The sequence below is a fragment of the Argentina silus genome (assembly GCF_951799395.1).
Source record: "Argentina silus genome assembly, chromosome: 15".
In the NCBI taxonomy this organism is placed as follows: Eukaryota; Metazoa; Chordata; class Actinopteri; order Argentiniformes; family Argentinidae; genus Argentina; species Argentina silus.
In genome coordinates, this window is record NC_139669.1 from 1246236 (window position 1) to 1318015 (window position 71780).

The window sequence follows — 71780 nt, forward strand, 5'->3', positions numbered from 1 at the left end:
AAGTCATATGTTTGTGACTAGTAATGTTCCCACCTTTCATGCTGTGTTGAGGTTATTTCATGTATAAGTGTATGTGTCGGCTAATTGATTTAAAAAATGTAATCATAATGGCTCTAACTGAGGCTACACAAAGTGACACAAGGTATTCCTCTAGTCTTTGGAAACATGGAAACAAATGTCTGTCTGTGTTTTGGTCTCTGTGGGTTTGTGAAATGCCATGATCTCATACATATTTCTGTACTCTTGTCCTTGTGTTGTATTTTATTATTTTTCTTTTTTCTTTGCTGATGTGGACCTATGTGTCTGAAATAAAGTTAAATACCAAAAAATACCAAAATATACTCCACAAAGTACTATTTACAGAAGGATTAATCCATCATGTGATACAGTTTGACTGAGAGCCCAAATCATTGTTTTGATATTGAGTGATACAGTGATGACAGAGATTAACTTCTTCCTGCATGATTTTAATTGAAAGTCCAGACCCCCAAGTGAGAGATAGTCTATAGTAACTAAAGACAGAACACAGTGAGCAGACACACAACAAAAGGAGATTACAAAAACATATGTAAAGGGGAATATGTTTTTATTTTTCTGCTGATGTCACAGATTGCCACAGCCACTACTTCTTCAGAGTCTTAGCTTAGGACAGCTGTCCACTCAGTAATTTTATCACACTTGAATGCCACAGCAATAATGATATCCGCCAGTTATACTCTACAGAAATATTGTTTTTAATAGGTTTCTACCAATTGGAGGACAAGGTAGTATTAATTGCCAAACATAGTTCTTCTATAGTCCTTGAAGCACTGAACAGCAGACCTAAGAGGCGTGACCTCATCTGCCCTACAGACCTATGTCCTCCAACGTGTGGATGTTTCTGAAACATATGAACAGACACAAGAACAGTATCAACTGTGAACTGTGAACAGTATCAACTGTGTGTTGTAAACATCACCAACTAACTCTCCCTCACACATTCACCCATAAAGCATCCATTACATCCAAACAGCCAACACAATGGAATATTAAAAAAAAAAAAGACGATTTTGAAATCATCATGCATAAATCAGCAATGAAATACTAATGTCACGCTAGTAGAGCTGTCTTTATACATTTGTTGTTTTGGAATGTGTGTCAGTTGTAGAGTTGTCATACTTACACTTCTATTAAATGTATAGCATCAAAAGGAGTCATTGAATGGAGAAAGAGGAGAAAAGACATGGATTAGAATTAGATTGGACGCTGAGGATGATATTGTAACGACCCTGTGTAAGGCCCGTTAGCAGCTCCGCCAAGTGAGTTAACTCTCTTGGTGTTGTGGCTAGCGCGGCCGGTTTGTAAGCGGAAGGTTGCGAGTTCGATACCCGCTTAAGGCAAGCTGCTCTGCCCCGCCGTTCGCTACAATATGTTCTCTTTTAGAACTCTACTTCCCTGTTCTTTCTGTGTCCTTTTCTAAGTTCTGAGTAAAATTTCAACAATAATTTGCCAGAGACTCACCACTCTGCACTTAGACTTTAACTAGTCTGTGTCCCTTTAGTTCTCACGAAACTCACCTGCAGGTTTGGGGGACATCAGTATGAAGGGGAGTTCTACGGTGACATCACTGTGGAAAACCAAAAACGTCGATTTGTCAGAAGGAAACATTACCGTATTCCTACCCCATAAATGGCACTCTGACATATATTCATGTGATCAACATTATCAACGCATGTTCTCCTACCTGGCTGTTAGCCCACCCAAAAGGCTGCAGGCAGAAAGAAAATAATAGGCCTATATTAATTATTGCACAATTTGTTTATTGTGTGAAAATGATAATGCAAAAAACAGTGTGATAATGTGTGATGTGTCATAATGTGTCTGTGGAACTGTGCCGTACCCTCCGCCGGAGATCATGAGGTTGACCTTGACTTTGTACGAGACCAGGATTCCCAGCATGTCGTTAGTCAAGCCATCACACCTCCTGGAGAGGACAGGAGCGGTTTATGAGTTTAATCCATGCTAAGAGGATGATCCAGTTCAGGATTATTACCATCACCCACATAATAAGAGGATGGAAAACGTGCCAGAGTTCAGCGCGTGAGTGCGGTTGACTTACAGTGTGGTGGACGCCAGGTTTGTGTCCTCGTGCTTTAAGCGTCCGTCCACAGCGAGACCACGCTTCTCTTTGTTGTTGATTAGCAGTGGGGTGACGTTCAGCACCTTCTCAAAACTGGAGTTGGCATCTACTTCCTCCCTGTGCATGACAGTCAAATAGAAAGGAAGTTGTGATTCACCATTCAGTATTCACGGTGAAAATCCAAATGTACTGCATTGTTGTGGTACTTCAATGTTGGTTTGTGTGACTAGTTGTGTGGGATGAAGGCCTTCTTGTCTCACCCAAACTCCTCATCCAGGACAATTTTGGCATATTTGTCATTTGAGTAGAGCACCACATTTGTGGTCTGTTCAACTGTTCAAAAATAGATATCAGAATGTAAGAATCATGACTTTGAATACATGATAAACACATTTGAGTTGAACTTGAACACTGAAATTGAACACTTCATCACTTTCTCTCTCTGCTCACCTGTGATCTTGATCGTCTTGACCACTTTGGCGGTTTCATTGTTGATTTTTACTTTGACAGGGATGGGATCTCCATGGTAATAATGCTGAAAGTCACACAATTAAAGTGCTCATGTTAAAACCAACAGGTCATATATGATCCAGTAATAGCAAACTAGTATACAACTTGGTATGTCTCCTTTGTTTACTAAAATAAAAGTCAGTACTATTGAATAGGTAAGCTCCAAGCGTACCTCCTTCTCTATGGAGGCCTCCATGTTAATTGATTTGTCTGTCGTCATGAACTGCTTGCATACTTCAGCCTTGGGTCCAGCAGCATTTTGTTCTGGGGCAAACTGGACCTTACGAATGATCAGGCGGCAAGTGTCCCTGCGATGGGAGAGTAAGAGTGAAGGAAGATCAATCAGATCCATATTATTCAGATTACGTAAACAAGAAAAATGTGCTAAATAGTTCTAAGAGCTGACAGTTGTTGTTTGGTAATGTATGAGTTTAAGTATTTATGCTTACTTCTTTGAAATCTTCTCATCAACATTGTTTGCCTCATTGGCAACGTAGCCTTTTACCTCAAAGTCGACACCACACGCCTACAAGGGTAGAAAAGTAGTATTTAACATGAGAGAGAGAGGGAGAGAGAGGGAGAGAGAGAGAGAGAGAGAGAGGGAGAGAGAGGGAGAGAGAGAGAGAGAGAGAGAGAGAGTGAGAGAGAGAGAGAGAGAGAGTGAGAGACAGAGAGAGAGACAGAGAGAAAGAGAGAAAGAGAGAGAGAGAAAGAGAGAGAGAGAGACAGAGAGAAAGAGAGAAAGAGAGAGAGAGAAAGAGAGAGAGAGAGAGAGAGAAAGAGAGAGAGAGAGAGAGAGAGAGAGAGAGAGAGAGACAGAGAGAGAGAGAGAGGGAGAGAGAGAGAGAGAGTCATACAGTAGTACCTTGCCGACATCTCCTGGTGCAGGCTGCAGGGAGACGGAGCAGGGCAGATTTCTTGGAAGCTGAAAGAGACGGATAAGGAATGATGGAGTGTTAACAGATAGAACCTAATAGACTGTCTGGCAATCAGGAATTTCCATTGCGTGAAGCGGTTTTGATCATATTCATAACACAACACTAGATATGAGTGATGGAGAAAGAGTTGTACAGTTGTAAACATGTGAACAATGTGGAGAAAAGTGCTCAGCTCTACAGAGATAGTGGAGGAGGTGTAGAGGCAGACACCAAGGGATATAGGAATACGGAGAGCAATCCTGACTCACACTGAAAGTGAAGGGATAAGTTTGGTCTCCACATTTCTTCAAAAGGGCATCTTGCATGGCCGTGTTGACGGTTTTTTGGCTCGCTGGAGGAGGATAGATCTGCACCCGGCTCGCCCAGATGTCTTTCCTGAAGGACAGGCCCATCACATCCAGGTCGTCGCTACCGTAGCGGAAGGCGCAGCATAGAGACACAAAAACTGCAAAGAGATTGAATAGAGATTGAATAGAGATTGAATAGAGATTGAATAGAGATTGAATAGAGATTGAATAGAGATTGCCCTTGTGCATCGGTGTGTGTCTTGACTACTGTATGTTTAGGTTTGGTTGACCTCTACAGTTTGCATGCGTCCTGGTTCAGTAAGCATTTACTTGGCAATGACATCAAATTGAGGTTACCTTTCCTGCCATCAAGATTAGTGGGGTCCACTTTAATCACCCCATCTGCCAATGAGAAAACACAGACAATGTGAGCCGCTGGAATAGAGGTATATTTAGCACATCCACACATTGTCCATAGCTTTATTACTCACCGATAATTTCAACAGTGTCAATGTGGTCCACAAAGTCTCTCTTCCCCAGGTAGAGGGAAATCTGGGATAGAGGGAGAGAGCAAATGGTTACTACCCCCTATCCATGTGAATATGCCTGGTCTTATGCTGCATCCCATTCCCTCTCCCTTCCCCTGCAGTGTGTTTACGCCTGTACACTTTCCCACATTGATCTTAATGGGAATGGATTGGTGTAAGAGTCCCTGCTTAGATTAATCCATGTTGGGATCAATCCAGATTTGCCTGAGGTCTTAGGTGATGCAGTCTGAGTAATCCCACTGAGCTGTACGCTGTGCTAGGAGAAGGGCATAGAAACAGGCCTTGACCATAGCCGCTTACCGCGCCCCTTTTGCTGGTCTTCCTGAATATCCTGTAGAGAGAGGGATGAGAAGAGCCAGGGGATTAGATCCTGTCACACACAACTCACTCACTGTACTGGCAACCTAGATATCAGTTGTTGCCCCCCCCCCCCTCGCCCCCTACCCCCCCCCCCCCCCCCCAAAACAAACTAAGGTGACTTCAGAAGGACTTCTGTGAGGTTGATTTCTTGTCACCACCTTTTAAATGTATTTCACAGCATCATCCTATCTATTTAACTGTACGTCATTTTGTTTTTAATCACAGTCTAAATCCCTTCAGCAGTTTATCCATCATCAAGTATAGGCTGTATATCACAGTGCTATTCATTGATTTCCTCCTTGCTCCTTGCTCAGAGTGATTAGGAGTGACCTTTCCCCTCTAAACTGCTCTTCCCCAGATCCGTCCTAATCAGGATTTATCGATATCCTGGGAAAGCCAAAGGCATCAAAGGTGTGACCTTCCTCACAGGAGGTCATGACATGCCCGTAACTGAGCATCTCTCTATGTTCTAGGCTTTGATGTGTATCCTGCTAATTTGTCCACATCTGAACATGGTGGTACATCTCATTCAATATAATCAGAATTGAAACGTCCAGTTCAAGTGAAAAGAGACATTTCAAAAATTCTTCACTTGGAAAACTCAACAGACATCCCGAATTGACTTTAATAAAGGTTAAATAAATCAACCAATTGCAATTGGCTGTATTAAAATAGCATCTGTATAATTGTGCATTTGAACTAGTTAGCCGTTGCAGATGGTGGATGGCATTTGAAAGGCTACTCACTTTGTCATGTCTGTAGGGAATTAGCCGAGGGTAACTGCACGGAGACAGAAAACAGGGGGTTTTAAACCAGGAGGGGGTGATTATAGTACACTTTAGTAAAACAGAGGAGCTATAACAATAATAATAATAATAATAATAATAATAATTATACATTTATTTTATATAGCGCTGTTCTCAGCACTCAAAGACACATTCAAGGAGAAGACAATCAATAATAAAAAGAAATAAAGCAATAAAAACTAAAATCTCAGACAGCAAAAAAAAAAAAGTCAGGTACTAATAGACCAAGGCAGGGGGAAAGGTACTAGACAGTTAAAGCAAATTTAAAAAGATGGGTTTTGTGGGAACGTTTGAAGGAACTATGACATTGTGTTAAAGCAACTACCAGCTTCAAGTAAAGCTGTCAAAAATAGACAAAACTTTATCCATTCACAGGGTCTAAGATAGCATAGCATAGATAGCATACAGTAGCTAATCAATTAGCTTTACAATGCTTTGTCCTCTAATCAGCCATTCCCAGCCATTGTCTAGACAGGTGTCATATGAATTGAATAACATTAAGTAAACCTGTCATGTTCGTAAGGTGCCTATCATTACTCACAAATGCAGCACAATGGAGATTGTGCTCATTGCCTAGAAGTCCATTTTGAGCTTTACAGTATTCAATTGTTAGATCAAACTGAACAGTTCAGACACACGTCTAATTCTATGACCACAAGAGTCGCTGTGCTAGTCACCACTGTCCAGCGAGAGAAAGAGGAGTTGGTCTGCCGGTGTGCCGTGGGTCAGGAAAGGGCTTGAAGCCACTTACCTGGTCCTCAGGGTGATGATAAGCGTTGATTGATAGCGTCTGGCGTACTACCTTTAATCTGCTGTCGACACTTTGGTCTGTGTGAGCGTCCACCAACTGCCGTCCTCCTCCTTTATACCTGCTACACAACCCTCCCCTCGGCTTACCAGCCCTGTTTTAGACTGCTGCTTTTAGACACAATCCCATCAATTCATTAGTTCACTGCTTTTTTGGGGACCTGCAATGTGTTTCAAAATAAGCAGAATGTGTGACGTAATGTGAGTAGTATGTTGTTTTTGATGGTTTTGTGCCAGAAAAGGGACAGTTGGTTGGATTTCATCAAATGTAATAACAATGTATTGTCCCTTGTCAGTCTCCACCTCTGGCAGAGATATTCCGCTTGGGTCCATTTTTGGCCCATCCATTATTGTTCTTAGCACTGTGGAGTCTGTGGAGACTAAAACAGGACACTAAAACAGTCTCTCTCTCTCTCTCTCTCTCTCTCTCTCTCTCTCTTTCCCTCCCTTATTCACATGGCATGTGTGGGATACAGGCCACATGCCTGTCTGTATCTGTCTGTGTGATTTGATTTCATTTGATTTAAGCTCTTATGAACCTCTAGGGGCCATTAATCCTTACATTTAAACATGATCCAATCACATACAGATCTCTGACCAGTGTTTTGAAGGGACCATGTTCTCTCAAGCTGAGTATACTGCATGTTAACTGCACACATTGGTGGATTAATTTGTACAGGTGTTGTTTGACTTCTTAGAGGCATACTGTAGATATTGGACATCCCTCGCAAAAGGTTATCAAAGATATGAGCAGATAAAATCATATGTATGTTTACTGAGAGTCAACACTCAGGGAATTCCCTTCCTCGAGCTAAGGTCCATGTGGTTAGACGGGGGATTGACAGAGCCTGAGAGGGGTTAACATTGGATTTCGGTGTTTCTGGTTGCCGAGATGACCGATGGTTCGTCAATTTGTCCAGTTGGCTGTCCAGTTTCACTGCTATGCAGTGAAATGTGAAGTGGCCAGTTGACAGGAATGGTTCTTCATGCTATCAGGGTCCACCAGCAAGGATCACTGTCTATCTGCACGTGATAAGAGGGTCATTTAGTAATTACTAAGCTCTAGGTTAGAACTATCTATGCAACTCTTTTGAATTTAGTAATGTGTAAATCTGAATTTAGCAAACACTTAAGTTATTACTAGTCGAAGCTTGATCTTACACAAAACTGGTGCAACTAGCTCCTGACACTGACCATCTGCACTACTTAGACCCCTGGTGTTATTATCTCTCCATGGTGAATTTAATCTCCATGACCACGCAACATTAGAATGTTGATTCTAGAAGAACGTTGATCTTCGAGCCAGATTCCAAAACCCTTGTGGAAGTTTTTCCTTGGCTTGCTTTTTGGGGGTGTATGGTTCGGTGTTAGTTAATATTGTTTGTATTATATTTATTGTTGTTAGTATTGTTCTTATTGTAAAGTACTTTGAGACAATTGTCTTTGTAAAAAGACTCTCTCCAGGAAACACCTGTATGGTAAACATGCTTAACACCTGTCACATGTGCTCCACTATCTGACCTAGAGAGCAGAAGACATATTATGCAAATGTGAGGTCGGCACAAAACAGTGTGAACATATTACATTTGTAAAGTTGCCACCTATTCATCCTTTGATGATCACCTGAGATACATACAAGTAACAATATCATATAGTACAATCATGTAATATACTAACATTCCACACATTCTGTATGATCACACATGATGGTTATCCAAGTCTAAAAATAAACCAGAACGAAAATCAAAATTCCCCCACCACAATTTTAAACACAACCAATCTAAGAGGTTGCGGTTCCACATTGTTTACAGTATTTGTGACTTTAGGATTTAGGGGCGCCAGGTGAACACAGATGATATTTCCCCCATTGAGTGAGTATGTGTTTAACGTGGCCAGCCATATAAAGTTGTTGCCAGTCACATCTCGGACTCTTATACGTCGTACAGTCGTTCTGAAAGAGCATCGCAGCGCTCCGCTGACCAGAGACGAGGCAGAACAGACAATAGCTGCTTCTGTGCTTCTGTGTAAGAGGAACCAGCACTTCCTCAACCGCACAAATCTACATACACCCCAAGGTCTGCTGAGGGACTGATAATGCAAATAGGTATATGCTTTATTTATATATTGACATATTGATATGAGAATATATTCCCTCTTGTTCACTCTATAGCGGTGACAGACATTGTCAGGCTTACTGTGTGCGCATGAGGTGGCAGGGGTGCTTGAGTCATACAGCAGGGCCGCTGCATCCTATGGATAAGCCTCTTATGTACTTGATCTTCTCACAACTTGAGCCTCGACTTCTCAAGGAAAACCTGAGCTTCTGTGAGCACAGCTGAAATCGTCTTCTCTTGCACATCACATTCCCTTCCCTAATGGGCTTATAAGGGCTTAGTCCAGCCTTGGGGACGGCAATGAATGAGCGAACTGGGATGCAGTCACAGGATGGGTCTCATAGGCCAATAATGAAATCAAATATGTTTAGTGAACTGTTTTTATTGTTATTGCTTGATTGTGCTGGTGAATAAAGATGGAAATAAAGTAACACATTGTACAGTGACATGCAGTACAAAATGAGATTCATAAAGGTCAAATTAAATCAAATCAAAGTTTATTTATGTAGTGCATTTCATGGAGGTAACACAATTCGCTTCACAGAAAAGAATAAATAAATAAGGGCAGGCAAGACAATACAAATTAAGAAGAGAACGAAACAAAACATAGAGAATAGAAATATAGCGGCAATGGAGGTTCAAAAAGTAAAATAACGGGAGGACAGTAGAGACTAATGCTTGGTCAACTAAAACCTCAAAGGTAATAAAAGAATGAACTAAAAGAACTGATTGGCTGAATGACTAAAAGACCAGGAAGACGAGGATATAGATATATACAAGACCATAAAATCATACAAAAATATACAATACAAGACAGAAAAACTAAAGGACTATTAAACGCACTCAATAAAAAAAGGTTAAAAAGGTATGTTTTAAGATCTCTCTTAAAAATCTCAACAGTTTCAGCCCCCCTCAGGTTCTCTGGTAGGCTGATCCAGAGGCTGGAGGCATTAAAACTGAAAGCTGCCTCCCCGTGCCTCTTGGTCCGGGGCTTTGGAAAGGTTAAGAGGCAAATGAAACCCTCCGAGCCACCTTCACTGGCTTTTTTGCGACTGAGTCAAACATCTTTCGACACATTTTATTGAGAATGGCTCTTAGCCATATCTGGTGTTACTTTGCTAAATAGCTCTGTGAATGACTAATGTCACCACTCAGTGCTTCAGTTCTTTGAGTATTTTTTTCAAGAAAAGCCAGGAAGCAAAACTGGCTAGTGTGGGCCTTTAAGATCTGAGTCAGTGATGACACCTAGGTTTTTAGTCTGGTGCTTGTTGTTTAGTGCTAGTATCTTTATACAGACAGTTCCTCCCTTTCAGCTTTTGCTCCGATGACTTGTACCTCTGTCTTATCTTGGGTGAGCTGGGGGAAGTTCTGTGACATCCACACATGTATGTCCACAATGCATTACACCAAGGAATCAATCAAACTGAAATTGTTGGGTGATACAGAAATGTACAGCTGGGTGTCATCTACATAACTGAAGCATTTAATATTGTGCTTTCTGATGACACTGCCAAGGACTAACATGTACAGACGGAAGAGGATGGGCCCTAAAATGGAACCTTGAGGGACTCCACAAGTGATTTTCTTTTTCAAGGTGTGGTCGCCAAGGGCAACAAAATACTCCTGGCCAGTTAGATAGGTCCTAAACAAGTTAAGAACTGGACCAGGGATGGCCAACCTACTTCTCAGGTGAATTAAATGTATTACCTGAACGCTTGTGGTTTGCTTTCCAGTTACGCCAGTGTCAGCAACAGGTGCTTGTTATGTCTGTCTTCATCTAATCTCCTTAAGCTCTCACCAATTTAGCTTTCACGAGGGACCCTGACCACTATTTATAGGTGGACCTGGACCATGATAACAGAAGTCCCTCTGCTGGACCAGGCTGTTGGTTAGGCTTTTGAGATTAGCTAAATAGGTGTTATAAAAGCCTCATCAGCAACAAGCTGTGGGGTCAGATGGGTCAATGAACTGTTCAGATACACTATGCACTCTAACACAGTGCCAAGACTCCATGGGCATCACTGGCAATCAGGCCTACGTGATGACTAATCCTGTGACCTGCCACATAATAGAAGTCATGGCTTCCGTAACGTTTTGGTATGATGAGCGGACCCAGGTGCGATGCATATGAAGGAGGGAGACGAGTAGGCACTGGGAAGAGCGCCCCCTGGCTTCCACTGTCACACACATTAACACAAGATAATACAGTTAATGTCAGCCCTTGACACAGGCATGGGTTGGTAGCAGTTATGCCATTTCTTTCTTTCTTTTTCTATCTTCCCTTTTTCTATCTATCTGCTTAGGTACCACTGATTAAGTGGTTAGGGTTAGGGTTAGGGTTAGGGTTAGGGTTAGAAAGAGAGAGAAGTCGGTAGTTACCAGAAAGAGGGCAAGATTGCCTGAGATTCCTGTAATCTACTGTTTGCATAAACATGGGAGCCTGTGTAATTGGATGGATTGGCACAGACAGTAGACTGACAATAATACACAGTAGACTCACAGACTGGCCACACCATAGTGTCTCTACGTAGACACATAGAAAAGCAGGCCTATGGCTTTCTTATTTTTTTATCTCCACATATGAGTGAAAAACATTTAACAGCACAAAACAGAAGATTATAAAAAGATTGAACTTGGTTTGAAACAATATGTACATTGATTCAAAAGTCACTTCCCAAACTAAACCTGCCAGCAGGCGGCGCTAGAGAGTCTGTAGGGGTTGACAGGGGGTCTGTGTACAAAACCAGCACCCTTATCTGACCCTCCCACATCTGTTAAACTAAATAACAGAGTTGGGAAAAGTGCTCACATCAGGGGCAGTTAAGGTTTGGTGCTGGGGGCATGCTGTGTGTGTGCGTGCGTACATGCGTGCGTGTGTGTGTGTGTGTGTGTGTGTGTGTGTGTGTGTGTGTGTGTGTGTGTGCATGTGTGGAACAAAAACAAATGCCTAGTTTATGGCTTTTGGAACATGGTGTTGGGTCTGCGTAATAAATAGGGGCGAGTGGGTGGATTACAGAATGGGGTTGTACTTATGCTGCTTGTTTGTGTTTGTTACGGGGGCTGTGGTGGGGGGGGGGCTGTGGTGGGGGGGGGGCTGTGGTGGGGGTGGCTGGTGGGCAATGGATTTTTGCTGAGTAGTAAGAGGCTGCACAGCCAAGCCAGCGCCAAACAGCTGCCCACAGACTCTGAGTTACACACTGTGGAATAATAGAGGCAGGAGGAGGGGAGAGGGGCGTTGTTTTGAGGACAAAAATAAGCCTCTGAAAGTGGGGGAAGATTATATCCATATGGAGGCTGCTTTTCTGCTGAGAGAGAGAGAGAGAGAGGAGTGAGAGAAAGGGAAGTTAGGGAAAGTGACAAAGGAGAAAGGGTGGGGGAGGAGTGAGAGAGAGAGAGAAAATAGCAAGGGAAAATAGCAAGCCAGCACAGTGGAAAAAAACACTGGAGAGGAAGACGAGAGAGCAGGAGTGAGAAACAGAGGCTGAGCCAAGCAGTCCCACCTGAATGTGCAGGGCTGTGTTTTATGTTTGGGATTAAAGGGAGGAGGAGGTGGGCTGGGAGGAGGGGTGGGCTCAGGGAAGAGCTGCTTGCTGGCGAGGTTTGGATGTACACACCAGTGATGAAGTGAAGTCACTCGCAGGAATTCTCCCCGCTGCGTCTGTGTGTTTTTTCTCTCTCTTTCTCTCTCTTCCTTTTTACTCACATCTGGAGCGGCGAGTCACTTCCTCTGTCTGCCCCACGCTGTAACGGGGCAGTCCTCTGATCCTCTGCACCCCCTCAGGCTCTGACCGCACTCTGGAGAGATACTGGACACCACATCAGGGAGACGGGACGCTCCCAGCACACACTCACACACACAGGACTGGGACCCCTGGATTACCCCCTACCCAGACACCCACCCTCCGGAATCTACAACTGACAAGAGAGAGAGGGAGGGAGAGAGAGAGAGAGAAAAAGAGAGAGAGAGAGAGAGACTGGGGAGAGAACTGCAGCCATCAGCTGAAGTTTCCTTTAGGGTGTTCCCGTTCCCTTATATGGCAAAACAACTGGGAAATCATTTGAATTTGTCTGGTTTCTGTTGCACGCCTGCCTCAGTGTTGCGTTGTGCGTTCCATCTGCTGGGTCTCCACCACAAGCTGTGTGCAGCGGCGTCAGTTTGCTGCCTCTTCTCGGTTCTTCTTTCTTGTGTTGTTTGCATGCGGGGCTTTTATCTGAGGGACAGCAGGAGGCCTGTGTTTGAAGCTGAAGGCACCATTACTGGTACTGCCCCAGGGGTGGTAGACTTCATGCTCCACCGCACCTCTCTCTATCTCTCTCTCTCTCTCTCTCTCTCTCTCTCTCTCTCTCTCTCTTTCTCTTTCTCTCTCTATCTTTTCCTCTCTCCCTCTCCTCCACAATCGACTACGTCAGCTTGAACACAGACACTGAGAGACAAACTCCCTGCAGGATGACTTGCTGAACAAGGTAGGCCAGGATTCACCAGGAGGAAGCAACTGTAGTTCCGGGCCCATACAAACACCCACAGGAGGGCTTTTCACTCCACGCCTCCACTGTAACAGGATGTCTAACCCAGCAGGACCCAGGAAGGACTGGCTGACATCGCAAAAGGGTTGCTTTCATTCTGTAATGGCCTTACTAATGAAGATGAGGATGCTGAGAAAGCTCTAAGCACTCAGGAGGGCCGCAGAAGGAGACCTCCTGATTGGGAGCATCTCATGGTGCCATGACACAGGTGTCTGAAACAGACTGTGTGTGTGTGCCCTGCCCTGGCCGTGTCACCTCCGACCTTTCACCCTCACCGTGGGTCATCTTGTCGGACAGACACTCCTCTCACTGAAAAAAGGGGGACTACAGAGGTTGCGATGGCGATGTCAACCTGGTATCACCGTGACATCAGCCGTGTGCATGCGGAGGACCTGCTCGCCCGCGCTGGGAGGGATGGGAGCTTCCTAGTGAGGGACAGTGAGTCTGTGCCTGGAGCCTACGCCCTCTGTCTGCTGTGAGTAACCCCCCCCCCACGCACACACACACACACACACACACACACACACACACACACACGCTACTTTTCCAGCTGTGTGTGTATGCATGCCACGACACACCTCTTCACTCCTGTCCTCCTGCTGCATGGTAATTATCACCCTGTGATCCTCCCAGACACCCACACCTGCTCACACGACACTGTCTGCTGTCCTCGGTCAACGGAATGGGAACTAAACCCCCATTTAAAGTGCTACTTTCTCTCTGTATTAGTTAATGGATTCAGCAGCCTGTCTCTCTGTCATCTCCATCAGTCCCACTCTGAGCAGTGCCAGCGGGCAGCAGGGAGAGGGCTGTGGTTCAGAGAGCCAGAGGCCAGAGCCTGCTACTACTCTCACTCTCAGTACAACAGACCCAGGGCCCAGGGGCGGTCAGGCTGCTCTGTCCGAACACAGCCCAGCTTGGCCAGTCTAACCCTGGCTGAAGGCTCCTTGTCCCCCCCCCCCCTCCCCAGCGTCTTCCCTGGGGCCCTGGAAGAGGGCGGGAGCTCCAGTGACCGCACGGCTCTCTGTGCTCAGCGGCCCGAGCCAGACACATTCCTGAAAGCTGAGCCCTGCTGCTCACGCTGCTCCCTCTCTCACTCTCCTCTGCTGTCTCATTCTCTCTTCCACTTTCTGTCTCCTATTCTGTCGTTGTTGTATTCACCTTCCTTCTCTTGTCCATTTCTGTGTTCTGTCATGTCTCTGTCTCCCACACTGTCTATCTCACCCCAGGGGAGGCTGGTGGAGGCAGAAAACGGAGGACAGGCTCATTGTAATGCATGGAATGCATACACACGTGTTTGATACCCTTCTTCATTCCATTCCATACGATACAATGAGCCTGTCCTCCGATTTCTACCTCCACCAGCCTCCGTTGCCTGTCAAATACAAGTAGAAAAGTAGACTTGAATCCATGTGATTTTTTTTTATATCAAGGATCATGAAGGCCAAGCCATTCACCTTGGAGGGTGTCTGTCTATCTTTATAGAGATAAAAAGAAATGTCAGCAGGCATTTCTTATAAGCTAGAAAATGATGTTTCTTTTATGTGCTTATCATCAAATGTGTGGGGAGCAGTGTTGGGGAAGCTGCTCTGAGAACGACCTCTGAGGTGATGCGGTCCCGTGCCCTCAGTGTTGGGGAAGCTGCTCTGAGAACGACCTCTGAGGTGATGCGGTCCCGTGTGAACGACCTCTGAGGTGATGCGGTCCCGTGCCCTCAGTGGGCCGTGGAGCTGCTAAAATAAAGGTCTGAGGTGATGCGGTCCCGTGCCCTCTGAGGTGATGCGGTCCCGTGCCCTCTGAGGTGATGCGGTCCCGTGCCCTCTGAGGTGATGCGGTCCCGTGCCCTCTGAGGTGATGCGGTCCCGTGCCCTCAGTGGGCCGTGGAGCTGCTAAGATAAAGGTCTGAGGTGATGCGGTCCCGTGCCCTCTGAGGTGATGCGGTCCCGTGCCCTCTGAGGTGATGCGGTCCCGTGCCCTCAGCGGGCCGTGGAGCTGCTAAGATAAAGGTCTGAGGTGATGCGGTCCCGTGCCCTCTGAGGTGATGCGGTCCCGTGCCCTCTGAGGTGATGCGGTCCCGTGCCCTCTGAGGTGATGCGGTCCCGTGCCCTCTGAGGTGATGCGGTCCCGTGCCCTCTGAGGTGATGCGGTCCCGTGCCCTCAGTGGGCCGTGGAGCTGCTAAGATAAAGGTCTGAGGTGATGCGGTCCCGTGCCCTCTGAGGTGATGCGGTCCCGTGCCCTCTGAGGTGATGCGGTCCCGTGCCCTCAGCGGGCCGTGGAGCTGCTAAGATAAAGGTCTGAGGTGATGCGGTCCCGTGCCCTCTGAGGTGATGCGGTCCCGTGCCCTCTGAGGTGATGCGGTCCCGTGCCCTCTGAGGTGATGCGGTCCCGTGCCCTCTGAGGTGATGCGGTCCCGTGCCCTCAGTGGGCCGTGGAGCTGCTAAAATAAAGGTCTAAATGAGTCACATGAGCCACAAAGAAAGTGAAATCATTGGCGTCTAGTTTCGTACGTTACAATATCTTTCACACATCTGTTCCTTATTTCTCTGCAGCATTTAAGACAGTTCAGCCTTTGAATGTTACCCCTGCTCAGAAGTTTCAATGTGCTGTTCTGCCTTTGAATGTTACCCCTGCTCAGAAGTTTCAATGTGCTGTTCTGCTCTTGGTACATTTTAATAGTCGTTTTATTTTCATTTTTTTTAGGTTCCAACGTCACGTTCACACATATCGTATCCTCCCTGACGCCGACGGCCTTCTAGCTGTTCAGGTGAGCAACCACCACAGCGGGGGAGGCTGGTGGAGGTAGAAATCAGAGGACGGGCTCATTGTAGTGCATGGTACGGAGTAAGGAATGGTATAAAACACCAGGCATTGCAAAGAGCCCGTCCTCCGATTTCTACCTCCACCAGCCTCCCCTGCCTTACATACACAGTACCTGTTAATGATGAATAAGAACATACTGTACGAGCACAACAACCTTGTTTACAGGAACCACAAAGTAGACAGAATGGATGGACTGTAGCTGTTGTTATCGTTACTATAAGAAAAACAGACTTTTGTTATTGCCCGTTGCAAGGGAAACAGGAAGGGTCTTGTGTTCACATACTGTGCTCATTCTGTTACAACTGCAACGGGGTTGTTGTTTGAATGGCATCTCCACCATGTGGCCACATGCTTGGAGGATGACCTCAGCAGCACAGAGGGGAAATTATGTGTGTGTCTCACAGATTCCTGCACTGCCCACGCACTGGGTCATTGACTAGTGCACCAGGGGGGTGGGTCTGTTTGTCCGTTGTGGGTCTGTGTGTGTGTGTGCATGTGTGTGTGTGTGTGTGTGTGTGTATCTGTGTGTGTGTGTGTGTGTGTGTGTGTGTGTGTGTGTGCGTGTGTGTGTGTGCGTGTGTGTGTGTGTGTCTGCGGGGGTGGGTTTGTTTGTCCGGTGTGTGCGTGCGTGTGCGTGTGTGCGTGTGTGTGTGTGTATGTGTGTGTATGTGCGGGCTGGGTTTGTTTGTCCAGTGTATGTGTGTGTGTGTGTGTGTGTGTGAGTGTGTTTTAGACACAATGTCTATAAGAGGCTCAGTCCCTGGTCCTAATTATCAAGACCTAATTAAAAACACAATAACAAAAATGTTTAAGAGGCAGCACGCAAACACGCTTGTGTATTCCTTCACCATGTCTGTGCGCAGAACTCCAAAGGCAAGAGCTCAAAAAGGGTCTTCTCATAGTCATTTAACAAGGCTTTTACGTGGAAACACCACTAAGCCTTTTCTCAGATGACGGCTGTTCTCTTTATACTGCATCTCTCCTTGCTTTGTTTTCCACTGGACCAGTAAATGTCTTGAATAAGCAGATTGTCTCACTGACTTCACTCTTCATCATTACCACACAGGGATTGGGTGTTTGCCTTTTTAGTTTTTCTAAGAAGGCTATTTCAGAAAGAGAATGTTTTTTAGGCGAAAGCCGAGGCTATTTCTGCCACCATGTGTCCACCAGTGTCTGTCTGTCCTGCTATTTTCTTTGTAATCACTTTTCAAGAGCTCCTTGCGGAGTGAAATATAAATTGCATCTACCAATTGGAGTCCCTGGCAACTGAGTCAGGTGACCTCTGCCAAAAATGGTTTCTCTCCAACCACACAATGAAAACCAAAGTTTCTAAAATAAGACATTCATGGAAAGGGCTTATTATTACGCAGTCTTGAAGTGTGTGCTCCATGGACCCTGCATCTGAGAGTATGTGTCCGTGGCATCCTGGATCTGTTACGAGTCACAGGCATCCTCCTGTGTTTGTATGGGTTGGTCTGTTTTACTCTGGCTGGTGTGTGTGTATGTGTGTGTGTGTCTGTGTGTGTGTGTGTGTGTGTGTGTGTGTGTGTGTGTGTGTGTGTGTGTGTGCGTGCGCGTGCGTGTGTCTGTGTCTGTGTCTGTTTGTACTGTATGTATGCACAGGATATATCTGAGGTAAGTGTTTGAGTGTTATTAGAGTGTATGTGTTTGTGGGTGTGTGTGTGTGTGTGTGTGTGTGTGTGTGTGTGTGTGAGGTAGGTGTTTGAGTGTTATTAGAGTGTGTGTGTTTGTGGGTGTGTTGGGTGGACTCAGACGGGCACGGCCCAAAGAGGCCTGGGTAGTAAAGAGTTGGAACACACTGACTCATTGCAAACTAAGCTTGGCAGTGACGTCCTCTCCTGTGGGAATAGCAGGGTTTTCTGAACCCCACTGGGCTGTGGCTTTCATGTGGGGCTTTTTCTGTTATGCAAATGGTGGCAAGCGCCTTCTGTTAAGCACTACAAGGGGAAAGAGGACCTGCATCTGTAGGCTACAGATAGAAGGAACCCCAGAGATATTCAGTCACATTCAAAAAGTTCACCACCACCCTTTTGTGTTTGTAGAAAACACATTCAACAACATTCAGACAGCATGCTGAGGCTGAACATAATTCTTGGGATTTTTAATTCTGGGAATTGTGCTGCTCTGACGTGTGTTGTGTGTGTTCCATACTGTATGAGTCTTCCCATTTTTATGGTCTACTGTATATGCCCTTTCTGGTGAATGTTTTGTAACCACAGCCTGTGTGTGTGTGTGTGTGTGTGTGTGTGTGTGTGTGTGTGTGTGTGTGTGTGTGTGTCTGTGTCTGTGTCTGTGTCTGTGTCTGTGTCTGTGTCTGTGTCTGTGTGCGTGCATGCGTGCGTGCGTGCGTGCGTGCGTGCGTGTGTGTGTGCGTGCATGTGTGTGTGTGTCTGTATGCATGTACACATGTTTATGTGATATGACTGTATGTGTTTCCCCATAGACGACTCAGGGGGTGCAGGTGAACTGTTTCCGTACCCTGGGGGACCTGGTGTTGGGGTACCAGCACCCCCATAAGGGTCTGGTCACGCCCCTGCTGTACCCCGTGGGTCGGGACATCGAGCCCGGGGATGAGAGCTCAGGTGGGACCACACATCACATCACATCACATCACACATCAAACACATCACAGCTCCAACATCCATGTACGACAATGGTTACTGCCTGCCACTGCACGGACAATAAAGGAGAACATTTAAGAGAAAATGAACGGAATATTGCATTGAAATAATGCAAGCCTGCATACTGTGCTACAGCTTAAGCCTTGTGTGCTGGAGAGAGGCAGTTGTACCAAAGACATGTTCTGGCCTTGCTGTACGCAGACGGTGATGAAGAGAAGCCTTCGTGGAGTCCCAGCCCCCCTGCTCCACCCCCAGTCCCTACAGCGCCCCCTACAGGACCCCCGGCCACGCCGGCCCCCCATCTCCTCTTCCTCCACAGGTTACAGGAACTCAACACACCCAGGTACAGCCAGCCAGCGGTACAGTGGTACAGCCAGCCACACCGATAAATGACTCCTGTTCTCATCCTCCTATAGGTGCAGTACACAGAGACAGCACATTGAATAATCATTGTTCTTATAATTCTATAAGTTCTTACTATTGTCCTGAGTAATTCCGATACTGCTAAAAAATCTGCCAGGTATATCTGATCCTGGATCGCAAAGGCGAATCCCCGATCATTCTGATTTAGAGGAAGACCTTTGAAACACTGGGCTCTGGTCTTGCAGCGTGGCGTGTGAGGTGGTTGGGCTGCTCAGTGAGTACCTGCACAGCGAGCTGCCTCTGGATATGGAGGGTCTCCGCAGGGGAGCGACCGGGCTGCATCTCCTCCGCCGCACCCTGGGCACCGCCTGCCATGGTCTCAACAGGTGGGTCACCCTCAGCTGCTACTGCTGTTACTGCTGCTCCAGATGGACGGTTAAGGCTTGGTGGAGACTGTCATGGATTTGTGTTGTTGCTCATCCCGAAGAGAAAGTTGAAGTGAATCTCTGATCCACAGTGAGATTGATCTGACCTTGTCCAGCCTAGAGACTCTGGCCAAAGTGTTTGACCATCCCACCTGCCCTTTGACTTGCGCCAAGACACAGGTACTGTACGACCCGTCTGTACCAGGCCATCCCAAATCTATGTTTCCTAAACCATTTAGGGATCCACAAACCAAGAGGGCATACATGTAATGAAAATCTGCTTTACGTCGCCCTCTAGTGCACTCCAGGAGAAAAGTGATTTGCAGGATGTGTCCTTGTTAAAACACATGCTGAGTTGGCTGTGCCATGTGCTCCTAGTGATGATTACTGTAATGTCTATGGATTTGAGCTGGAGATTGAACATTTCTATCCATCCTACATTGTGTCCATGTAGTCTCCTGCTGCATGCGTCCACTCATCCTTCCACCTCCTCTTCCTTCAGAATGTAGGCAGGGGTCCGGAGGTGGAGCTGGACAACCTGCTGTGTAAGATCTCTGCCCTAGTCAGCCTGCTCTCCTCCCTGGAGAAAAGGGTTTGTACACAGTCCCACACCATACACACTCTACACATACAACAATGGCGTCATCCATCAGCCTCCCCTTCGTAACACATACAAACACCTCCAACAGCCACCTCTCAAATCAGTCTTGTCTCTATTAACAGAAATCTTGGGGATTTATAATATACGTGTATTAAACAGGACAAGCCACATGGCACAATTGAGGTGGCTAATGACAAGGATATGTTTTATTGGGTAGTTGTGGTGGGTAAGCTCTCTGCGTCCTCTCTGTGCAGGTGCTGAAAGCTCTTCAAGATGCTGTGACCAATCACAATTTGGCTGTGCAGCCTGCCCCTCCTCCCCCTGAGCCCGCCCCTGCTCCGGTAGCCAAAAGCCACGCCAGGCCCATACCTGTCCACTCCTTTCAGGTGAGCCAGGGGGAGATGAGTCACGTCATCTTTGGGGTTATTCATCTCTAGAGGCTATTAGAATGTGATGCCCTCTGTGTGTTCACCATTGTGTCTGTGTGGCCAGGTAAAGATGGTGCGTTATGGCAGACAGACGGTGTCGGTGGATGTGGACACAGGAGTGCTGCTCTTTGACAGGAAGGCTGGGTCATTTGGTGTGGAGACGGTCTCTCATGACAGGAGTAAGAGACCGCAGTTATCAAACACTACTTGGGCTTATGATTCACCTCTACTTCTCATTTACTGTTAGGGTATGTTTCCCTACAGTATGTGTACTATAAATGCCTGGTGTGTGTGTGTGTGTGTGTGTGTGTGTGTGTGTGTGTGTGTGTGTCTGTGTCTGTGTCTTTGTCTGTGTGCGTGCGTGCGTGTCAGTTCTGCAGCTGGTCAAGTTCCAGAGCAGTCCAGCCAAGCTGCGCATGGTGGTGGACAGCCACCACAACACCCCACGAGAGCTGATGTTTGAGAGTGCCCGGGTAAGACATAGTCACATGGACAGAGGTCAAAGCCTGAGCATCATCACACTCTCTGTTACACAGAGGGCTATTCATTGAGCTGTTCACGTTGTGCCATTGAATGTCATTGTTTCATACTTGTACTTTTCCATTGAGTGAGAAGGGTGAGAGTGAGGGTGATTCTTCCTTCTCCCCCCAGAAACGGGAGGCCTTCTGCCAGCTAATACAGTTGATGAAGACCAGATACTCCCAGCTGAGTGAACCTGACGTTCTCTCTGTGTTTGTGGGCTCCTGGAACATGGGTAACACATCAGTGATTCACTGTCTCACTAATATATTAGTGACGGGGGGTAAATGTTAAGAGTTGTAACATGTGATTATTACAATGTTATAATCAAGACCTTAAAAGTCTTGATTATAACATTGTAATAATAACAAATAATAATAACAAATCTGGAAAAAGTTACCACCGGTTTGACCCCCCACTGAATTGTCTTAAACCTGTCTGTCTGTGTCCGTGTGTGTGTGGGTGTGTGTGTGTGTGTGTGTGTGTCTGTGTCCGTGTGTGTGTGGGTGTGTGTGTGTGTGTGTGTCCGTGTGCGTGTGTGTGTGTGTCCAGGTGGCTCCCCTCCCCCTCGTAGCCTGCAGTCATGGGTAACGTGTTGTGGTTTGGGACGCACCCCAGATGATTCCACCGCGCTGCTCCCTCATGACATCTACGCCCTGGGTACTCAGGAGAACCCTCAGGGCGAGAGGGAGTGGACCGAACATGTCAAGGCGACCCTACGCAACTACACTCACATTGAATACAAACAGGTAGGGCTCCTGCTCCTCCCTCTCTCCACCTCTCTCTCTCTTGGTCATTTTCTCCTGGCTCTGGGAACGCTAACCACTGTATTGTATCTTCGACTGCTCCCCTAATCATGCTGGTAAATTGTACTCTGTACATTTGTCCTGCAGGTGGCAGTGCAGTCCCTATGGAACATGAGGCTGGCAGTGTTTGTGAAGCCGGAGCATGAGAGCCGTGTCAGCCGTGTGAACACAGCCAGTGTGAAGACGGGCCTGGGGAACACACTGGGTATGGTGCCCCCTACGGAAGACCAGTCCACAAAAACAGTCCACACTGGATCCTGATAACTCGCACACACACACACACACACACACACACACACACACACACACTGTCTCATCAGACTGTTTGCAGACTCATCTATCATACACACACACACACACACACACACACACACACACACGCACACACGCACACATACAACACTCACTGCCATAACTGCTGATAAAAATATTTCCAATTGTGTATATTTACCCTACTGCCTTACTGCCAGTATGACTACTTATACTTTATTGTTATTGACTTAGTACTGGTAATGGGCCTTATCTTATTGTGTATTGCTGTTATTATTGTGTATTGCTGATATTTATTTACTTATGTGTTATCAATGCACTGTTGAGAGGAAAGTAAGCATTTTATTGTACAGTTTACTACCTGTATCCTATCCTATGAACAAATACATGGATTCGACTTGACTGGACTTGTCATGGCTAACAGCCAAGAATGTAGGAGCTTGATTAACAGGAATGAAATATTGTAGGAGGTGTAGCATCTATTTTTCTGGTTCCAGGAAACAAGGGCGCTGTTGGGGTCTCCTTCCTCTTCAACGGAACCTCCTTCGGCTTCGTCAACTGTCACCTGACCTCTGGCAGTGAGAAAGTCCTGAGGTAATACACAGCACTGACCCATAGCTGTATGTTACTACTATATAGGTCATTTTACACAACCCTAATTCAGTGTACAGTACTGTATATGTATGTCCTTTTTACATCAGCTCTATGGGCCTATTGTGTGTAAGTGTATAGGGTGAATGTGTGTGTTAGTGTTCTCATCTGTTCTTTGTGGGTTTGTCCACCGTCAGGAGGAACCAAAACTTTGTGGACATTCTGCGGCTGTTGTCCCTGGGAGACAGGCAGCTCACTGCCTTCGATATCAGCCTGCGGTTCACACACCTCTTCTGGTGTGGAGACCTCAACTACAGACTGGACTTGGACGTACAGGTCAGACAGACAGACAGGCAGACAGACAGACAGGCAGGCAGACATACAGGCAGACAGACAGACAGACAGACAGACAGGCAGGCAGGCAGACAGGCAGACAGGCAGGCAGACAGGCAGACCGACAGACAGGCAGGTAGGCAGACAGGCAGACAGGCAGGTAGGCAGGCAGACAGACAGGCAGACAGACAGACAGACAGACAGACAGACAGACAGACAGACAGACAGACAGGCAGGCAGGCAGACAGGCAGACAGGCAGGCAGACAGGCAGACAGAAACCAATCTGAAAAAAGAACACATTGAATTAAAGCTGATAATCTCTATGTTAACCCTAGTTAACCCTAGTTAACTAATTATTTGATTTCCAATCCGAACTGAGTTGGAGTATAGAGCTAAAAGAAGGAAAAAATGCTTCCTCTTTCCAAGACTTATGGAAGGTATTTGTATTTGCTGTTTTACTCTTGTATTCTCTTTAATGGAACCCCCTCCTCTTCTGACTCTCTGTTCCCCAGGATATTCTGAAGCATGTGTCCAAGCGGGAGTTTGATGAGCTTATGTGTGCAGACCAGCTGACTCGCGAGCGACACAAGAGGAAGGCCTTCCTCAATTTCAGTGAGTAGAATCCTACTGCTCCTCATCTTGCCCTCCAGGTGATGACTAGGTCTTTGTTGGAAACTATCTCCTTAATTTTCCCCTTGATTTTTTATTATTTCTCTGAATCCTTCCCTACCTCTCTCTCTCTCCCTCTCTCTCTCTCTCTCTCTCCCTCTCTCTCTCTCCCTCTCTCCCTCTCTCTCTCTCCCTCTCTCCCTCTCTCTCTCCCCCTCTCTCTCTCTCTCTCTCTCCCTCTCTCTCCCTCTCTCCCTCTCCCTCTCTCCCTCTCTCTCTCCCTCTCTCCCTCTCTCTCTCTCCCTCTCACTCGCTCTCCATTTCTCTGTCTTTGTCTCTCCATTTCTCTCTTTTTGTCCTGGTTAAGAGGAGGAGAAGATTGCGTTCCCACCCACTTACCGGTACGAGCGGGGGTCCAGGGACTGCTACCTGTGGCAGAAGTATAAGACCTCTGGGGTGAGTCAGTCCGTCTCCCAGACCTTCCTCTGAGGAGGCCTGAGAAGGGTAACAAATACAGTACTTGTTTGCTGTGTACAAATCAGGGTGTGGTTTGAATGACATTCTGGCAAGTCCAACAATATGATGATGATATGATGATGTCATCCACACTCATTCTTACTTGTGAGCCTTTAAAAGCAGGCTTTTGCAACCATGCCCCCCCCAAACACTCTGAATATAGGCCCATACCTCATTCCTGCAGTTATTTCTGGATGCAACCCAATCATCTTTATGGTGGGGTCATTGGAGGTATGTGCTTTGAGGGCAGCTGTCACAACTTCTATAAATACGTGGTGGAGAAATACCCCACAGGTTGAAATGCCTGACAGGAGGGAGAGAGAGAGAGACCTCTCCCTCCATTACATTATTCCATGGACATGTTTCATTCTGTTCTTCTGTGTCTACAGGTGCGTGTCAATGTACCATCCTGGTGTGACCGGATCCTATGGAAGTCCTACCCAGAGACACATATCACTTGTGCTTCCTATGGTGGGTTTAGGACATCTTTACACGGTCATAACATTATCCTCAGACATGACTTCTAGCAAAGCACGCTCATTTCAACGTATCATTCCCTGTGGTGTTCTCAAATTAGACATTTGTGGGCTTTTCTTTCATTGTTTTACTGTAAAATGCAGGCGGCCGTGTTAAGGTATGATGGTAGCCTCCCACGTACTGGTCTGTGGACCTCAAACACACAAAGTCATTTCCTCACCACGGCTGGCGCTTTAAAATACCCTCAGAAAATCCACTTACGACTACAAAACTGTGCTGGAGCCATCAGTGATTACTACAATTTATGTGTAGCATTATGCCATAGATATGTTTATCATGGTACGATGATATATTATCATGGTACGTTATAATGGCATGCAGTGCTTCAGTAAACCCTGATGACATGACAATGAACATAGTCCCAAACCTACATGTAAGCCCTTTTGATGCTGATATGGACATGGCTGTATCATTATGACTGAGACAGATCTCTGTCTCACCAGGTTGCACAGATGACATCTTCAGCAGTGACCACTCTCCTGTTTTCGCCACATTCCATGTAGGAGTGACATCACAGTTCATCTCAAAAACAGGTGAGATCACTGCAGCTGTGTGGGGCGCACACATACAGTATACACATGGCATTCAATATAACTAGCCATGCTTGTTTAACTGACCGGTATCACCCCTGTGTTTCAAACAGACCCAAGCTCGAGCATGGAGAGGGCCTGGATAGAGTTGGAAGGCATTGAGGCCATTGTGAAGACAGCCAGCAAAGCCAAGTTCTTCATTGAGTTTCACTCTTCCTGCCTTGAAGGTCATAAGCCACTGAGTCACTTATTTTCACTCGCATGTTCATCTGAAGTACTATGAGGGCAATCTCATGATGTGACTCATAAAGAACTTGAAGTGACATGTAGTATCCTTCTGTGCAGAGATCCGCCGATCCAGTGAAAATGATGCCCAGAGCTGTGATGTGCCTGGGTTTCTCAAACTGGGCTGGGCTTCCAAGCAGTTGCCTAAGGTAGAGACATCAATATGGAGCTGTTTGACAAGCCTCATACCGCGGACAATCTGTTTCTAACCTGTGTTTATGTGTGTGTGTCTACGTCTCCTAGCTTCTCCCCATCATCTCCGACATGGAGTATCTTCAGGATCAGCATATTTTGCTCTCCGTCAAGTCATGTGATGGGTTTGAGTCATACGGTTGGTCATTTGCCCCTCCCTTCCTGTTTATAACTGCCGCCATTCGTAACTTCCCCTCCCTGTGGTCATCTTATCGATCAACACCCTTCGGCCTCTCTGTCATCCCTCGCAGGTGAGTGCTGTGTGGCACTGCGCTCCCTCATTGGTGCGTCAGAGCAGTTCGAGACGTTCCTGACCCACCGGGGGGAGGAGATGGGCTCCATCCGAGGGCGGGTCAGGGTCCACATACCCAAGGACAGACGAGGAATCCGGGAGAAGATCTACGGTGGGTCAGCCAGCCCTTCCGCTGCCACCGTCTGGTCTGCCCGGGCCTGCCACCCTTGCCGTCCTCTTCTCTCCTGCCTTTGCTCACACTGACACTATCGCTTCCTGCTGGGCTTCCACTGTGACTGTTAATATGCCTGCTGGCTCCTCTGTGTGTGTCCCATTGCTTCCTCTATTCGGTTCCTCAACGGTCCAAGGCTTGGCTTGCTCCCTCTCTGGTATCTGCTGTCGCTTCCTCTTTTGCCTCCTGACTGACTGAACCCTGACCAGATGCATCCTGAGCCACCCACAGGACACAGAGTAGGAGTGTGTGCCCTTCAGGTCAGGCTCCCCACGTCAGGCCATACCAACACACAAACACCGCTAACACACCCCAGGCTGGCCTTTAACCCCAGACAACACAGACACTTTGGAGAAGTTGTGTTTAAAAAAAACTACAACAAAAAAAAATGTTGACCAGTCAGCATCCTTTCTCTTCCTATTTCAGAATGGTTCTGCTTTGAGAAGGATGAGAGGGGTCTGGTGAGGGGACACTTGTCTCCTCAGTCCACTCGAGCCCCCATTGGCCGGTGAGAATTCCTTGGAATACATGACACTCATTGTGAAACGATCTCAGGTGTCAGTAGAATATGATTTAGGAATGTGGTTAGTAATGTGGTTTAGTTTCAGTTTGATATCTAGACTTCATCTGTGTGTCTATTACAGATCTTCACCAACTCCTCCCAAGCCGGCACCGAGCAGTTACACTAACCCTGCCTACTTCATATTTGAGGGCGTGTCTGTTCTGCGGAGGGTAGAGGAGTCCCCGCCCCCTAGCAGGGACCCTCAGGTGGTCTGGGCTGGCGATGCGGCGCTGCAGCTCCCCAAACTCTCAGGGGGGCGTGGCTACAACAGAAAGTCCCCTCGCAGGTCAGACTTCACTGAAATCGAGATCCCAGCCATCCTGCCCCATTACCCCTCCACCAATAACCTTCATCCACCCCAGACTAACTCCTCCTATCAGCTCTTCCCAGCCAAAGAACCCTCCCCCATCCCCCCGGCCCAAAGCAGCAGTACTTCTCACTACCAGGAACAGCCTTTACCAACAAGAGCGGGCAAAAACAGGGCTGTCCAGGACTCCATCCTACCCGCAAAGAACCTGAGGACAAAGTACATGAACCACTCCTCCATCATAAGGGAGACACCCAGGAGAGAGCAGCCCAGGCTGCACCAGGACCTGACCAGCCCCGTACGGAGCAGCAAACCTCCATCTCTCTACCCCTATGTGTCCACACACGTGTCCCACTGCCAGGCCTCCGTCCCCTGGGTGATGGAGCAGCAGACTGGGCCCTTAGGGGACCACTCCCTCACAGCTCTGCAGATCGCCAAGTCCCTCAGTGAGGTGGACTTCTTTCCCACGGACCACAGGGGCCCACCCAGCCAGAGGTCAGCCCAGAGGAGTGACCTGGCCATGGCTGCTGAGAGGGGCTACTGCTGGGAGCAAGAGGTGGGTATAGAGGTGTACCCACCAATATGACATATGGACAGTTAGGCAGAGACTCATTTTTTTTTCCTGCCTGATGCAGGTGTCTGTCCTCTATGGGGCACCAGAGACGGTTCGGGAGCTGCTCAATACCCTCGGCCTTCAGAAGTACACTCTGGGTCTCAGTCTCAATGGCTGGGACGACCTTGACTACTTCAGGTGAGATGATAGTGGATGGAAAATAGTCAAGAATAAAGTACACTATCTTATATTCAAAACCATACCAAGCTTGAAATGTCACCATTGTCACAGAGGATATCTTTAGCTTGGTCTCAACGTGTCTGAATGTCTGAATGACTTGTGCCCTCTCCACAGCGGTATCACAGAGGAGGATCTACGTGCTGCTGGTGTGTCAAACCCTTCACATCGCCGTAGGATCCTGGAGAACCTGCCTAGGATCTGGGACTGAGACGGGCATGGGAGGACAGGGTCTCCAGTCCAGCCCATGTCAACCTGCTGACTTTGTTTGAGTGTTCAAACTGAAAACAGCAGAGACTGAATGGACATCAGGTGATAGATGACAGTTGGAGTGGACTCCAAGTCACCTCTTCAATTCTCCATCTCTTCATTTACTGTGTCAATACTGTAATAATGGATTTGCCTGTACATAAAGACACAACAGATGGTGCGAGTCCCAAAAAATTACACATCTCATTCTGATTCACTCTATTCCATTGAACTGGCTGTCTCAAGCTGAGAGATGTGTATTGAAGCCACAATTAAACAGATTTATGTTCTATTAGATCCCTGTGTCCAAATATTGATCGTGTGTCTCAGAGTCAAATGAGCGTGTTGTAACCCGGCCTATCAGAAGCCGGCCCTGTGTTCCAGTGTTTACCAACCATTCACACGCTTCACATCCTCCCCTGCCCTTTACACTACTCCCATCCCATTTACACTACTCTCCTGTTAGGTGGAGTTCAGGGCGAGTAAAAAACCCTCAATTTGAGCTGTGGAGTATGAAATGTATAGCTGTACATATTTACCACTACACATTTTAACATGGCCTGTAAAGTTGGTGTAATGACTTCTCTGTGTTTATTCTCTGACATTATTATTGTCTTGCCACTTAATCGATGCCTCTGTCAACTGTGCCACTTTGGTTTTTTTTTATTGCCTTTTACAGTTGAAATGCAGAAAAACCTGTTGACTGTTGACTCAGCAACCCAAGTGTCTGCTCTTGGAGATCACTGCTGTGTGGCGATACGGGATGTAACACCTACGCCTTTGGTTCCAGTTCTGTGCCAGCATTTATGTTTCTCTATACTGTGCATAGCTGATCATTTTTCACTTGGGCTGTAGATATGCATCTATCTTGGTACTTTATTGGTTCCTGTAAGGTTGTTAAATGAAGATCATAAGTATTTGCATTACCATTGTTGAATAAGACGGCACGCCATGTGAACTAAACTGTACATATTTGTCAGGAAAGGTTAGGTTGTGTAAAAATGATTAGATTCTGCAGTGGGAGGTTTGATATCCCAGATTGTGTCATTTTGTTGGTTTTGTCTTCATATAAAACTATAAAACACCAAGTGGGTTCTTCCTCTCTTTATGATAGACACATTGCAGGCACAAACATGCAATAGTGGAAAAACAAATATTTTATCTGCCAAGAACACTTATCAGGGATATTACACAATACAGTCCAGGAGCTTCTCCCATTGTGGGAAACTCCTTTATGTGTGGGAAACACATAGAATGATCTATTACACCTGATTGGTAAAAACATCAGTACAAACATGTCAGTTATTTACTCAAATACAATTGACTGGCTGCCATCGCTCACTCTAGTTTGAAGGACCTTCCTGGTCACGCTTTACGGTAGACTGAGTTGCCGCTATGCCTGTGTAATAACTCTGTAATTACTAATGTAACAACGTTGTATTATCATGTTGTTATACAGTATATTAGTAACAGCTTTGTAATTCCATGGTCAAGGAGTTGACACGTGTTCCACAATTGGAATAATACAATGTTGTTACTCTACACAAGTAAAGTGTGTGACACATTACTTCCCAGTTTTGCTTTAGTCACAACATTTAAACAGGGTAAGATCAAAAAAGCAAGGAGGACCAAGGCACTCTTCATAAAATTAAAACGCCTTTATTATTGTGGCATATTTAATAGAACAAACACAATAACAACGTTTTGGCATGGCCTTCGCCAGGGAGTACTAATAATCCTCTAACATGTGTTATATTTGCTAAGTGGCTTCAGCAGGATTTGGACTTTGAATTTTTCTTGTGTTTGATTTCGAATTTTTCTTGTGTTTGGTGTGTGTGTGTGTGTGTGTGTGTGTGTGTGTGTGTGTGTTTGTGACCTTCTATAGTGTCCTCTGTGGTACTAGTTACTCATTAGCACATGAATCAACACATCCTTATGTGCTTCCTGACAGCAGGTATGTGTCAGTGACCGCAAAAACAAACATGAAGGACACTGATGGACGGGTCTTTCCTGATGGCCTCAGACACACATAGCCTGGGGCAATAAGACCCTGGTCATACCACAGAAAACCCTCCATTCTGCCTCCAGGGGAGCTCCTGTGATGTCATCACTGGAGACTCTAGGGGGATTCTGGGACTTTTGGCAGTGAGTCAGTACAGCAAGTGACAATGCAAGTGAATGCTAGATCCAATCTCTGCCTGCTTCTCTTTAAATGCTAGGCCCTATTCAAACATACACAAAAAAACACAGATTGTTTCAGAGCCAGATTTTGAACAAAGATGTCTTATACAGTGTGGATTGGGATACATTTCAGCTGTGAAAAGTACCGGACTGTACTGTCGGTATGAGGAAAACCTCACTTTGTGCTTCCCAAGCTTTCCCATGACAGAACACAGGGTATTTAAACTGAAGGCTACATACAATGCGTTGCCTGTCTGTGAATCCTTGGTAACACCATCTACCCTGCCCTTTGATTGGCACTGAGTGGGTTTCTGATGAGGAGTGAACGGTGACAGTTGCCCACTCACATTCCAGGCCTCTGAGCCACACAACCAGGCCAACCCACACACAGCAGGACTGGCTTCTCTCTGGGTCAGGGGTTGGTTTACAAAGGGAAACGCAGAGGAGGCACAGGGAGGGGGGTTCATCATCATCGCAGCCCCGGCTCCTCTCCAAAGCTGCACTGACCTCAGTATGTCTGCAGCAGCACTGGCCCCAAAGAAAGAATGCAGAACAAATGTCATGCACTGCCCAGTTTGACACCATGAAACCGCAATGAAGCATGCGTTTGGAGATCCTAAACATAAACCATTTATGTTAAAGGAAATGTATAGATTCCCAGACAACACACATTCACACATGTGAAAGTAATGTTATTGTCTTTATAAAGTCATAAATCTTGCGATGAAACAATATATATTTCTCCGCCTACGGTGCAAGTTAGAGCCTGTTTTTGGTGCCCTGTGATTGATAGGGATGTTTCTTCCTGAGGTACATTATCTCTAAAATGTAGGCATTTCCTCCAAGAATACTTCCATGCAGGGCACACTTTGGAGATCGCAGGGCACATCGTATTGCCGCTGAAAGACTTGTAGGGTTGTAGCACACATACTGTACTAGGACCCACACTGTACACACGCAATAAAACAATTTACAATATTCATTCTTAAGAGCGGCATAGTAGTTTTTGCGTCGTGATTTCGAAGGGGCCTGTATGGAGACAATGATATGAAACCATACGCTTCTCCAGGTCACCTGGCCAACATTATTGCTCATCTGCTGCACATTTATTTCTTTATGATCGTGCTTTACTACTGACATCTCCAGCAAATTCTGGGAAACGATATGGAAACTTGGACGGAGAGGATATTTAATCACTCAAACTGCCTGCGGCGCTAGTTCGGATCAACCCTTGTGTAAGAGTGTTACTGTACTTTGAAACAACCATGAACAAAGCTATGTAAATATTAACTTTATAGAAAGCAGAGATTAAGTTGTGTGTCATCAGTAAGGTATGATAGATGGTATAAGGTGGCAGTGGGTATAAGGGTGCATAACATATTTGCTGCCAAACAGGTTAGTTTATGTCACGCTATTACAGTGTCGCGGTGCGGTCAGGTTTTTACTTCTGAGGACTTGTGATGTTGTTTTTCAGGTCTATCATGCTGCTGTGTAGTACCTCCCCTTTCAATTGTATATTCTTCCAAGTGGCATACGGTCGACGTTTCTCTCTGTTTCTCTATGCGAACAATATTCTTTCAATCAATTGATTTGCATTGGCTGCAGAGTGAGATTTGAGCTGTTATTGACACCTAACCTAAATTATTCATCTGTGGCATTCCGCATGGCGCGAAATGTATGAGAACAGCCGAGGTTAATTAAAGTAGCCTAAGGATTAGTGTCCGAGCAAAGTGTGATCTTTGTGTGCGCTCATTTACTAAGAATTTTGCGATGTTATCTTCTGTAACAGAACGTGTTGTGTCGTGTTGTTACTTATATACGTCGGTGAAATGTCGAGAAGCCTTAGTTTTTAAGTAACTTACCTCAGTGATCGGAGTTGGATTTCAGGGGGACGGGCGGGACGGATTTCATTATATGGACCGGACGCCAAGTCGGGCGCACATCCTTTATCTGTCCTGACCGTTAGTAGTCATCTCAGTGTGCGGAGAGCAGCGGTCACTGGTCAAGTCTGCTTCCCAAAGTTGCTTTGGATCATATGGGGTAAGTTGTCTACGTCGACATCTAGGGATTTACATTATTTACACTTTGCCCAGTGTATACGAATTATATTAGGGTACTGTTTGAGTCACGAGTGATCACTTTGGGGTTTACAGCCTTCTATTAATGTTCTTTTTTAATGGTATTGGAGAGCGCGCGTATCTCTCGCAGCCTACGGATACGACCGACAATTTCGAACAGATTTTGATAACATACACCAGTTTCCCAACTCAAAATATCTAACGTCTGTCTTTGTATTCAAACTATTGTTGAATGTACCACAGTATCTGCGCAGTGCAGTGAACGAGCACTTTCTGAAGGATACCAAAACTATTTATTTTTATGTTTTACAACTTACATTTTCAAGTAAAAGTCGATTTTTTTGGAGTTGAATCAGAATTACAATGAAAAAAACAACGAAATTTAAACCTGACATTAAGACCTGACTTTCTTGATAATGCTTCCACAGATATTGTATGTGAGACAAGCCTTCGTGCCCCATTACAAAGACAGAAGATGAACTCATCAGCTATCCACAGCTACCTTGGGGAGAACAACCGGTCTGTGCTGTTCACAGGGTATTCCAATGATAGCTGCCGCTTCGATGAGGAGTTTAAGTACATTCTCCTCCCCCTCTCCTATGGTCTGGTGTTTGTGCTGGGCCTGATACTGAACTTTGTGGCTCTGTGGATGTTCCTGTCCAAGATGCGACCGTGGAACACCAGCACAGTGTTCATGTTCCACCTGTCCCTGTCCGACTTCCTGTACGTCCTCTCCCTGCCCACCCTCATCTACTACTACGCCAACCGCAGCCACTGGCCCTTCGGCGTGGCCTTCTGCAAGGCGGTGCGCTTCCTGTTCTACGCCAACCTCTACTGTAGCATCCTCTTCCTCACCTGCATTAGTGTGCACCGCTACCTGGGCATCTGCCACCCCATCCGGACACTGACCACGGTGAAGCCGCGCCATGCCCACATGGTGTGCGGCCTGGTGTGGGCGGCCGTGACGGCCTGCCTGGTGCCCAACCTCATCTTCGTCACCACCAGCCAGCGGGACAACGACACGCTGTGCCACGACACCACCCGGCCCGAGGACTTTGAGGAGTACGTGGACTACAGCTCGGTGGTCATGGTGCTGCTCTTTGGCATCCCTTTCCTGGTCATCATGGTGTGTTACTGCCTGATGGCCCGGGCCCTGTGTCGACCCAGACGGGGCCTCTCGACCAGCCAGCAGGGCTCCTCCTCACGGAGGAAGTCCATCAAGCTCATCATCGTGGTGCTGGTGGTGTTTGCGGTGTGTTTTGTACCCTTCCACATCACACGCACCCTCTACTACGCCTCTCGCGTGCTGGATCTGAGCTGTGAGTCCCTCAACATCATCAACTTTGCCTATAAAATCACAAGGCCACTGGCCAGTGTGAACAGCTGCATTGATCCCATTCTGTATTTCCTGGCTGGGGACCACTACCGCTCCAAGCTGATGACAGCTCTCACTGGAAAGAGACGGAATAATACCAATACCCGCTCAGGTGCCTACCTGCGGCGACAGACCAACAACAACCATGAGATTGCCCTGGTCTATAAGAACCCAGACCCTAAAGACAGCGGTGAACCTGAGAAATAGTGGGAGAAACTCTCATGGACATCTATGGGGCATTATGTTGATATCCCTACCTTGTAGACCTCCATAGTATAGGAGGAGTTCTGCCTCGGGTGCAGCTAACAGTCCTGGGGCCACACAGCTACCCTTCCAAAGATGTTGTTCTGTCATGTTGAATGAGGACGACTGCTGACCAGACTGATGCAGGTATGCCTCATTGCAGAGCCCTGATCTGAAGGAGATATTAATTGTGGTTTGGGTAACTGTCTGTCCTAACTGGTGAGAGAATGCGAAAGAGGATTTGGGTTGTAGTTAGAAAGGGTGAGTTCGCCTTTCCAACTGATCTGCATGTACATGTAGGGTTGGTTTCCCGGACACAGCTTTGTCCTGGACTTTTGTATATAACACTTTCAATCGAAAATCTCCATGAAAGATGCATAATAGTCTAGGATTAGACTGTGGCCCGGAAACCAGCCTGTATAGAATAACCTGTACGTTTCCTTTCCTATCTGTGGCTCTGTAAAGTAGCTGTAGTTAGAGTTCCTCATTCTCTTTCTGGCGGTTGAAGCGTTTGTAAGACCAAGTTCAAACAAACCAAACAGTCTCTATGCCTCTGAACTAACTGTACATACCCTGCTACTATTACCACAGAGACATTCCAGTACAAAGCCTCTTATGCACTGGGTTTGTATCCGGTAAAAGGCTATTTGGAAGGGAAGAAAATGTAGGTAATCTTCTTTTGAGTAATGCTTTAGTGTTATTATGGGGGCTCTGCCCAGAGAGGGCCTCTGTGAATACGTAGATATGACAGGTGTCACATGATAACGTATGAGTCAGTGACTTGTTGTGATATCACCATGTGACGATCATATGAGAATGCCAAGACCGTACATTCCTAGAAAACATAATGTTGAGATAACACCGAAAGCTTTGGCTCAAATTAATAATAAGAGCATGTGTCTCTTCGAGTGGTGACAGATTGTTTGGAAGAGAGCACCAGACACTCCTATAGGCAGCTCCAGCCTCCAGTCCTCTCTCAGCTGTTTTTGTCCTTCACCTTAGAGGCTCCACAGCTGTCTGTCTCTGCTGTGAGGAAACCAGCGGAGGCGAGAGTGGAGGGGTGGAGGGGCTAATGAGTGTGTAGGCTGGAGAACCGTCTCCATCCAACCGCCCACGCCTCAGACAGAGAGAAGGGGGATTTTCCTACACTCCTGCCCCCTGTGGGACTGAGAGAGCTCCATGGAGCATGGTCTTTTCCCTGACAAAATCTACGGTTGTTTTGTTGTTGCTCCAAGACAGACCATGTCAAAGCAGAAGTGGTTGTAAAGCGGTTTGCAGGTCAGAGGTCCAATCTTAAGGTTATTTAAAGTGCTGCTGTTACGTTTATGCTGTTTATTACGTTCTGTTTTGTCATTTATGTCATTTTGAACCACTGTATGTTTGAGGTGACACGATGACACTTGGTTTCAGTTGATTTTCAACAAATGCTGTAATGCCATTAAATCTACTGCACTTTCTGCTATCGCGTTTTCTCTTTTGTAAAGGTTATCATTTATTTCAGTGTCAATTATAACAATGTATTTACTGTTTACATAATCATGTAAATAATCAACACACTGTCAAAGGAACCAAACAGGTGATAGGTTAAGCATGGTCAGGCCTGTGTGGTCATCTCCAGCACTACATCTCAATTAGATCATTACACTGTGAATGTACACAGAAACCAGTTCAATCATCTGTGTAGCAAATCAACCAATATAATGATGTACCATGCAGACTTGAGTGGGGATATGATAGAGGGAATGTGTGGGAAAGTGAAAGGACTGTATCTCACCCAAACACACACTGTTACTAGGCGTAGGTCCACAATTAATCAGACGGGGAGACCTGAGGAAGCTGGAGGACAGGAGAGAGAAACAAGGGCAGGAAGTGAGCTTCACATGGCACTGTTTGGGGTTGGGACTGTTCAGGACTGTTTTGGTCTTTCCCATCCTGACCTTCTCCATGCCAAGAAAACAAAGCCGGTTCCACCAACACCCCATGGAAAAGATCACGTGTGATATCGTGAAAAGTCTGTGGGATGGACCCATATTTCCCAAATAGCAATATATTATGTTAGGTTCTGTTCAATAGTCTAGACAACAGATGTATTTGCGTCGCTGTTGGACATTGTTAGTTATTTTCAGGGAAAATACCTTCCTACTTCCGCTCCCTTTTGTGATGAGGCGATATCAATGGGAACATACTTTAAATATATATGCTCAGCCCCCTCTTAAAAGTAACTAACAGCTTGAACACGGATGTGATAGCAAGCCCCATTGATTTGTTTCATGGAGAATTGTCTGAAAATGTTCAGACCAGAGATTCGGAATTTCATGATAGGCCCACTAGCGCCTCCCTGTGGTGTAACTCCGACTAGACATACACCTGACGTGCATTGGTCTTATCTTGGCCTAATGATAAAATAAACGTATAGAACCTATGCTCGATTTTTACAATTTGCTGGCCCTTTAATATTGATCACAAAAAATCAGCTGAAATCATTTGAATTGCTTATTATTTTGTTCGTTTAGCTACAAAATAATACTTTAAACAATATGGATATTCTATTCAACACTGATATTATTTGGAGAGGCATATCCTTATATTTTATATATTGTAACCTAATGGTTTGCTGTTATTTCACATGCTTGCATCAGTAGCCAGAGATGTTCGGATGTTCTCTGCTTGGTCAGTAGGTGTCCCCATCGTTTTCTGTAATAGCATGTGAAACCGCATCAGTTTTGGCCTTACCATCTTCTCTACTGTTATTGGGAGGCAATTAAGCGAGTTGGGATTTATTCGATGTTAGCAAGGTCAATGAAAAAACTGGAGCGTTTGTCAATCGGAGCCCTCCTCGAAAATATGTTCAGTATGGACCATACCCATTCAATTTGTATTTGTATGACTGTAGAACTAAGCCTAGGATATCTGGTAGAGATAGAAAATATGTAGTTGTCTCTTAAAATGATAGAAGAAGTTGCAGTGAAATGTTGCATAATGCAAGCCAAGTGAAACCTTTCCACACAGTAAATGCGCATGAAAACATTACAACTTGACACTTTATCATACCTTAGTTTACATGAGACATTTGGGAGGCCAATTGTAGGTCTATTTACAAAATGGGTAATTCGATAGACAATGGAATACATATTTAAAGGATCAAATCGATAAAAGCAATCTATATATTAATCATGATATGTATTATGATAAGCTATATGTGGCCATATTCAAAAAGTATTTAATTATTAAAAATGTATGATTTTTTTTTTTTTTTTTTTAACATCATAGCCTGAAGTTTCAGTTGATTTTGACAACATTAGTTTTGTAACTTAGGCCTACTCAATTATGTAAACTTAATGTGATAAATAGCTAAAAGTAGTAGTTAAATTATCTTGTTCCTTCCAATTGTTCTCATCTGGATGGATTATTATTATTATTATTATTATTATTATTATTATTATTATTATTATTATTATTATTATTATTATAAAACGTGTATGCTGCATTGCTGCAAAATGTGTTAGCCTACTTGTGTGTTAACTTTGTTAACATGCTGACATCCATTTACGAGACGCGTCGCTGTATTTCTCCTACACAGTTTGCATTATTTTTCATCCATAAAAATCAAGCGACCCAATCAAAATGATTCCAACAGCCCCTCCCGCTCATAACACTTAGGCCTATATTATGGAAATAATAACCGACAGAGATAAAACATTTCTAATAGTTTCTTGAAGTTAGTCTGGGAATATGTGTAGGCCATAGCAGCCTATTATATCAGGTGTGAGGGAGAAGAAAGCGACAGTCTGTAATGGATCGACTTCTCCAGGCGAAGCAAATTATATTTCCTCTCATGATTCACAGAGGTTAAATACGATATTGTCACCCAACTTTTGAAGAGTCTCTCCTTGTCTCTTCATATAGTGTGAAATTATAACCTTTCATGACCCAATACATCAATTGCTTCGGCGGGATTTGATGAAGGACACTGCAGCTGAGAGGCCAATAGCACATAATATGCAGAATATTTTCTACAAAGGTTTCTTTCAAATCTGTAGGCTCCTCACTTTGGCCCAGCTTGCCCTTTTGACATACTTTTTTTTGTCACCTACTCTTTAAATGTTTTGAGGTATCATAAATGTTTCAGTTTATCAATGTCACCCAAATGTCAAAGTCAGAAAAGGGTGAGTGCCTGAAAAACCCCCACAAGCCATGAGACAGACCTACCGACAAAAGAGTGATCACTCCGGAGGGCAGTGCTTCGTAATGGTTTAGCCGGCTATATATTAGTAGGATATGCACAGTGCATGGGTCTTCCTATTTCTTTTTTCATTTTAATTTGATATATATTAACCAAAATTAGCCTATATGTACAGTCCTAATGTGTAGAGGTGGCAAGTAAATGGTGAGTGTTGATTTTTAAATGTTTTAATCAATATGATAATCTATTATTTATCGGGCTTCTTCTTGCATGTCTGTGCTCTTCTCTTGTTTGGCAAATTATATGGAAGAAATGTAGGATTTCAAGGACGCATGGATTCGAATTTAATCGCAGAGGCTGAGCGCGCGGAGGAAGAGTGACATAAAGAGGAGAGAAGTTCATTATCCGGCTGAAAAGGAAACCAATGGCTTTCACAGTCGCCATGGAAACCGGCCTTTCTTTTGCCGTCAGACCTGTGATAAGGTACTTCACAGCATTAAGCACAATTATTGCAAGGTAAAAGTGGAAATATTGCCTTCCAATGCTAATAGATTGTTAGATATTGATTGGCATGGTGATTCATGTAGATCTGTGCCCTAAATGTTTCACCTGCTTCTCTCCTGCCTTTTGAGAAATTGTGAATTTTGACATGAGTGGCTAAGAGGTAATGTCTGATGGGTCCTGTGAGGCTCTGAGGGTCTCAACTGTTCTAGACTGGCCTCCATCACATTCACTCGCTGACTCGACATGTCATTTGGTAATGAAGAACACAAAGAAGACAAGAGCCTGACACAAACTGTGCACTGAGCAAACAATGAAGACGAGGCTGAGTCTGATCAGAACGGCATGAACCGAAGGGAGATGTGTGTTTTTGATTTGCTTATTTAAATCAATATTTGACAGAATGGTGTTCCCTGTTCCCCCCCCCCCCCCACTAATATTATGGAGACCTCGTCCTTGTTAATTATAGAAGAGGCAGATAGTCAGTGGTAACCCAAATCCCCCCCCCCCACCCCCCCTTACAAAATGTGAAATAACATAAATTCCAAACACAGCCTGTTTTGTGTCATTAGCATGTCATTGTGCCTCCATGTGGCCCTCAATGACCTCACACACACAATGGTGTGCATGGCCCCAAGGGCAGCAAGGTCAGGCCCAAGCACAAGGGCTGGCCACGGGGGGTGGTGGCAGCCCAGTTAGCGGGCAAGGGGACCAGGGATTATCATAGTGTGAGGCAGACAGGCAGGCAGGCAGGCAGGCAGGGGAGCAGGCAGGCAGGGGAGCAGGCAGGGGAGCAGGCAGGGGAGCAGGCAGGGGAGCAGGCAGGCAGGGGAGCAGGCAGGCAGGGGAGCAGGCAGGCAGGGGAGCAGGCAGGCAGGCAGGCAGGCAGGCAGGCAGGCAGGCAGGCAGGGGAGCAGGCAGGGGAGCAGGCAGGGGAGCAGGCAGGCGAGCGGCCAAGCGGGCGGGTGGGCGAGGGGGCTGTGGCACTCCTGGCAAATTGTTTTAACCCCTATTACAGCGATGGCACGGCGCTTCTCTTATCTAAGACGCTGCAGCTACTCATTAATATTCCGGACATATGGCAGCGCTTTCTGTATCATTGTCTATTAATGGGAGGGATAATCGCTCATTCAATTATCAGACAGTCAGCGAAAGACCAACTCCGCCCGCCCGCCCCTGGTTCTCACCGGCGTCCGAGCCAAAGCAGAGGTGTGCCACTGGGAAGGTGGGAGCGATAGCAGGGATTACACCACATTAGCAGCTTTAATAACACAGACGGCGGGCAGGACGGGAACCTATAGGGGTCTGCTCAGCGAACAAGAAACACTGCCGAACTCTTTATCAACAAAGAGAGCTGTTTAAAAAAAAGAAGCGCAATAGCTGAAAATGAAATGTTTTTTTTGTCGGTTCATCTTCAAAGTCATTGATAGGCCCGATCGATATCTTTTCTGGCATTGATAGAGTTTCGTTTTATGATATGAGACAGGCTCAGCAGTTAGCTTTTGAAGCATCAAGTAAATCAGCTCCTGGCTTGACCCGCGGTCAGAAATGGGACCTGATGAAATGGGACCAGTTCTGTTATAGACTCTGAATTGCCTTCACGTCTGAGGCTTGACCCTGAGCTCTGTGTGCCAAAGGTCTGTGCAGTGATCAAGTGCAGCATTCATTGCCGCTGATCTCTGCTTTGTGGCCCTGGACCCTGTTCTCACTGTCTTCCTGCTGTGGGGGCCATGGCCTGGATATGAGGGGGCTACTGAGAATAGGATGACCCCTGGCCAGCTTGTGCCCTCTGGAGGGACTCTCTCTCTCTCTCTTGTTGTCTTTGCACACACATGAACACACATAAGCACACACATAAGCACACACACCCACACCCACACACACACACACACACACACACACACACACACACACATACACACACCCACACACACACACCCACACACACACACACACACACACACACACACACGCACACACACACACACACACACACATAAGCACACACACCCACACCCACACACACACACACACACACACACACACACCCACACACACACACACACACACACACGCACGCACACACACACACACACACACACACACACACACACACACACACACACACACACACTTTTGGAATGATGTTGTTTAGTTACCCTGTGTACCCAATCCTTCAGGAGGGGGGGTCAGGAGATTGGGGGGGTCAGGAGATTGGGGGGGTCAGGGGATTGGGGGTGCAGGAGATTGGGGGTGCAGGGCAGCCGCTGCTGCAAGGATGGGAGTTGTAGGGGAGTGGAGAAAAGATAGGAGGTGAAATGTTAACAGAATCTTATAAAATCCAGAGTTTGATAAATTCTTGCATTATAAATGAACAGAGGCGGCTGTGGCTGTGGAAGGCCTTTGTTGGAGGCCCCATTTTCTCCGACGGAGTCGTGCGCTCACAGGGTCAGCAAGTTACGAAAGTAATTAAAGCTCAGTGATTCACTGCCTGCTGCAGAGAAAAGAAAGCAAGCTGTCATTCTGATTTAGAAAAATAAATTACAATTTTAATAATGGTGTAGGATGGGGGTGCGAGGATGTCTGGAGCCTTGCTTGGCTGGAAGGAGGTGGGGGACTGCATGTGGGGGGGGGGGGGGGGGGGTCCAGGGGTTGCTGGCTGCCTACTTATCAATAGTTGCAATTTTTTGAAACCGCATCGGTAGTACATTGTGAGAGCACAAGTGCCCTTAAAAAAATAAAACCCTGGAACATTAACATACTGATTTCATGCGCATGGCAAAGGGCCTGAGCCAATATCAGAGGGGACTCAGCAGTCCTATTGTCTGCCGGGACTCTGGTCCCCTCTGATATGAAAATTCAATTATTTTATAACTAGATCTCGCGCTGCGTTTTGACAGTCGGCGGTAGCGCCTTGCCAGCTGCATCGGCGTGGGGGACCAGAGGCTCCTGATAGCGCGAGGGAGGCCTTTCAGGCATTGACATGTTTTTGGGGGACAAGATTACCTAAATGTGTTGCATTTAAGGAATGAAAGTTAATCTAATGCACTGCCATTATCTCACTCAGGTAATTCCAATACCGTCCTCAATCTGTGTTTACGCACAGGCACGCACTCACACACTCTTCTTCAGCCCTTTGAATCTGATTCCCCGGCGGTCTGCATCCAAACACGTTATGTATTTATTCATTTTTCAGATGTGCATATGCTTAGCGAGGTAAAAACGATATCAAACTGGAGTCGTTTTCTCTGAGACATCAGCAGTTTCCAACTGCAATTCCATTGGGTTCGGACAGTTCATTACAAGCCATATGTAAAACTCAATATTGAGATATTTTCCTCATTTAAGATGCAGAGGCATTGTCCGGTTTTCGACATATGTTTGAGTTTGTTTACGAAGTGATAAGGTTGTGTACGTTTTCATTTATTGTATGTGGGAAAGTACTGGATCTTTACAAATCCCAATGTCCTTAAACAAAACAATATTACAATATGTGAAGTGTGGTATTCATAGTTTGTATTGTTCATGTTTTTCTATTGATTCGCCACAGTGCCTGTCTCTAGATTTCCTCCTCATCTGACATGTACATACAGTGTATGTAGGAGGAGTGGTGGTATCAGTGGAGGCTGTTGGAGGTAGAAATCGGAGGACGGGCTCATTGTAATTCATGGAGTGGATTAAGGAATGGTAGTAACCACGCGTGATACCATTCCTCAATCCATTCCAGGCATTACAATGAGCCTGCCCTCCGATTTCTACCTCCACCAGCCTCCCTGGGGCCTCAAGCCATACTCTATAGGTGCTTTAAGCCGTACTACAGGAGTCTTTGGGCCCTCTCACCACCACCAGTGCTCTTTGTGTGTCTTCTCTGGGGGTCTGTTGGAGCAGGGGTACAGGAAACGCCCCCCTCTTTACCGCAACGCTCCCAGACCTCACCATGGTCCTCTTATTACCCCGGACCAGGGGAGAGACATACCTGCCTCCTCTCATTAACCAGTGTTGGAGTACACGTTCACCCAGGAGAAGAATAGAGCATTAATTAGTATTCTCTGCAGGGGAAACTGCCATTAGTACTTAATTAGCAGTAAGAGTACCATTCAGTCAGGGAGGCCAGTTAGTGTCCAACACAATATGTTCTGTGTCTTCTCCCTGTGTGTCACACAGCAGAATGCTAAGGAAAGGCCTCCTTTTGTTGTGTGCATGTGTGTTTATGCCAGTGTGGATGTGTGCTACGCGTGCTTGCATATGCTTGCCAGACCTGTTTTGTGTCTCTTTACAGTGGATGTTTGTCTGTTATTCCCCCACCAGAGAGGCTTTATGTTGTCTTCATGGTAAATGTTAGCTGAGCTGAGGGTAAGAAGACGTTGTTTTTAATCCCATGAATCCAGATCCTCTCTGAACAGGATCCACGAAAGACCAAGTTCTTCCCTCGTATGAAAAGCTGACCATACAGGCCCGTGCCTATGCAAGCGTGTGTGTTTATCTGAAGCAGAACTGCAGCAGAATACAGCAGTCCGCCCTCTCCCTGCTGTATTCTGCTGTAAGGGAAAACTAAAACATTTTTACGATCAGCAGCGTATGAACCTCAGACGGTGGTGCTGGTGGTAGTGTAAGCTCTTGTCACTGGTCACAGGGAAGTTCCTTTGATCTGCTGAACAGGCATTCTGTTCCTCCTGTTTTTCTCTGCCCCGGCACACCAGAACCAGGGAACTGACATGGGGAGGAGAGGGGACTTTTACCCCAGCCCACCACCCACTCCTTGGCCCTACGCCCCTACTACACCTCCCCCTCCCTCCGTTACCCTGTTCACTGTGGCTCAGACGGGCACCGGTGCTTGTGCCTTTCACTTCCCGAAACCCGAGAGGCGGAGAGCTGTCATTTGGCAATTTGGGCTGAATGGGGCGGCCGGTGGATTGAATGTCGTTTTCCCACCAGGCTGCGCCATCCAGCCCAGCGGGAGAGGGAGGGGGGCGGTGGGGGTGGGGGGGACGGGTGTAATGCTAGAGTAAAATTAGCGCTTTGATGGCAGCTAATAGCATGTGATGGGTGGAACCTACGTGGATTTCCAGTAAAGACACTGCAGGTTCCCTGCCTCACTCTCTCTCTCTCTCTCTCTCTCTTTCTCTCTCTCTCACCCTACCACCCCTCTCTCTCTCTCTTTCTCTCTCTCTCACCTCCCACCCCTCTCTCTCTCTCTCTCTCTTTCTCTCTCTCTCACCCTCCCACCCCTCTCTCTCTCTCTCTCTCTCTCTCTCTCTCTTTTTTTCTCCCTCTCCTTCTCTCTTGGCTCTGGCCCAATCCTGACACACCTGTAAGATTATACGGGCCCAGCCTCTTCACTCAAAGCTGTAATTTCTCCCTGATCAATATAATTATACATCTCCACCTCTCCCTCCCCATGTCAATGGGCCAGACTGGTCCTGTTTCCCTGGGCTGATAAAGCCCCCTCTCACACTGATCAGCCTGGGAGAATGGGAGGAGAAGACACTGTTTGGTAGAACAAGCCCCACAATGTCCCCCCCTACCCACCCCCTACCCACCCCCTACCCCTCACCTGTATTCCAGGGGAGAAGTGATACATGAGCACACACACAGATCTGGTTTCATAGGATTTCCATTTGACATTAGTTTATTATGTTGGTTGCAGTATTGAATATGCTTACACTGTTGTTGTGGTTGTGGTTGTTGTTGCTGTTGTTGTTGTTTTGTTTATGGTTCATAGGAAATGGTAACGGCAGATTAGCAAGACTTTATTGTAAAGAACAGTTGGAAGATTCTATTTGGATGCCCTAATGGATGTGGTTGAGTTGAAAATAATCACACAATCTCCTCATATAGGTCAATATGGATGGAAGTGAATGAAATGTGGGTGGTTTGTGTTGTGCTGGCTTGACAGAGCACAAAGGGAGGGGTCACGGGTAGTAGAGCTGTTTCCTCCAGGGTCATTACAATCCCCATTAATCACAGACTGGGAGCTTGAACCTCCCCGCTCCTCCACCTGGAGACACGGGCATAAATGAAACTAAATATTGGAACCTGCCTCAGGGCACACACACACACACACACACACACACACACACACAAACACACACACACACACACACACACACACACACACACACACATACACACACGCACACACACAAACTCATCATACTATACCATAACACTCACTGTCCATTTCTGCCTCGGTGAGCACGTGAGCAGAGCTCCTTAACAGAGCCTCATTGGTCCACGCTCTGACAGATGGGGGGGGGGGGGGGGGGGGGGGGTGGGTTAAAGGCTTCTTAAATGTCTATATCAATCTGCACAGTTGTCAGGGGTGACAAAGACGGAAACAGAACACCATTAACTGTCAAGGAGTATCATCAGAACAACATCCAAGAAATGGGCGGCTCTCCATGACACCATCTCTATGGACATTAGAGATGCCAGTGTACAATATGTCTGTGTAATGACATTGTGAATGCAGTATTTTTTCTTTTTTAACGGTCTTAACCTCAGTAATCACTCTTTGATTATAATTGAAATGTTTAAAGCTTACATAACTTGCAAAGATGAGTGGTGAGTTGGTCTTAGAAGTTCTGAAATGCAATATCCCGTACTACAGTAAAATGGATCTGATGGCATGGATTGCTTTGTTTAATACTTTTTAGTAATTCATCCTCGGTAGCACAGATACAGTATATGTCTGACCCGAAGAGGTTATTGTCCTCTTACTGCCACACATAGAGCATTGTAGTGGCTTCTCCTGGGATTGGAGACGTTTTGTTTTTGTGTTCTTTTCACTCGGGCACAGCTTTCATACAGAGAGCCTCTCGTTCCTCCCCAGCTCAACAGCCCTTTCAAACAGGAAGCTCCAGGTCAGTTTTCCCTTGCCAAGTTTTGCGGCCTGCCATGTTGTCTATTCTGCTCAGCTATTTAAAAAATGTTGAATATCAACAATGGCTTTCACTGGTGCATTGTCAACTTTTGTATGAAGCAATCTTGGCTGAATGAGATGGGTCCCAGAGCAGGGAGGGCTCGGCTGCGGCGCGCACCGCGAGACCAGCTCGGCGCCCGCCGGGCTCTCTCTCTCTGCCGCGATGGGAGCGGCCGCCACCCCCCCCCCCCCCCCCCCCAGTCTCAGTCGCCGGGGTCTAGGGCTGGGGCAGCCGTCCCTCCTCAGTCCTCGCCGCGCGGCCGTCCTGGTCCCCCCCCCTGCCCCGGCCACAGCCCCTGGTGTCTGGCAGCGGCTGAAGGTGTGTGTGACGGAGAGCAGGAGCCTCGGGCCGGGGAGAGCTGGGTGAGTCTCTCTGAGAGATCTCTGGAGGTGGTGGGGAGTCGTGAGGAAGGAGAGTGGGGGGGTGGTGTAGAGGGAGATGGTATTAGGTGGTCTGTTCAGGGTTCTGATCTCTAGTTCTTTGCAGTTCAGTACAGCTGAAAAATAGAAATGTGGTTGCAGTCTTCATGATTCACAATGTTTTATTGACAAATTCTTCTTGAAGGAATGCATTTATTTAATTAGAAACCAAGTAAGCATTGTAAGGGTTTTAAAGATGATACAGATATCCCTGATTCTTTGCCAAGGTACCTGTTGGTCTAGCTGCCATATTGTGTGTCCACAGTGAAACAGTTAGTTATTAGGCACAAATTCAGGTCACAATCTGGACAAGGCCAAGTTGATTAATTAGGCTACTAGAACATGTTAATTATAACAGACTTTGACATGAACCCAATGCTGTAGCTATGTGTATGATTGTATTACACAGTTCAGTCTGTAGACATTTACTACATTCATACATACATTATGCAAATAAAAAATAAATAAACTCATTGGATTGAAATACCCATCACATGTAGATGATTATAAATCATGGTTTCAAATACAACATTAGTCACAATTTATCTTTTTTTATATGAGGAATAGTACAACCCCTTTATGCATAACATGCACGGGTGCTTCCATGTGTTTGGGTTGCTGATCATGTGTTTGTACAAGCACATGTGTCTGTGTTTGCGTTGGTGAGTGAATCAGTGAAAGAAAGTGGAGGATGAAAGAGAGAGAGCGAGAGCTTGCTCCAGTTAGAGGTAGCTTAATGTCTTTGTGCTGCTGTCAGGGAAGAGTGCGGTTATTCTGTGAGACATCTCCCCTCCATCGCAGCAGCAACAGCTTGTATCTGCCATTGACACGTCAGTCTCTGGGGCATAGAGCTGTCCTCTCTAGATGCACTCATCTCACCCCTGTGTGTGTGTGTGTGTGTGTGTGTGTGTGTGTGTGTGTGTGTGTGTGTGTGCGTGTGCGTGTGCGTGTGCGTGTGTGTGCGTGTGGTTGTCTGAAGGCATTACAATTCAAGTCAGCACCCCCATATGCACAAAGTATGTGTCATTTTGAGACCCTCCTTGAGAAATCCACTGTGCACACATTTCCTACACAGGCCACAAAGCACACCATGACATCCACGACTGGACATTTATTCATAGTCCTTATTTAGAGCTTTCTCTTAAAACCTTCTACCGGACAGTTACAGAATCTAATCTGCTTTAAGGTGGGTTGACATAGAAAATGTATAATTATTTGGTGGACATATTGGGGCTTAATATTGTGTGCGGTAGCTATATTTCAAACATTTTAGTACTCATCTCTCAGTGTTATATGCTTTGTGCAATCTTGTCAATATGCATGATATCCTCATAGCAAAATAACCTTGCAGTATGTGGAGGCTATGCTTACAGCATGTGCTCATGTATTCATGCTTGCAGTGGACATGCTACAGTACTTCCTCTACGATCTCTCGGCTCAGTCGTGAGTTGATGTGTCGCTACCTCTGGAGGTCCGGCGGCACAGTCCTCCCCTTTGTCCCGCCTCTCAGACGGAGCTCACCTCTTTTACCTCAGGCAAGGTGACCACCCTCATCCCAGGCCACCCAATCCATTATCCTGTCAACACGCCCAGTTTCCCACCTTAGTTTGTGCTGCACTCAGAACACTGGCTGTAATGAAATCATCAGTAATCGCCAAATTCATCTCGTCACGCTCAAGGTAATTAATATATTTGGAGGGCGATGGCTAACTCCTTAATTAAATTATGCCTCTTTTAATGAGACCTTGACTGAGACTAAATTTATGACCACTATCTCCATTATCAAGTGCTTGGCGCGCAACAGAGATTTGTCATTTTCATCCAAATCACTCGTAGATTAGGCGTAATGACGCTCATGATTAATATATCAATTTATACTTGTTTGTTTCTTTTTTTAAAAGGATTTAATGAATTACCTTTTGTAATTACCTCACCCAGCCTTAGCTACTGTAAAAGCCTCAGTTTCTGCAATTAATGCACAAAGTATTCCCATTACATATTCATTTTTGGGGAAAATACAGATAACAACTTCATGGTATTAATCATATTACAAAATTGGGTTTATTTAATTAATTAAAGATACACTCTGCAAATTAATTGCGCATTCTCACAATATTATCTTAACTAATGAAGGCTCCACAAAGAGACTGTTTCATTTTTTAAAAGGGGCTAGATTAGTGGGATCTCAATTATGGTTAAAACAAAAGCCAGCCGCTTGCTAGGGCACGGCGCAAAGCAAAAAGTGACGATTCAGCACTTTCTCCCAAACAAAAAAAGGAGAAAGTTTCCATTGTTTTGGGGAAACTGTAGAACATGGCAATGATTCAAAAGATACATGGAAAATAATGAGTGCTGTAATTAGCCCAGCAGGCAATAACAGTCTTTAAAATGATCATGTAGAAGTGGCTCTTAACATTTGATTTACAGGGGACATCCTGCTAAACAGGATGGCATCTGCCTGAAGACAGGGTTTATGTTATAACCTTAACGGCCTGGGAAGGAACAATGACATTAAGTATATTGTACGTACCCTTCCATATCTATACACAGCTTTTGTGCTGTTTGCATGTGGCCCTTGCCACTCTTCTCCCTCCTGAGGGGCATACACAAGAGTACAGAAGCACGCCCACAGACCACTCAGACAGGAGATGGATGTTATTTATCTTTAGGGTCAGTAGAGATTACAGAGATTACAGATTTTAGTCTGAGGGGCTTTTTCAGTTGAGGAAGTTTGCAGCAAGAGAATTTTCTCTCAAGCAAGCACAGAGGTGATCATGTTACATCTTCATTCTAAGACAATGGGTCGGAACATGCAGCTTGACTCAGTGGCTCAGAAGCAAAACCATATTTATTGAAATTTTCTGCTTAATTGAACCTGAATTAAAATTAGCTTTCAATGGTTATGAGTTTATAATTCAGGGTAATTCAGTTTTTCTTTTTTTCATTTAACGCATCATATACCAAATGTTTTTTTTTTTTAAACTAAAAGTAAAATATATTGAAAATGTGTTTCAGGGAGCAAATAAAGATTGGATATTCATTTCAAATGCCTCCTCCGTAATGCCTTTTTGCTCACTCACGTTTAGCTTCATCGGTTCATAATCCCTGACAAATGCATCTCTTACTCAAAGAGTTCCTCAAGGTACTCATTTAATGTCTCTGCCTCCCATATGAAATAATCTTAAAAGCAGCTAAACTACAGTTTCAGCTTTATGATGGTTAGATTGCATCTAGAGATATGTGGTAAGAGAGAGAGAGAGTGTGTGTGTGTGTGTGTGTGTGTGTATGTGTGTGTGTGTGTGTGTGTGTGTGTGTGTGTGTGTGTGTGTTTTTTTAAGTGTGCTTGAGAAAATGTGTTTGTGCAAGGGGCCAGTAAGTAAGAGAACTACACAGAGAGATATGTGGCAAGCCTCAGACCTCTCCCTTGGCTAAGTGAGATGGAGGTGGGAGAGTGTTGGATGGTCACGCCTTGTCTGCTGGTGACAGTGGTGGGTTAAAGAGATTACACCAGGGTCCGTGTCAGCAGCCTTGGCCCGGCCCTGCTCACACTGGAACATAATGAAGAAGGACATGCTTGGGCTGCTAGGGAAAAAAGAGGCTGCTGTTTCAGGCATTCTTCTCAGACAGCTACAGGAGGTAAATAGCATGTTGCATGTTGTCTTTGCCTGAATTGGGATGGACATTCCTTACCATAAGAAGCCAACAAGGTGGCCAGTTGGGTGGTGAGTAGGGACATAACACTTCTGGGTCGGGGCCGAGCCTCACGGCTGCAATGAAAACTCTGCAAAAGCGGTGGCAAGAATGCACCTCTCTCCATTAGTCCTGACATATGTGTAACACAACACTAAAGCACCTTTAGTCCTTGTGAAAAAGGAAAAATTAAGGTTATGTTTGTTTTGGTTCTTTTTGAAGGTGTGAATGAAAGACCCTCGCATCCAATGACTGACTGGCTGGCAGAGGTTTCTATGCCATGGATGGCCCTGTAGGAAGACATGCTATTCAGTTTTCACAATCCAACACTTGGTGAGTTGAATAGGGTGCTGTCTTCCATCACCCAGGTCTCATAATTAATTAATTAGTCCAAGGCTACTTGGCAATAGTAACAGTAAACATCTGCCACGAGGGAACCAGGGATATGTAAATGGTACCGAGTGAAGAACACCAATCCAGGGTCAGCGTTTCATTCCTCCCATCCCCTGATGCCAACCCTCCTTTACACCCAGCCTGTGAGGTCTGGAGCAGTGATGCAAGAAGAAAGCAGTTGAATTAGCTGGCCTGAAATGGCCAAATGTTTTGGAGCTGTTAGACTTTCTGTTCTGCGCATGTGTCTACTCGTGATGAATATAGCTCTGTCCTTTGTAAGAGAAAGTGAGAGCTGTCTTTTTTTTGTTTCGAAGTAAATTTTTCCTCCATATATTCGGCATACATGTTTCTAAAATCTATATAACTTAATGGTATCGGCACGCAAACCTTGTTATGGGGTTAATGACAGTGTGTGAAAGGCAACAGATAAATGTTGATTATATGTTTACTAAATGAACCATGCAGGAATTAATCACGGTTTAACGCTCACTCTCGCCAACGATTTGTTCTCGAGCTGTTACGCTGCAGCGATGTAGATTAAAGTTGCTGCGCGCCTGGGAACAGTTATTAACCAAGTGGTGTGTGACATACCGCTACGATAAGAAAACATACTTCCGCATTTCGAACCTTTTTGAATGCGTACTTAAAACACTTTCACACCGTCAAACATAAGTTGTATTTATTTGTAATACTTGATGTTTAAAGTGCTATAGACTTGTAACAGTTTCAGATTTAGTTACCTATATTATTTGTGAAAAATTGAAGTGGTTTTAATCATACAGCGCCTTCTCCCCTGAGCATCCGTTGCCAATGCAGTTTGCGAAGTGTCGCACTTTTAGGGATAGATAGGTTCATCTTCATAAATGCACTGTTAGTGAAATGTATAACCTACCTTTCGTTTTATACACACAAGAGAAAACGAAATGTAGGGTAGGCCTATACCATTCTCGTGAGTTATCATCGTTTCCTTAGGAAAAATGGTTTAGCACTGCAAAATGTTGAATTTGGATAATTGAAAGCCGTGAGCTTGTTGTCACCGTCATTTGTTCATGTCAACTGTGGCATAATGTGATTAGAGGCTAAAATGATTCCACAGCCAGTAATGACCCTACATTACTTTCAGACATTAAACACATTAGAATATATTTGTTAAGTGTAATGGCAATAGCGTTAAACATCTATACCGGAGCATGACTTCGCTCAAATGTTATGACTTACAATGAACGAGGGTAATGACACTGTACGGCCCTTCCTTTAAGTGACCCGTGGATATTATTTTACCTGTGTGGAAACGAGGGAGGACGCAACCATTCACGTTGACACAATGGGAACAGCAGACCGTGCGTAAATTGCATCTTCATTTGCATTCCTGGTCCAAAAATCATGCAAATCTTAATGAGACAGTCTCTATTGTGGCTGTAATTGAAAACCCATTCTTGGTTAATTACTGTTTCTCAAAGGCCTTGTCCGCAGTCACTGAGCTGAAACAAAAAAGTTATTGATTCTAGAGGCTGTGGGGTTTAAATGGACATCTAAAGCAATGGTGTAGCCTATAGTCCGTTTGAGGTGCTATCCATATTTTCCCAGGGCAAACTTACATTTTTATCTTATGTATTAAACGGAAAACTGGCCTGTACATCACATATCCAACATATGAGCCTGGTCTTCTACAAAATCGTAAACAACAACCATCCACAATAAATGTTAATCAGCTCATTCATAGGCGAGATGAATTACGCAAATATCTTACTCCATCTAAATAGAGCTTTTTAAAGCAAATCACCCTTATTTTCAATTATAAAAGCAAATAAACGGCCACGTCTAAATAGGACTCTTTCAGGGGGGATATTAGGCCTTAAGGATATTAAGTTTTCAACGCGTCTTGCAGCTTTGCTCCAGCACATTGTCCGTCATGAATTCAATTTCTATGACCAAAAGCTCCATTCACACAGGCTTGCATACGGACATTGATTAACTGCATTTCCTTTTAAAGGTGCACCTTGTGTGTCAATTATACCGAAGTAGAATGAATTTTAATTCCCCTAACGCCTTTCGCACATATCACTGCTCATTATACCTGTATAGTACAAACTCCTTTCTGCAATTTTCCTACTATTAAGTTGTTTATTTTCTACTCATTATCAAGTTAAATTAGTCTGCATTATCCGATACTGAATGGTATATCATAGTTATTCATTTTGACAGTAGCCTATTAATTTTGCACAACAGTACAACAACAACATTTTTAGAATAAACCTTTCGGCTATAATATGGTAAATTATTTTAATTGAATTCAAATTAATTCTTCAGAGAGTTGCCCAAGTTTACTTGACTTTGAATCGGAGGAGTTGACCAATTGTTGCTGCTATAGTTGATTAAGTTGAGGGTAAAGTTGACATAATAACAGATCACAGAATAACAGATCACAATGTGCTTTTCTGTAATATAAATATTTGGCCTGTGGTCTATTTTTTGGTAAAGTAAAACTCCCTAAGTAGCACAGTAGTAAATTATATTTTAAAGATTGGATGTTTTTAAAGATTGAATTGAAATTGTAGACCTGTGCTGCATCCACTGGTCTGCACCAAAAGGCCTACTAATTATCAGTGAGATAACGAATGTCCTGTTAAAAAAATATCGTGCAAAAAAACAAACACAAAGACATGCCTAGCGTTCATATGCCATGATCTTTGCACATTAGGCTACTCTATACGATTCACACATTTCCCACATGCACTTTCAACCAAGGCAATTTTGCAGCCGTGACGCTGCCCTATGAGGCCCGTGGGGCCTGGAGCTCGCTGAGGCCGAACACTGGCAGGCTTTGCTGGTGGTCCTCCTCGTCCTCCGCTTTCGTTAATTAGGAAATTAGGTGCACAGAGGCCCTCATTACCGAGCCCCGGGTAACTTCTAGTTTTCCTTTTTTCCTGCTGTCTGGTCAATTTCCATAAGAAGATTACAAGCGGATCAGTTTTTGGATCTACCCAGATAAACAAATAACTGGTTTCACAGATTTAGATGGGTTAACCCAGGCACTAATTAGGGGTTAGCTTATGTCCCTGCTCTGTTAATGACAGACCAATGAAAATGCATCTTTTATGCCTTTAAAATCATGGGGTGATGTTTCTTTTCAATTAATTGACATCGACGTAAATCAATGCGTTTATTTGATTCTGGATGAGTGACAATCATGAGCTGCGTTCCTTTTAGATTTGCTTTTCATACGCAGAGTATATACAACAACATTGAATATAGGCAGTTGACAGAACATTTCTCTTGCAGAAATGCAAGGACTTTGTCATTAGTCAAATATAGACTGGGTGCATTTCTATATTTTCCTTGCATATTGCAATGGATTTAATTGCTCTAATTCAACAGAGAGGCACCATATTTAGTTTGTCTATGACAGATTATCTGATCCATAACAATTATTTAGTTTAGAAATAAATAGACATTAGCATCATTATTCAGAATCATTTTCCAATAATTCAGCTTTTCACTTTTTATTCTGAAATGCAATATACTGGAACATTAAACTTAGTAGAAGAAGTAAGAAGTAAGACAACGGTGAAATGTGGATCTTCTGAGAGGAGTGGCATAAAGAATTCCCTCATTCGTGCATATTCAAATCGTTAAATCGCTCACAGTCTTTGGTAGGCTTCTTAATATTGAGTGGCGACGGTGTTAATTGACGCTGTTTTCGATGGGCGATGCTTGTAATCATTAGCAGGTGTAAAGTTTGCCTGCGGGTTGCGAGAGAATCTAACTTCGGTTCCTAAACAGGAGCTGTGCGTTTCGGGTCGTTTGTGAGAAACACATGTTAATCAGGGACTCTCCGCCTCGGTAACCATTTTAATAACAGTTAGCACCGCGGAGTGAAAACATTTAGTGGTCAGGAGCTGTCGAATTTCGCGAGAAGGTAATTTCTATAAGAATATTCATTTCAATGCTAAGACAGTCAAACTTTGCTAAAAATAAACTTCCCAGCGAATTTGTTGTAGAGCTGTAAGCAATCCTCTCCACAAGAGGTCGTCGATGTATCAAGTTCTTGACTTCCACCACCGTGCCAGTCCCAATCTAGTCTACGAGACAAAGTTCTGAGTTTACTTCAACCTGAAAAAATAAGTTATAATATAAAGAACCCGGAATAAACTATAGACAATCGTCTACATTCATGCAGGCGACATTAAATAAAGATTCACATTGAGAAGTATGTTTAAACAATGTAGCCAAGCCTACAACAAACCTTTGTAATACAAAATACTAATATTAAGCACCCTGTTCAGGTTGAAATTGTAGCCTATTCATCAGTTTGAGTCGATATGTCTATTTAAGAAATCAATTGTGATTACATTAATGAAATTCAGGAATGAAAGCTGTGCATAATACCACTTTTCTGCCTTTTCTACCACTTTATTTGGCTTGCACTCATTTAAGACTTTCTACAGGCTTATTGGAACTCCGCCTCCATATTAGCACTTGAAGAGGATTATTTGATTTCCGACTTTATTCTCAATCGAAAACCATTCCCAAAGTGTGATAATACGCACGCGCACCTGCACTCAATACGATCATGATTTGCCAGAATTAATTGACGAGGAGAGACGCCTTATATGCATGGCCCAGGTTTCGTTTTTTTGCGATTTTTCATGATTGTGGCACTAAACATTTTATATGATAATCTGTTTACCAACAAGATAATTGATTTGTAGATCCATCAGGTGTATTCGTCTTATGCCTGCGCCGTTCCGTTTGTTTCAGCAAGTTAACCATAATATGATGTTTTGTTGTTATACTTTTGTTGTAACATCTGAGCCGATGGACATAGACTGTCATATGGTATTTTGTCTAATTTGTATAGATATTTTTTATAATTCCATTTAATAATCTTTAAATAGTGTTATCCTATGTATAACACATTGTCTATCTCTCTCCATAACTCTTACCCAAAATAGAGCGCTGTCCAACTCAATTCGTTAGACGGTGGATGGGAAGCACTGCTGTGATTGGTCGGGAGGCACCTCATTGTTATGCTGTCAATCAAATCACATGGCCAGGGCACTATTAACAGCTGAGGCTGGCGGACAAGTTTGCAGAGTTCTGTCTCAGAGCTGGGGAGAACAGGGCGAACGGAGAGAAATTGGAAGCACCTGGCAAACATCATTTCAGCTTCTTTTGACAGAACAACTTTTTTCCTCCTATGAGACTGGTTAGTACTACTTCTACCTCTCCTTGTCTTTTGAGGGTATTTTGTTAAACTTTTTCCGCGCCTGAGAGTGAACATTTAAAAGTCGTTTGAATGTATAACATGATGGAAACCGAGATAAAGAGCCCACTGCCGCAGTCCAATTCTGCCGCGGGCGCAAAGAACAACAGTGCCAATGACCAGGACCGGGTGAAGCGGCCTATGAATGCCTTCATGGTGTGGTCCCGTGGACAGCGGAGAAAGATGGCGCAAGAGAACCCTAAAATGCACAATTCGGAGATCAGCAAGCGGCTCGGTGCAGACTGGAAACTTTTGACCGACGCCGAAAAGAGACCCTTCATCGATGAGGCCAAGCGTCTCCGCGCCATGCACATGAAGGAGCATCCGGATTATAAATACCGTCCCCGCAGGAAGACCAAGACCCTGCTCAAGAAAGACAAGTATTCTTTGCCTGGAGGACTCCTGGCGCCAGGTGCCAATGCTGTCAACGGCGGTGTCTCGGTGGGGCAGCGGATGGACAGTTACGCTCACATGAATGGCTGGACAAACAGTGCTTACTCCCTCATGCAGGACCAGCTGGCCTACCCTCAGCATCACAGCATGAACAGCCCCCAAATCCAGCAGATGCACCGGTATGAGATGGCGGGGCTCCAGTACCCCATGATGTCCTCAGCGCAGACCTACATGAACGCAGCGTCCACGTACAGCATGTCCATGTCCCCAGCATACACGCAGCAGACTTCCAGCGCCATGGGCTTGGGCTCCATGGCTTCCGTGTGCAAGACCGAGCCGAGCTCACCACCTCCGGCAATTACCTCCCACTCCCAGAGAGCGTGTTTGGGTGACCTGAGGGATATGATCAGTATGTACCTGCCTCCCGGAGGAGACGGCTCTGATCACTCTTCCCTGCAGGCTAGTCGGTTACACAGTGTACATCCACACTATCAGACCGCGGGGACTGGCGTGAACGGAACGCTACCCCTAACCCACATTTAAAAAGAAAAAAAAAGACTATACAAACTTGAGTACTTCGGATACTTGAACATTTTGATTGATAAAAGAATCGACGTTCAGTAGTTTTGTTTTAAAAAATGAAATTTTATTTTCTCAATGAGTTGTCCATATTAAAGCATTTTAAGACTACATATCCTGGACTGAAACTGAATGTTGAGCCCAACAGAGTAAATTGCATTGCAAAGCGGCTTTTATCATGAGTATAAGCAATCAACTTGTGTAGAAGATTTTGACTTCTATATTTTAATGATGCCATCATATTTTCTCTCTATGAAAAAGGCATGTGGCCTCATGAAGAGGCTGTTGTATTTCAGAAAAGCTGGATGGAGTGGGTTCATAAATGTTTACACTTAATTTGTAGAATGTCAATTTTGTGTCGGCTGTGTCCAAATCCTTGTAGACTTTTTCTTCATGACCGTTGGTTTTAATGAAATGTAAGACTGTGCGGGTCGCAAGCGCAAGTTTATTTATAGTATTTTTTTTTTAAGCTTGTGAACCCTCTGTGCGTCATGTTAAAATGTTCCATTTTTGTTTTGTTAAATGTTCTTCTCTGTGATGTTTTGACAGTAACCTATATCATGGGCGAAGAGTTTTATTTAAACTGACGTTTCTACTTATTTTAAGACCATCCTCTATTCTTAAATGATGAATAAATTTGTACGAAACATGATTACTGACTCCAGCAATGTCTTTTTTCATTGTTGTGTGGGATATGTAGCACCTGAATTGAATTCGTCTAGGCAGTGTTAAATGAGGTCTGATGGGTAAAATCTGGTATCATAGGAGATGCCTCCTTAGAATGAACTGAGCGTAAAATTGAAAAGCAAAGTGATTATCTTGGGCGATGTGTCAAACGAAGTGTGAAGAATGCTCAAACAGGCCGGATGAACACCATCCTGTTTAACTCAAAATTTCCGTCTTAATCGGTAGAATACATATTGACACAACACAACACAAGTCTAAAGTGCTTTACGTTAGGCTACTTATTAAATGTACTTTTTATTAAGTGCATATTTTCACTTATTTCTCTTTGTTTTATTTGAGCGCTTAAGAAATAGATCTATAGGCCTAATATTTGTGAAACTTACACATTTCAATAATTGCAGGAGGCCTTGGCCGTGCCACTGTTTTGTAAAATCACTACAGGGCCATGGGGACTTTCCCCTTGAACATTTAGGCGAGTTATTACATATCATTGAGGCTATTGTGTTGCATTACGAAGGCATTGACATCTGTTTCATGAATTGCTACCATTTTGTGTGAAAGGGGCTTCAAAATAAAAGGTCACATTAAGCTACTTCGTGCTGAATTTAACTGCAATTATATTGTCTCAACAATAAATGCAAGCTGATCAATAGCATCAATTTGTTTCTGACTAGAAGTTTTTGAATTTAATATTTGTCGATTATTTATGTGGTCTATGATTGTTTCAATTGAATGTTGTCGTTGAATGGTTGTGTCAGATACTTTAAGGTGAAAGCTATGTTTGCTCTCACTTAATCCAATAATTTTTACCGCTCCTTTTCAAACAGTTGACTTTAGCAAAGTCATTCTAAAGTTTATTCAATATTGACTTTGGATCACAATATATAAACATTTCACCTCAACATATATAATGTACTTATAGCCAACATGAATAATACACCTGTTCAGTGAGGTAGAATATAATACTTTATACATTTATTGCAAAAAAAGCAAGGATGACAATTTATGCAGGACTTCATGCCCCCCATTTCTCACATATTGTATTATCAATATGTTGGTTGTGCAGATATTACAATAAACTTAGACAAGCAAGGAATTCTATTGGAATTTGGCAGAACATCAAAACTCATCTGGGTTTATTTATTATTATTTCTAATAATGTAGAGTTTTATGTCTATGAATGGTCTATGAATGTCTATGAATGTACTGTTTGCTGTGTGTGGATCACAGTGCTGGTGTTTCTCATACCCGTGTTTGAGTTTGACTTGACAAACATAATAAAACCCTGAATCACGCTCGTGGTCTCTGATTAGGAGAGGTTTCCTTTGCAGAGGGAAGGGTGGATTTAGTTAAGTGTCTAATCGCTTACTCCATATAAATTAACTCCCTCGTAATTGTTTGTGGCTGCCTGTTTTATGTGCACTTTTGGGACATTCTGAGATCCATTGCAACTATGAACCTTGCTCTACACATTATGAACTGACAGTTAAATCACTACTCACAGAAGAAACCCGTGTGTGAGTTTACCACAGCCTACTGTATGATTGTATACACATTTCAGTCAAGCGGTTCAGGAGCTGCTCTGAGACGCTGCTCTTGGTGTCTAAGCTCACTGCTAGTCTCTGACTCTCATACAGTAAAGTTTTGAAACAAACGGCGGCCCTACTGCTGCAAAGCACCCTGGGATACATGCCCCTGGCCACCAAGAGGGCCGGAGTGTTGGCGGTCCCACCGGCCTTCCCACACTCCCTGTAGGATTTGATCCACAGCTCAGTGCAGCGGCTTGGATTAGCCCCATGCACCTTTGTGGAGGGAAAGATTATCCGAGACCTCCCTGCATTCACTGACAGGGTCTTAAGTCACTCTAGCTCGCTAGCGGCCGCCCGTCAACTAATCACCCTCTCCAAGTAATTTTTTTGCAATTAAGCAGCTTTTCTGTCCCTGGTCTGCCGTGTCAGAGGTGTTTACAGTGGGCCGGAGAGAGTGGTGGTTTTGCGCCATCTGTCAAAATGTGCTCGATCAGTCAGTTGGTATGTGATCCCAGAGCGGCCTCCAGCTCCAGAGCTTGTTTGAGAAGCAGGGATAGTTCTGTCTGCGGTACTTTTCCATTAGAATAGCAAGGCCCTCTGCACAAAAAAACAATTATTATCAAGCTTAACTGCTACAGTGCCACAAATTCTAGTCCCCAGATATCTTTCCATCCAGAATAGCAAGCTGGCCATAAACTATTGGCAACATTGCTGTCCTATATAGAACTTACATGCCTAATCCTGATGGTAGTTTAGGAGTGAAAATTAGTGTTTGAATGAATAACCGTGTAGCTAAACCATAAACCACGGCAGTTGATTGCGTTTGAATGTTCTGGCAGTGTGAGACCATCAGTGTTGGGCCACTGTCCCCCCCTCCCCCCTCCCCCTCCCCCTCCCCTCCCCTCCCCCCCCCCCTCCCGCCTCTCTCTGTGGAGCTGCGCTGAGCGCCCAGAGGGCCTCTCTCCTGTCATGTGGAGCACTGTGCCCACTCAGCAAGTGCAGGCATATCCCCACTTCCATCTGCCTATGACCTCACTGGGCCTGTTTGTTTAACCCCCTCTCCAAAAACTAACCTAATTACACCCCTGTAGAACACGGATTCAGCGGATTCCCAGCGGATTCTGCCTGTGTGTGTGTATGGTTGGCTGTGTGCGTGTGTGTGTGTGTGTGTGTGTGCGTGTGTTAATGTTTCCTCTGTGTGTGTATGCCAGGGCTATCTCTGACATCAGTTATTACAGTTCGTGCTTTCGTCCTTGTTTTTCTTTCTTAGAAAATCAGTCAAGGCATGCCCTTCCGATTCCACGTCTGTTTAAGTATGTGAACTAGGTGGTTTCAGGAATATGTGTGGGTGCCTTTTACGTCAGTGTGATGTGTGGAAAGTCTTGAAAATCACAGTGACAGACTGACGTTGGTGACATCACAGCTCCTCTGCTCAACCTGCTCAGCAGCTCTATCAGAGAGACACACCTTATTCCAAAAATACCCACAGTTTGACATCAAGCCCTTCCTCTCATCTTGGTTCAAACAGTCAGGATGGATGTCAACATGAAAAAATAGACAATAGTGCTTCAGTACCATAGGTGACAGTCATCTGAGATCTCCCATTGGTTAGCGTGGCTGCCTGGCCTTGCCTGCATACCAGAGCCAGGCTGTATTGATCTGCTGTGGCTAGGAGCTCCGGCAGGCCCTTTCAGCTCAGCTGGCCTGGAGCTGCCTGTCCAGCTTGGGGCAGGCCTGTCCGGAGTGGTGAGACTTGTGTGGGACATGGACACTGACAGCAGAGGGGTGTGTGTGTGTGTGTGTGTGTGTGTGTGGGGGGGGGGGGGGTGTATGTGTGTGTGTGTGTGTGTGTGTGTGTGTGTGTGTGTGTGTGTGTGTGGGGGTGGGTGGGTGGGTGTGTGTGTGGGTGTGGAGGTGTGGGGGTTGGGGGTGGGGGTTAATCTCCCTGAACTGGGGCAGATGTTGTTAACAAGCTCCTCTCAGGTCGGCTCCCTGCGTGGGAAAATGGCATCAAATCCTCCTGGGGTCAGAGCTTCTTGGCTGACCCATTGAGAGCCATCCCTCTCCCTCTCCACAGCATCCTCTCAAGCCTGAGCCTCCTCCACTCACACACAGCTTCTCACAGTCTCACAGACAGCCCTCACTCATGACGGTGGACAATTAAGTCTGACAGTTTTTTCTCTCTCTATTTCTCTCTCCTTCTCTCACTTTAAAGTTGATATCATCAATTTACAATTTTAGTTTACCGCTGCATTGCTCAGGTGCCTATCAGGCTCCAACGTTCCATAAATCTGATGTGTCTTGGTGATTATAGCTGTGGTTGTATCACCGTGCCTTACACAACCTCAAAGAATGCGGAGTGGGAGGCTCTTCACAGGCAAGGACACCGCCACTCCAGTATCAGAGCACAGGCCCAGGAGCAAATGACTCCCAATTATGTCAGCGGAAAGTAAATGATTAGAATTAAAGGTTTAAAGACGTTGGAAAGGTATCAGTCCAGTGTCGTGGCACGCAGGGCAGAACAGAACAAATTACAAATACGAGTTACTGTGTTCGAATATTGTAATATTACAGTGACTTTTTCAAGTAACACGTCAGTCACTTTCAGAATGATATCTCTACCGGCGTGTTATGTATTTATATATACTTTTAAAAGCCACGTCTCCTGCTAACTGAATTCATGCTGTTACTTGTTTCCAAAAATCAAAGAAAGATGGCAGCTGTGTAATAATAATGTATTGAAATAAAAGGCGTCATGGACAAACTGGATCAAACAACGGTGAAGAGTACTATAGGAAAGCCCTAAAGGAAAATCTACACATCGTCTGGTACCGGTCGGCCGATAGCGGAGTTCCATGCTGAACGGACAGTGTAAAATAAAAAACTTATAGGACGAGTAATATGTAATATATTACTTTCCATGCAACGTACACAACGAGACATGAAATAGAATAATGTTTTCTCTGTGATACGCTGTTCATAGGGGCAGTCTTGTGGAGTGGCAATCAAGGGATTGTGTCATATTGGATTGTTGCTTGGCTTGAGGTGATGATAGCGTTTGTCTTGGACTGACCTGCCTTGTGGAATCTCTGCAGATACATGCTGTATCTAGGCTACAGTGACTAATGACAACAGGTATCCACAGTGTTGAGGTGAAGAGTGAATACCATGTCGCTTCCCTTCGCCTCAGGAAACATAAATGGAGAAACGAATTCAAACTTTGTGATGTTCTGGCCTCTTATGTTTGTCACACCGCTTGAGGAGTCTACACGGTCGTTAGGAGCATGTGGCAAGCTAGTGATTACCTGAGAAAAATGTGGAAGATCAAGTCCAAATTACCATCTGGTGTCATTTCTTTATCAGACTCAAGCACGAGAGGAAAGACGACGACACTCTCACAGAAAACAACTGGATATTTTCTCATTCATTAATTGAATTTGATTTAATAACCTGAATTGGCATGCTTTTCAGCAGACCTCTGTAGTCCCACTATCTACCCACTGAGAGATGGGGCATGGGATGTTGGATAACAAGCCGGACGAGTGCTGCCTGCTGCCTCCCTGTGTGTACATGCCACACGTGTGACTCAGCGTCGGTGGAGGCGTAACATGTGACCTTGTGCCATTGCCACGCCAGGGTTACTCTTTCGTTGACAACACCCAAACACACACACACACACACAGACACACACACTCACACTCACACAGCCCATCCCCGAGCCTGAACAAGTCAACTCACTGCCTCGCTTAGAGGGCTTACCCAGACTTAGGTCCTAATGTGAGGGTCATCCATTAAGGTGGATGAAACCCCAGCCCTGTTTGTTTGTTTTAGCCTAGCAGGTGCGTGTGAATATGATGCTTGTCAAATACGAGACAGGATTTACCGTGTCTTTGTCCCCAGAGAATACAAACAAGAATCACACGCACAGTTGAAAAGTTGGAATTCTTTTGTTGTTGTTGTTGGTAAGGGTTATATTTTACAGGGCTCTTCCGATTGGGGCTAGGGTTAGGGTTAGGGTTAGGGTTAGCCCTGTAGAGGTTCACTTGAACTTGTTTTGGAGGACGGCTATGATTGCTGTGTGACGCACTTCCAGGCAGCCGAGATGGAAACAGGATTAGGGAGCTCCAGACTCCAGCGCCAGACTAACCTGTATGGGGAATTCCATACGAAAGGTTGGCTTGTACTGTAAGCATGTCAGAGAAAACGTAATGGGGAACCTCTCCAGTGTGACATTTTATGACGCAGATGGCCGCGTTCTGCAACACATATTACTTTGTCTATGAACACTGGAGCATGCAGCGTGGTTCTCCTGACCCTTGTGTCGGCCCGTCCTGGACGCCTAGTAAAATGGGGCCAAGTGCCTGAGTCAGCTGGCCTGAGGTTCATATGCCCAGGGACAGTGATCTAAGTAAAGGATTGTGAAGAGACACAATGCAGTGATGGGTGTGTGTGTGTGTGTGTGTGTGTGGGGGGGGGGGGGGGTTGATGGAGGTAGGGGGGCGACACATGGGGCCGATTAGATGTCTCATCTAGGCCACAGATATTGATTGGTGTTGGTCGGGGGACAGTGGGAAGGAACGCAGATTGACAGATAGACAATGTCCGCCCCGTGACTTAGCCCCATCAGATGGTTCCTGATCATATTGGTATTGTCAGGATCTGTGTTCGTTAAGCAACGAGGTGTGACCCCCTCTCCTCTCCTCCCCTCTCCTCTCCTCTCCTCTCCTACTGTTCCCAGGTCGCTGCAAATTACAATATGTTCTCACTCAACTTGCCTGGTAAAATAAGGGTGAAATAAAAAAATTAAATAATAATAATCCCCTCCCCCAGTCTTTACACACACACACACACACACACACACACACACACACACACACACATATATATATGTATAAACCACCCCTCCCACATATACATCGCTGCACCCCTGTGCATCAGTGCTTGGATGGGGTTCCCTCTCTCTCTGATCTGTGTGGGGTTTATGGCGGTCCCTCCTGCTCAGCCAGGGAGCGTTACCCTGGGAACGTGGGGGGAGGAGGGACACACTCAGCCAGAGTGTGAGTTCTGACTGACTCTGTCACTTATTGATTAGTTGCCATGGTGAGTTAGTCAGCAAACTCTCCCGGAGATGTGTCCAGAAGGGTCAGGGCTGCTCAGATGAGCCTGCGGAGGCTTTGTTTAGGGTGTGTGTGTGTGTGTGTGTGTGTGTGTGTGTGTGTGTGTGACCTCTCTCACTCTCTCTCTTTCACTTTCCCTTCATCCTCATCCCTCTCCTTTTTGTCTTCTCTCTCTATTTTCTAGGGGCTCTATGTCACCAGGAGAGTGTCACTCCTGAGCCATGGCCTGCCACCATTAATCTGCACTACAGCCCTATCCTATCCATCTAGATGGATATACATCCATATTTATGCATATACCCAGTCCCAGGGGACCTATGATAATGAGGGTTGTACATGAATTGTCCAAAGTTATCAAGCTGTGAAATCCCCTTTCAATCCAGGGCTGCTTTCTCATATGACCCCCTCTCATTCATTTCGCTTACATAAGTTGTTGTGGTCCTGAGGTCTGAGAGTAGGCCGGGGTGGACCCGTCATCTACCGCTCTGGCTGACCGGGACCCTGTGCTGCTAGGGTTTCCCCTGGGGTAGCGGACAGCTCCACTAAGAAGCCCTGCTTCAGCCCAGGACCCGTCTAGCCCCTCACACCCCTGGGCCCCTTAACATGCAGCAGGCTGGGCCTGCAGGGAGGGAGGGGTGGATGGATGGATGGATGGACAGGTCAGGACAGTCAGGCCCTACAGGTGGGGACGGGCCTGGGAGACGTGGGCCATGAAGGGAGATGGAGGGCTGGAGATTAGATAGGCAAAGTACACCACCCGGCTCTGGAGTGTTTTAGAGAATGCTATCTCCTGGTTTCGATTTCGTCATGGCTGGATGTGTTAATGTGGTGCCGGCCTCAAGGCCCCTCCTGTCAAAGCAGGCAGAACATGCTCTCAGATTTTTTAAGCCTACAGTAATTTAGGAAATGCTGTGAGAAAGAATTTGCGTTTTCTTCTCCACCCTCTGATGTCTTGGGCCTCTTTGTGGTTTGAAAATCGCAAACTTTTCTTCGTTAAAGAAAGTAACACACTTTGGCTCTCAAGTTTAACCCGAAACTTGACGCCGGTCCTCCACCCCACCCTCCCCGATATCACACCTCAGATGCATAAACATGCCTGTACTCCCCACATCACCCACCCAGGGGTCCTGCATGGCTTTAGTGCTGAGCTGTGACACCAATCAGGAGAGATGGCGGGCTCCTTTGTCATGCTAACACCAATCGCCCCTTGTCTCTTATTCAAATGCCCCCTCTTTCTCTTCTCCCTCACTCTCGCTCCACCCCCCCCCCTCCCCAATCCTCCCTCTCTTCATCCGTCTCTCCCTCTCAAGTCCAAGTAAATCCGGGCTGAGAGGGAGAGAGGGAGAGAGAGGGAAAGAGAGGGAGAGAGGGAGAGAGGGAGCCTCTGAGCCCGGGGCTGCTGATCGGCGGGCCCCTCCCCGGGGGTCAGCCTGTGTCTCCGTGCATAGGGCTGTTTCCATGCCCAATGGAGGCCATTTCATATTCAAATGCTACAATCAGGGCTATGACCCGCGGGGGACTCTTTATGGCCTAGGCCCCAGGTCAGAGGGTCAAGATGGTGATTTAATAGCCCAAGCAAAGGAAAGAGCGGGGGGGGAGCGAAGTGATTTAGGGGGTTGAATGAGTAATAAAAAAGCATTTTTCCTAAGTTGTCATGTAAATTGCGATCCTCCACTCAATATGAGCTTTTCCTCCCCGGCTGTATAAACCCCTCTATGTTGTACAGAGGGCTTCTTTCTTGAGAAAAGTCCACTCTGTCTGCTTTTCACTCTTGACTTGCCGTGGCTGTGAACAGTAGGTGTGAGGAGCGCGGCGGGGCTGTTCGGGGGGCTGTTCGGGGGGCTGTCGGGGGGCTGTTGGGGATTAGGGGGGAGCTGAGGAGACGGTGAGGCTGTCTGAGAGTCATCGGTGCTGTATGGGTGCCACTGTGTCTCACGTGTCCGATGCTCTGGAGCGTCCTGTTATTCCTGTCCCTCAGGGTATGTTCTCTGAACAGGGAAAGCTCCAATGACATAGGACAGGCGTGGGTGTTTGTGTGTGTGTGTGTGTGTGTGTGGGTGCGTGTGTGTGTGTGTGTGTGTGTGTGTGGGTGCGTGGGTGCGTGTGTGTGTGGGTGTGTGTGTGTGTGTGTGTGTGCGTGTGTGTGTGCGTGTGTGTGTGTGTGTGTGCGTGTGTCTGAACGGTTGATACAGGTAATGGTTGATACAGGTGACTAATATGCTTTTTTTCTGTGGGCGGAGGTATCTGGCCCCCTCCGTCAATATTGCACATTAACTCAACTAAAACGCAGACTTTTAACCGTCTGTAATTACTGTTCTCTCCTCCCCGCATCATGCTGCTGTCTGAACGGGCGTGACTCACACAGCCTTCCTCTCCCCCAAAGGAAAAGACCTTCCTTAATTCTCTGACTCATTAAAACCACAAAACCATATCCCTTTTAATGGAGCATTGCAGACGCCGCTGAGGGCAGCTAGCAGCCGCTGCTGCCCTGTTGGGCTTCAGCTACATATTGAACCATGGACGCTATGTATGTCTATCTATATACACTCACCGGCCACTTTATTAGGTATACCTGTTCAACTGCTCATTAATGGAAATATCTAATGGTGTGGGGGACATTTTCTTGCCCCTTAGTACTAATTGAGCATCGTTTAAATGCCACAGCCTACCTGAGTATTGTTGCTGACCATGTCCATCCCTCTATGACCACAGTGTACCCATCTTCTGATGGCTACTTCCAGCAGGATAACGCGCCATGTCACAAAGCTCACATCATCTCACACTGGTTTCTTGAACATGACAATGAGTTCACTGTACTCCAATGGCCTCCACAGTCACCAGATCTCAATCCAATAGAGCACCTTTGGGATGTGGTGCAACGGGAGATTCGCATCATGGATGTGCAGTCGACAAATCTGCAGCAATGATGCTATCATGTCAATAAGGACCAAAATCTCTGAGGAATGTTTCCAGCACCTTGTTGAATCTATGCCACAAAGAATTAAGGCAGTTCTGAAGGCAAAAGGGGGTCCAACCCGGTACTAGCAAGGTGTACCTAATAAAGTGGCCGGTGAGTGTATATAGCAATCGTTGTCTCTCAGCGTTGGCCTGACACTCAGGATATGTCATGATTTGTTTACAAGTTGTCATTTAAACTTCATTGGAGATGTTTGAAGATGAGCTGACCACCAGCCAACTGGAACCAGAACTTCGTGACAGATGTGCTTCATGACTTCATGACTGGTGTGGCGTCCTGTCAGACAGGTCGCTTTACAGCCTTCCATCCTTCGGATGAGCCGTTAAACCGAGGGTCCAACTCCCGAGTGAATAAAGATCCCATGGCACTTTAACGCCGGTGTCCTGGCTAATTTCCCAATCTGGCCCCCCTACCGTCATCGCCACCTAATCATCCCCTGCTTTCAATTGGCTCATTCATCCCCTTTTCTCTCCCCTGCAACTCTTGCCCAGGTCGTTTCTGCAAAAGCGATGTTCTCAGTCAACTTCTCCCGAGCAATGTAAAAAGAAAAAGAGGAAAAAAATCCCCAGCTGGACCCTGATATGGACCTTTGTGAACCTCTGTCTGTCCCTCTAATATCAGATTAGGGGTCAAGTCCATCTAAATTCCAATCAATTCAGGAATGGAACTGCCCTAACGGATACAATCCATGTCAACGGAACAACTCAGTCTGAACACTTGCTGGTTTGGGTTAGTGTAATACAGGGTTGTTCAGTGGTAGGATACAGGAGACAGGGGCAGGGGCAGGAGGAGGAGCAGGGGCAGGGGCAGGGGCAGGAGGAGGAGCAGGGGCAGGGGCAGGGGCAGGAGGAGGAGCAGGGGCAGGGGCAGGGGCAGGAGGAGGAGCAGGGGCAGGGGCAGGGGCAGGAGGAGGAGCAGGGGCAGGGGCAGGGGCAGGGGCAGGAGGAGGAGCAGGGGCAGGGGCAGGGGAAGGGGCAGGGGCAGGGGCAGGGGAGTTAGTGTAGGGAGTGTGGTGAGGTGCAGAGGCCAGAGCAGGCCTCAGTGATCACAGCTGCAGTTCCCTGTCATTACTGCTCGTCCGGTGGCTGGGAAGAAAAGAGGTCCTCCTGCCGCATGGCTGCCCTGCCCCTGCCCGCCTCCTCCTGCACCAGGAAGGCTCGGCAGCGCCAGGCGGCACCACTCGTACTTCTCACTCTCTCACGTGTGGCAGCAGAGCAAGACAGGGAGATATGGAGAGAGACCATTCTGTTTCCCACCCCCCTTCCCCCTTCCCTCTCCCCTCTCCCCCTCTCTCCTCTCCCCTTCACCCTCTCCTTATTCCCCTCTTCTCCTCTTTCTCCCCCATTGTAAAGCATGCACCTGCAGCCCTTGAGTCCAGGCAATAGAGCTGAAGGATCTTGGTCTGAGGAAAGGAGGGTGAGCCATTAAACAGCATGGGGAACACAAAAGCAGCATGTTCTAACTGCTGCTGTTTGATATGGGGCAGTGTGATATCCCTCTATGGAGGGTGGACGGTAATACAGTTTGACAGAGAGGGAGTAAGTCGAAGGGATTTGTACCCCAGGTCCTTAAAGCTGACCCAGATTCATAACCTGTTATGGGTTTGGTGTCATTTCTAATCCATGTGAACTGACAGATGACCAGTGTTTAATCCTGAGTACGCCAGTTCTGTTACAGCCTAGAGTTGTAGCTTTACACAGGTAGTATCTGTGCAGTGAAAAGCGACATGTTAAAAGTCTGTTTTACTGTTCAATGTTTGGAGCTCACAGCAAAACCAATAAGATTTTTTTGATCAACTTATATACAGAGTCTTCCCCCCCTCCTACCCACCTGTTGTAATGTTATGTTCAGTCGTGGAGAACTTTTCTCTCCCCATTCGTACCAGACCCCCCACACTATAATACAGCACAGACAGAGTCCTCTATTTCTGTTCTTTGAAAGAAAAGCCACGAAGGCTGACGAAATCACTCTAAACGGCCTTAATTCTACCATTAGGCGAGAGGGAGCGCTGTGGGGATTGGCTGGGCCTCCGCTCCATAGTCACAGGCCCAGGATGAGGCTGGGCAGCCTGCTGAGAAAATGGTGTCGTAATCAGGAGCCGGCAGTTCTGCCTGATCAGGTACGCCAGCCCCCACCTCTCTCTCTTTCCCTCCTCCTCCTCCTCCCCTCGCTTCCCTTCCCTTCCCTGCCGGTAAGGAGATCCTAATGAGAGTTTGGACGTACTGAGATCCTCTTATGTGAAGACTTGGCAGGAGGGAGAAGAGATGGGGCCTGAGGTGGGGGTGGGAGCTGGGAGGAGGAGGGGGGGGGGGCCTGAGGTGGGGGTGGGAGCTAGAGGTAGGGAGCTGGGAGGAGGGGGGGGGGGGGGGCCTGAGGTGGGGGTGGGAGCTAGAGGTAGGGAGCTGGGAGGAGGGGGGGGGGGGGGGGGGCTGTTTTTTGTTCCCACATTTGATTATTCAGGTTGGCTGAACTAAATTCTAAACCCATAAAATTCGTATCCCCTCTGGGGGCCATTTGCATATATTTCGACACCCCCCCCAACCTCCAATTCCCCTTTTTTCTCAGAAAGTGAAAGAGAGGGCGAAGCAACCAGGCCTGTCTAGGCTTTAAGATGTCACCGTGGTGTGAAATATGGGCGAACAAGCAGGGGCTTTGAAACTCAAACTGCCCCCCGCCCCCCAGTCTTTACACACACACACACACACACACACACACACACACACACACACACACACACACACACACACACACACACACACATCCACACACACACACACACACACACACACACTCACACACACACACACGCACACACACTCACACACACACACACACACACACACACACACTCACACACACACACACACACACACACACACCCCTCCTTCCTCTTCATCCAACCTTACATAATAGAGAGGCCAGCGCAGTAGCCCTGACACTTTCATCTCTGTTTACTAGTTCAGATACACCTGAACATCTTCTGATGCAATGTTTCACAATCAAATGTTAAGCCTTTAAATCAGTGTAAGATTTAAAAGTGCATTTATGCAAAATGAAAACTGGTCTAACTCTACAACAACAAAAAAAAGGTTTGTTTTGACTGTCTGCCAAGTGCATTTTACTGACATTTCAAAATGATGAATCAGCTCTCCTGAAACAGGATGATAATGTAACAAGTGTTAATGATAGGGAAGGACAGGACAGGCTACTGCATTACATCACGGTATCAAACCTAGTGGAGCCCCCGAATATATCCAAAGAAAATCTCTGATAACTATGTCAAAGGACTAAAGTCCATTTTAATTGTTTTTAATCTTTTTTTACACTCACCGTGGTGAATGTTTGGGGATTAATTTTCAGACAGAAATAAAAAAAAAAATGTTTTAGGCCAGGTCTTAAAATTCCATTTGGGATGTGTGCCCAACAGCGTAAAGATGAAGGGAACACACATGTAGCTAGCTGAGCACACACACACTCTGTCTGAGAGCTGGAGAACAGAACACAACAGCACATCCAGGTCCACATAGCCATGGCAGAGACACCTGTTTGGGTGTCTAGCAGAGTTTAGCTTTTTGTTTTGCACCGTGCCGTGCTCTGGCCTAATGACACTTGTTTTATAGCCCATCTGTGTTGATTGCATTTAGTCACATGGGGTGTGCTGTCATTGCCCTCCCCCCCCCTCCCACTGCCCCCCGCACCCCCGCCCCCCCCCCACCACCCCCCTGCAGGAGCCCCTCTCTCCCCCCGTGCCTGCTCCCCGGTGCACAGGCAGAATGCAGTGTCAGGAGGCTGAGCACTGAGCGGCCATTGTGTGTGCTAACCAAAGCGGAATGCCCGGGTGACAAAAGGGGGAGGAGTGGGCTCAGGACACACAAAGCCAGGGGGAGGAGAGGGGGGAGGGGGGAGGGGGGGAGAGGGGGGAGGAGAGGGGTGGTGGAGGAGCAGGGGGAGGGGGGGGAGGGGTGGTGGAGGAGCAGAGGGAGGGGGGGGAGAGGGGGGCGTTCTGCTGGGGGCTAAATAGACCCACTCAGCCCCAAAAACTCCATGCACCCCTAAAACCTCCCCTTCTCCTCACCCCAGCTACCCCTCTCTGCCCCTCTCCTGGCATGTATGGAACCTGCTGTGGGTTGTTCCTGGGCAAATGGAAGGGGGCCTAAAAGAACAACAAATTCAACCGCAAACTATTTGTTGCTTTTAGTTTCATGAGTCATGTCTTCAGACTGTCCAAAACAGGATGTTCTCCTCAGCAGTAGTTATTGTGTCCCAAATCTATCAGATTAGGTGTAATAGCCCGTGAGCCCTCTGTCTCACTGTCAGGTGTGGGCAAAATAAACAAACCACCTCTACTACTCACCGTCTCATCAGCCATCACACACACACACACACACACACACACACACACACACACACACACACACAGAAGCACACACACACACACACACACACACACACACGCACACAAGCACACACACACACACACACACACACACACACACACACACACACACACACACACACACACACACACACACACCATATCTGGAATAGGAATGTGGGAGAGATAGATAACAGATAAGGTAGTTAGATAGTTTGATTCATGTTTGAAATCCAGTGTGATATCTGATACCAGATGAGATTGAGGAACTTGTTCTACTGTACATCTGCTTTTCTGTTCAGAACTTCCTCCGTTTCAGGTACAAATATGAACACATCCAGTCCACACAGGGCTCCAGTACCATATAGTAGAACTATCTAGAGCTATATGGAGCTACTTCAGTCACTGGGTCAGTGGGGCTTCACCAGTTTGGAATGGACCTCTTGTATTTCTCATCCTGTCCCAAAGTCACTTGTGGGACAGCCGGTTAGATGTCTGCATTAGATCGATTTCTTTGTGTGACCATGGTGATAACCTCAAGATGGCCTCCAGTCATGGATGTCCCCTGTACCACCCCTGGTCACCCCCACTCCCCCACAAAAGCCACAAGGCCACTTTGAAGAGGCCCCTTCCTCGTCGGGCCCTTCCTCTCCCCTCCAGAGATGCAAGGTGCAGATCAAAGGAGATGCTCTATAGAAACCCCTCTCGCTTCTGACCCCCCACCCCACCACCACCACTCCCCTCACATACACACTTACCATTTCAAAACCCCTTCATTCATTCAAACCCCAACCGTCCCCGTCTATTTACTAACCCCTCTGTCGGGCCAATGGCGGTTCCCCGTCTATTTACTAACCCCTCTGTCGGGCCAATGGCGGTTCCCCGTCTATTTACTAACCCCTCTGTCGGGCCAATGGCGGTTTCCCTTTTTCTGTTTGTTAGCGCAGGGTTAGGAAGTTTCTTGCCGGGTTGCTTTGCTTTATCTTCTGTGATGTGAAACTAGAGGGTCAAATGCAA

The 71780-nt window shown here is 46.0% G+C and overlaps 4 protein-coding genes across 4 annotated transcripts; 3 read left to right on the forward strand and 1 right to left on the reverse strand.

Moving 5' to 3' along the window:
• Positions 1-1536: 1536 nt before the first annotated feature.
• arr3b (arrestin 3b, retinal (X-arrestin)) lies at positions 1537-13298 on the reverse strand (the record flags this gene model as incomplete). The annotated part of the gene is made up of 17 exons (XM_083686852.1): positions 1537-1606; positions 1724-1747; positions 1880-1963; positions 2099-2236; positions 2380-2452; positions 2570-2654; positions 2802-2937; positions 3079-3155; positions 3495-3554; positions 3816-4012; positions 4212-4256; positions 4346-4406; positions 4703-4733; positions 10602-10666; positions 11175-11260; positions 12193-12295; positions 13269-13298. The coding sequence occupies 17 exons, from the start codon at positions 13296-13298 to the stop codon at positions 1537-1539; spliced, it is 1365 nt and encodes a 454-aa protein (XP_083542978.1).
• Positions 13299-13351: 53 nt separating this feature from the next.
• Positions 13352-28933, forward strand: inppl1b (inositol polyphosphate phosphatase-like 1b; the record flags this gene model as incomplete). Its single annotated transcript, XM_083686788.1, has 27 exons — positions 13352-13488; positions 15715-15778; positions 18299-18437; positions 18678-18819; positions 19085-19225; positions 19357-19444; positions 19767-19856; positions 20120-20251; positions 20358-20472; positions 20666-20766; positions 20945-21047; positions 21365-21561; positions 21706-21823; positions 22386-22482; positions 22677-22815; positions 23326-23425; positions 23790-23878; positions 24328-24409; positions 24919-25008; positions 25119-25232; positions 25351-25439; positions 25534-25621; positions 25734-25886; positions 26373-26454; positions 26591-27371; positions 27457-27566; positions 27723-28933. 27 exons carry the CDS (start codon positions 13352-13354, stop codon positions 27814-27816), a joined length of 3675 nt encoding a protein of 1224 aa, XP_083542914.1. The 3' UTR covers positions 27817-28933.
• Positions 28934-31576: 2643 nt separating this feature from the next.
• Positions 31577-35188, forward strand: LOC310815776 (P2Y purinoceptor 4). Its single transcript, XM_083685698.1, has 2 exons — positions 31577-32075; positions 32542-35188. Exon 2 carries the CDS (start codon positions 32589-32591, stop codon positions 33693-33695), a length of 1107 nt encoding a protein of 368 aa, XP_083541824.1. The 5' UTR covers positions 31577-32075; positions 32542-32588; the 3' UTR covers positions 33696-35188.
• Positions 35189-45590: 10402 nt separating this feature from the next.
• Positions 45591-56730, forward strand: sox3 (SRY-box transcription factor 3). The gene is made up of 3 exons (XM_083685730.1): positions 45591-45700; positions 49670-49780; positions 54796-56730. Exon 3 carries the CDS (start codon positions 55140-55142, stop codon positions 56040-56042), a length of 903 nt encoding a protein of 300 aa, XP_083541856.1. The 5' UTR covers positions 45591-45700; positions 49670-49780; positions 54796-55139; the 3' UTR covers positions 56043-56730.
• The last annotated feature ends 15050 nt before the right edge of the window (positions 56731-71780 follow it).

What these genes read in the sequence shown, in the direction of transcription:
- sox3 (XM_083685730.1), top strand. Translation starts at nt 55,140, where the DNA reads ATGTATAACATGATGGAAACCGAGATAAAGAGCCCACTGCCGCAGTCC.
- LOC310815776 (XM_083685698.1), top strand. Translation starts at nt 32,589, where the DNA reads ATGAACTCATCAGCTATCCACAGCTACCTTGGGGAGAACAACCGGTCT.